The sequence below is a fragment of the Pipra filicauda genome, unplaced genomic scaffold (assembly GCF_003945595.2).
Source record: "Pipra filicauda isolate LSUMZ 115617 unplaced genomic scaffold, ASM394559v2 scaffold170_size1570365_pilon, whole genome shotgun sequence".
NCBI lineage: Eukaryota > Metazoa > Chordata > Aves > Passeriformes > Pipridae > Pipra > Pipra filicauda.
In genome coordinates this window covers 1,013,561-1,066,164 of record NW_024104218.1, presented here as the reverse complement: position 1 = coordinate 1,066,164, position 52,604 = coordinate 1,013,561, and the positions used below count along the sequence as shown (strand labels likewise).

General features: G+C 52.0%; 4 protein-coding genes, 1 long non-coding RNA gene and 2 other non-coding genes across 9 annotated transcripts; 2 read left to right on the top strand and 5 right to left on the bottom strand.

The window, feature by feature from the left end:
* The first annotated feature begins 10,664 nt into the window (after positions 1 to 10,664).
* DIPK1B (divergent protein kinase domain 1B) lies at positions 10,665 to 18,089 on the top strand. Its single transcript, XM_027731693.2, has 5 exons — positions 10,665 to 10,890; positions 13,331 to 13,465; positions 15,043 to 15,150; positions 15,330 to 15,506; positions 16,058 to 18,089. Exons 1-5 carry the CDS (start codon positions 10,828 to 10,830, stop codon positions 16,868 to 16,870), a joined length of 1,296 nt encoding a protein of 431 aa, XP_027587494.1. The 5' UTR covers positions 10,665 to 10,827; the 3' UTR covers positions 16,871 to 18,089.
* Positions 18,090 to 18,783: 694 nt separating this feature from the next.
* LOC113993482 lies at positions 18,784 to 24,428 on the bottom strand. The gene is made up of 5 exons (XR_003542646.2): positions 24,181 to 24,428; positions 23,550 to 23,663; positions 22,744 to 22,788; positions 21,481 to 21,530; positions 18,784 to 19,454 (listed from the first exon to the last, which is right to left on the bottom strand). It is a non-coding gene; the product is annotated as an uncharacterized LOC113993482 (long non-coding RNA).
* Positions 22,577 to 22,710, bottom strand: LOC113993500. The gene has a single exon (XR_003542649.1). It is a non-coding gene; the product is annotated as a small nucleolar RNA SNORA17 (small nucleolar RNA).
* LOC113993499 lies at positions 23,190 to 23,321 on the bottom strand. The gene has a single exon (XR_003542648.1). It is a non-coding gene; the product is annotated as a small nucleolar RNA SNORA17 (small nucleolar RNA).
* Positions 24,429 to 25,222: 794 nt separating the features above from the next.
* On the bottom strand, positions 25,223 to 26,781 carry MRPS2 (mitochondrial ribosomal protein S2). Of its 2 annotated transcripts, none has more exons than XM_027731674.2 (4): positions 26,679 to 26,781; positions 26,527 to 26,604; positions 26,235 to 26,364; positions 25,223 to 25,878 (listed from the first exon to the last, which is right to left on the bottom strand). In XM_027731674.2, the coding sequence occupies exons 1-4, from the start codon at positions 26,704 to 26,706 to the stop codon at positions 25,335 to 25,337; spliced, it is 780 nt and encodes a 259-aa protein (XP_027587475.1). In that variant the 5' UTR covers positions 26,707 to 26,781; the 3' UTR covers positions 25,223 to 25,334. The 2 variants fall into 2 exon arrangements, with proteins under 2 accessions (XP_027587475.1, XP_027587476.1); XM_027731675.2 differs by having other exon boundaries at positions 26,235 to 26,358.
* Positions 26,782 to 26,826: 45 nt separating this feature from the next.
* Positions 26,827 to 28,368, top strand: CUNH9orf116 (chromosome unknown C9orf116 homolog). Its single transcript, XM_027731676.2, has 3 exons — positions 26,827 to 26,936; positions 27,011 to 27,089; positions 27,249 to 28,368. The coding sequence occupies exons 1-3, from the start codon at positions 26,872 to 26,874 to the stop codon at positions 27,444 to 27,446; spliced, it is 342 nt and encodes a 113-aa protein (XP_027587477.1). The 5' UTR covers positions 26,827 to 26,871; the 3' UTR covers positions 27,447 to 28,368.
* PPP1R26 (protein phosphatase 1 regulatory subunit 26) lies at positions 27,905 to 39,076 on the bottom strand. Of its 2 annotated transcripts, none has more exons than XM_027731670.2 (3): positions 38,738 to 39,076; positions 32,303 to 36,343; positions 27,905 to 28,441 (listed from the first exon to the last, which is right to left on the bottom strand). In XM_027731670.2, the coding sequence occupies exons 2-3, from the start codon at positions 36,280 to 36,282 to the stop codon at positions 28,393 to 28,395; spliced, it is 4,029 nt and encodes a 1,342-aa protein (XP_027587471.1). In that variant the 5' UTR covers positions 36,283 to 36,343; positions 38,738 to 39,076; the 3' UTR covers positions 27,905 to 28,392. The 2 variants fall into 2 exon arrangements, with proteins under 2 accessions (XP_027587471.1, XP_027587472.1); XM_027731671.2 differs by lacking the exon at positions 38,738 to 39,076 and adding an exon at positions 38,216 to 38,424.
* Positions 39,077 to 52,604: the final 13,528 nt, after the last annotated feature.

The window sequence follows — 52,604 nt, the reverse complement described above, 5'->3', positions numbered from 1 at the left end:
TGAGGAGGACCTTGGGTCCTTTCAAGGCCATATAGGGCCTTCAGTTCCCTCATAGTGCCATATGGGCTCTTTGAGGGTCCCTCGTGGTGCTGTGTGAGGTCTTTGGATCCTGTCCTGGCATGGTGTGGGGTCTTTGGGCCTGTCATGAAAATTCACAGATCAACTGAGTCAGCTGTGAATTTTGGTGACAGATCCCCCCAGCCACATCTCCCTGCCCCTCATCTTGCCCACCTTCTCTACTAGTGCTTGATGCTTCTTTTTTAGTAGCACAAATGTGCTGAGTGGGATGGAGCTTTCCCTGCTGGCACTGGAGGTAGGGCAGGATCAGGCCCAGCAGCTCTGTGGGTGTGAAGCTGGCACAGGAGATGAAAGCGTCTGCTGGAACTGACACAAACCGTTCACTGGCCTTGGCAGGTTTTGCAACACTTTTTATAGCAAAACCCCAGTCCCGTGGGTGGCGGAGACTCCACTGGGATGAGATGTGACCCTGCAGCTCTGATCACCCTCTTGGCATCCACAGCCTTGCTGCTCCAGGAAAAATCAAGGAAAAGTGTTGTCCCTTTTAAAATAACCCTTATTCCCTCAGCTCTCCTTGGATTCACCAACAGAGGTTGTGTGCTGTTCCCAAACAAGCTGTCACTGGAACGGGGAGGGCTCATTGCACTTTCACTGCCCTGCAGCAGCTTTAGGGCTTGAAGCAGGAGACAACCTCCTTCTCTCCGGAGAGCTCCAGGCCAGCACTCCCTATGACTGCCAGGCAATGACATCTCAGAGCTGGTCTCATGATTCCAGCAAATGCCACAAAGAACCCTTATTGTATTAGCATCTCGACACAGCATTAGATTAATCCCTCCGGCCTGTGTCGTACAGACTGTTCAGAGAGCTCCAGCACCCAGCATATGCCTGGGAAGTCACCGAGACCTTTGCAGCTGAGCAGACGCTGGGCCCCGAGCGATTCTGCGTTGTCCTCATGACGTTTGTGCTTTTGTTGACATGGGAAGAAAGTCACTGGTGATCTGTCACCGGGGCATCGTGTGAGTCGATCCGCAGAGCTCACGAACGCTGGCTGACGTTGAGAATCTGAAATGTAAATCCCGGCGCGGCCGCGGTGCCGGCGGCAAAAGGCATCAACAGATACGGCGTGGTGGGGATGGCAGCGGCGCGACGCTTCACGTGTGGGCTCCTGAAGGAGCTTGGCTGCCATTCCCTTCTCCCCACGCTCTCCAGCAGATTAGCTGGAGCAATGCAAATGAAACGTTTGATATCAGTCTGTAGCTCAAGGAAGGGGAGTGCTTTCTGATGCCAGATTAGAAGCCAGACATGGGCCTGCCCGCTAGCAAGCAGAGCTGTCACGCTGAGTTATTTCATAAGGCAGGCGGTTGTGCTGCCAGATGACGACAGCCTGTGCGTTAACATTGTCATAACAAACTGCCTGATGGAAGAGGCCCCTGAGCTTCAGTGCGCTGTGGAACGCAGCAGGGATCACCTCAAAGCCCCTGAAACGTGGCTGTTTTGGGACAGAGGCAAAGGTGACCCCCTCCCTGCCCTCCCAAGCTTCAGCAGCCAGGATGAAGCAGTTCCAAATTCTTTAAAAAACCCAGTTTACTAGACTGCGCTGTGTGTTTTGCATATTTAAGCTACTGACTGGATTATTTAGATGTGATGGAAGTGTACCCTGCAGGTAGTGTAGCTGAGCAGGGTCCAGAATCCCTGGCAGAAGCAAGAATCCACCAAGTGCCAAGCAGAAGGGTCCACACAGCATCACAGTAGGATTTCTCTGCCTTGGTCCGTGGAGAGCCATGAAGCTAAAAGTGTTAGCCTTGGCCATAGTTTTCTGACGTCTTATAAAAATCTGGCTGTGTTATTCTTTATCTTTTATTTGTCTAAACTTATTGCTTCCCTTGGAAACAACATGTGACCTCACTGTGGATGACTAGCTTCTGACTGGAAAAGAAATAGAGCCAGGGAGAACATGTCCCACGCATGCAGGGAGAAGATGAGTGGAGAAGGGAAGAGAGGGAAAGCACTCAGAGGGGTAGGAAGGAAGATGTGTTCATCGCCTGGCATCAGTGCACAGGGCTCAGCAGGTCGTAGAGTAGCAGGAGGCTCAAGGCCAGGGGGGTGAGTGCTCAGCAGGACCCTCCAGGGGCACTGGCTGTGCCAAAGGAAGGTTGGATCTGTCTGCAGAGCAGCATCTTGCTCCTGCTGCCTCACCTTGCCTCTGCCCTTTGCCAGCTCTACCCGTCGGCCTCTTTGCCTCCTGCCAAGGGACGTGTGTTGGAAGCAGCAGCTGGGTTTGGTGACCTTAAAGAGAAGGGAGGAGGAAACAACCAGCCAAACATCCTCATTCTGGGCCTGGCCGTGGCACGCATGTGCGTGGCTGGGGAGCCCTCACAGGAAGCTCCTCAGCACCAACCCCTGCTGCTGGGTGCTTCAGGGCGGGGACTTGGGGGCAGTAAGATGATCCACACATCTGCTGTGACTTCTTCCAGACCTCTGTCAGTCTACCCATCCATCCTCTTCCCTCTTTACCTGTCTCAGCTAGCAGCTGGCTTTGAGAGACATGTCAGAGTCTGGCATCTCTGTGTCTCACCCCTATGTAGCTCAGGCTACACAGAACATCCCAGCATCATGATACTGATATGCTGCTATATGCTGCTGATATGCTGCTATATTGCTCCCACATAGGCAGGGCTACAAACTGGGAATTTGGACCATCTCTGCATCCATAAGCAAGGCTGCCTCAAGGGCTGACACCAGTGGGATGGCATCACTGAAACCTTTTCTGGAAGTGTTGCTCTGGCAAAGACAGCAAAGAGGTCTGCCCTGTGCTGTGCTGGCCTGGAGAGGGACACTGCAGGCTGCTTGCAGAGAGTGTGCTGGCTAAGAGCGGTTTGTGCAAAGGATGTGGGTGAACCCCATTTCCCTCTCAGTTGTTTCAGCCTAGAAGAGCACCAGCACATAGGAGGTGAAACCCTCCTGCTGCTCCTCATGTGGGTGGTGTAGAAGCCCACGGCTGAGCCCGCGCTTGCACAGGCAGAGCTTCAGACTGACCCCCAGCCCAGCCTCTGTGTTGGCTCCTGCTGCTCCATGGCCACACTCCCTGTAGTTGCTGGGCTCCCCAGCAATAACACGTCAGCGCTCTTGTGACAACAGAGTAAACAGTCAGGGAGGAACCGGGCTGGTGACTCAGCGTGGTTTGAATGTGAGCGCTGCAGTTACCCACAGGACAGAGCAACAGGCTTGCACAAGAGCCAGGAGCATGAGATTGCTAAACTGCCTGGTGCACAGCCTCCACTGGCCACTGGAAATACAAAGGGCCTGAGGGACTTTGACTCTGGGAACGTGCAATTAAGCGAGAAACACATTTTAAAAGGCTATTAGATAATCTGAACCTTCCTTCCTGTAACCTTTACTCACCTACAAGTAACTCTACTGAGAAAGTAATGACGTTTTATGTGGGATGTTCACGCCAGCCAGTTGTGGGTTTATGGTACCATCTCTGTGGAACTGGAGCCCTTGGCAGGTTTCGGGCCCCACACAGCCTGTGCTCTGCAGGTGCTGTGGGACTCCCAGCCCTGCCACTCCTCACACACCTAACACCATTCTGCAGAGAATGCTTTCTCGGGGCTTGTCTTACCTCTACCTTGAAAGACTCAAACGAGGATTTAGATCCACACAGGGCACAAGGCTGATTTGGCATGATCCCTATCCATGAGGAATGCCACAGCAGCAATCCCAGGGAGTGCCAGGGCTGTCAGGCAGAGTCAGTGCACATCAGTCAAGGACTGCTGCTGGGGCTTACACCCCACCATGCCCCCCAGCACTGGCTTTTATTTTTTCCTCCTGGCAGACTTTGACAAAAACAGGAGCTAGCAAAAACATGAGACTGCAAGATCTTACTGTTGCATTTGCATTTGTACCCACAGGCTAGAAATCCCCCTGCACCTGATGTTCTCTGCACCATATGCCCCAGGAGAGGCTCTGAATGAGAGTGTCCTTGGCACAGAACATGGCCCCTGATACAGCATCTCATCTGGCTGCAGCACCTGAGCTCCTTCAGGCCCAAGGATGGAAAGCTGAAATCACTTTATTTTCCAAGTTGCAATAGGATTAGGCTTTTTCCTAAATGTCATGTGTTAAATTAAGGAAATCAAATTGTTTCTGATGGATTTTGTGTTGGTGGAAGGGACTGGGTGGATGACCTGGAGACTTGACAGACTGAGCAGGGAAGGTAGAGCCATTAGCCAAGGGCTTCTCTTGATGGGCAGCCTGGGACTGGAGAGGGGTTTGCTGCATCTCCCATGGCAGAGTCTCTCATCTCAAGTCAGCAGCAGCATGACATGTCCCACCTGGGCTGGATTCCAGTGATGGTGCTGAGCTCTGTGTTTGTGTTTTCAGGGCTGTGACTGTGTCTGGAGAGGAATAGGACACTGATGTCCATTGGGATCTCCATCCCTGCCTCCTAAAAGGCATTTCCCTTACTCTGAAGCATCGCTTGGTACCTGCTCTTTGCAGGCCCTATTAGCTGAGCTGTGCTCTCTCCCTGTGCTCCCAGCAGCAGGTGCTGAGCATGGCATTACCAGGTTGCCAGACCTGCTGGCACGGTGCCACAGGGTGTGCCAGCACTGTGGCACACAGCAGGACTAAAGGGCCTTTGGGCTAAGTCCGTGAGTGCAATTAAACCTTGGCTCAGCTTCTGCATCACAGGGCAGCTCCTGGGGCTGAGTTCAGCCATGGGAAGCCACAGCACCTCCCGAGCTTGAGATTGCCCAGGGACCATGGTTTGCTCTGCTGATGCCAGTACTGCCAGCTCTCTTCTCAGTCACCTTTGAAGGTGATTCCATCCTCCTGCTCCTGGAGCACGTCTCCATCCCCCTTCTCTGCCTCTCCCAGGGAAAATGGGCTCCTCTACCCGCACAGATGGTTGCTGTTGCTGGACAGCACAGGAGCTGTTGGAGAATTAAAAGGGGTGTTGCCACCACAGAGCAATGGAAATGTACCGACACTGTTGGGAAGGGCGGGAGGGAGCGGAGCAGCCCGGGGTGCTTTCAGCACAAAGACCGTTTCTCTTGTGAACAACTCCAGTCTTGCCACAGGAATGAACTCAGCCATGGGCTGAGCCACTGGGCTGAGGCTGAGCTCACACAGGGCTGGATCGCTGAGCAGGCTGCTGGGACCTGTTGCACCACTGCCAGGCTGCAGCTTTGTTTAGTAGATGCACAACGTGAAACCAGCACCCAGCTCTGAAATCAGTACCTAGTTCTTCCAGGAGTACCTCTGTGCGAACAGAGGGTCTGGGTGACTTGTGGTGCTGAGGTACCTGGAATTGGATGCCACAAACTCCACAGCTACTCCCATCTCATTCTACAGCCTGGCCAGAGCTGTCAGTGTGTTGCAACTGGCTCAGGACCTCCTCCAAGTGCCACAGTCCAGCACAAGGTGAATCCTTTTCCTGGCAGAACTCCCTAGAAATAAACCACGCTCACCTCAGCGGGCTAAAATCTAAAATCCACGTGGGGAATATGTCTCCATGAAACAAACAGTTTCTCTCTTTCTGTTTCCTCCATTATTGATTAATGCCTCTTAATGACTCCGGCTAAAAAACTCTTGTAGTTGCTGCCTGTCATGGAAGATCAATGGAGCAGCATTAGCAGGAGATAGAGGCAAACTGTCCTGGTAAGCTCTTCAGAGGCCGTCCCAGGAGCAGCCCCGCCACCTGCACGATCAATAGTTCAGCATGACCTCTTCCTTTTGCTTGCTTTTTCTCTCCTTGAGCTGGTTGGGCAATAAAGTCTGACTCCAGGCTTTCACCAGGACTAGATTATAACTCTCCCGATTGATCTGATATGTAAAGAATAAAGGGCCCTCTTAAGCCAGCTGTCTGCACTGGAAGAACTCAAGTGGCTGCGCAGGCAGGGTCAGACCCTCATTAATTCCTGGCTGCTCGGGACCCTGCTCATGCGAAGCGTGAAACTTGTACCACAGTGCTGGAGGGAGTCAATTAGTCATGACAAATCCAATCCGACTTCTGCCCAGAGCTTTCCCAGTCAGCTGCCTGTGCTGCTGGTACCTTTTCACAAGTGCATCATCATCAGAGCCACCATGCCCTGTCCCTCCTGCTCCCTTTTTGTGATGCATCTTCATTTCTTTTATTTGCTTTTCTCCAGAAATTGAAGTGCTCGGTGTGTGAGGAGGAGGGGGAGCCCTTTGTTGCTTCACACACTGAAGGTATGCTGCAGCCAGCAGATGTGTGTCCCAAGTGAAGCCACATGTGGGGGTCCTGGGCAGAGGAGGTGAGGGGGGTTCTCCTTCCTCAGACAGCCACTGTCTACTTGAAAACCTTTTGCACACCAACCCTCCAAACTGCAGCCTCTCTCCTGCACTGAGGCTGATAAACAGAGAGCACCTGGAAGATGAAGGCTGACTTAAAAACCCAAGAGTTGTGTGTGTTTTCTCCCAGAACAGGACCACTTAGAGATGCTCTGATATCTCAGGTGGGTATGTGGGCTGTGGCTCCAGATAAAATTCATTTCCTGCTCCATGTTGGTGCAGCTGTGTTGTCCCGATGCTGTGGGTTACTTGATGCGGTTCAGATGTCAGTTGGGAAAGCCCAACCCTTCTTAACACATCGGCACCCTGGGCACGACCCCAGGAGGCTTCAGAGGTGTCTGTGAGCATCTGAATGGCATCTGTGGGGTGAGGGACCACCAGCATTTGCCTGGCCCCTGCCATGCTGTGATGCCACAGCCCATGTTTTCCGGGGAGAGGAATGTTGAGCTGCTGGCATTAAGCCAGCTCGTGTTTGGATGCTGTCCCTCTCTGAGCACAGTGGCCTGTGTGTCCGCACATGGTGTCCAGAGCTGCTCGTCCCACCTGTGCATCTCAGTCTCCTCCAAGGCCAGCTGAGCCCTGTGCCTGTTCCAAGGAATGTCCCCCTGGCCAAGCCTGACTTTGGAAGCCAAATGCTCTGGGTGAAAGCCATGTCCTGGCTCTCACAGCAGCAGGAGTGCTTTGCCTCAGGGTGTGGTGTGGAGGGGCTGGGGGTTGCCAGGGGCTGTCTGTGGCCACCAGTGAGGGAGGAATGCCCTGGGTTGTGTCTCCCAGTGCACTCTGTGATGATGAATAACTCCGTAACCAGCTAATCCGGGGATCTGTTTGCTCAGCCTCCTTCTCTGAGCTCCTTTTCCTCCTTTGCCGGGAAGTGCCCACAGTTGGCACATGACAGAAATCCCAATGAGAATCCTTTCCAGAGCCACTGGGCTGGCAGAGCCACAGGGCTCCGGGCCACAGCCACCACCCTTTGCCTTTAACCCTGGCACTGCTGGCAGCGAAGCCCTTGGGCTCCCCCTCTTCCATCCCATGGTTCAGGTGCAGGGCCTTCCCTGTCCCCAGCCCAAGGGGATGGTGGTGAATGGAGGCGGGACCCCCTCAACCCACGAGCTCTGTGGGGGCTGCACACCCTGCCCAAAGCGTCCAGCGAGCCCCAGCAGCCCCAGCTTTTGACCTCCGCTAATTCCGTGGTGCTTAATTACAAGTAGCAGGGATTTGGAGAGGAAGCAGAGGGGGCGAGCACAGGACAGATTGGAGGGAAGATTGTGCTGGGGGTGGCAGGGCTGTCAAGCCAGAAACACAAGAGCTGATTAGCATTTCTAATTATAACCGCTGCGCTCAGCCCGGCAGCGCCCGGCAGGCAGCAGAGGCAGCTGACGGGCTGCGCGGAGCCAGCTGTGGATGCCACGCAGGAAGCCTCAAATCCTTAAAGGATGCACAGAAAAGAGCATTAGAGCCTGGATCCATCATCGCCGGGGCTGCAGCGGCGCCTGGGAATGCACAGCTCCCCAGGACTCAAATCCCCCTGTTTTGTGGCCATAGGGCTGATCCTGATGGCACCGCTTGGAGAGGGGAGAGCGTGTGCCCCTCTTTTGGTTCTGGGTCCTGCACCCCCTGCCAAGCAGTGGCTCTGGGCCCTGCAGGCGATGGCATTGGGCTGTGCAGTCCCCAGCTGTCACCCAACCCCGACATCCCACCCGCAGGAAGGCGGGTGCTCTGGAGGGGATGCGGAGGTGGATGTCTGGGGCGTCCTTGCTCCGCGCTGCTGTTAGCACTAGCTGGCTGATAATTTATTCGTTATCATTTAATCAGGCAAACATTATGGGCCAGCAAAAGACCGCTCAGGGCTGCGGCTGCCCTGGGAGCTCCCATGTCCCGAAGGCACAGCGCTCTTGGGGACGTGCCCGCAGAGCCGCCGCCTGGCTGGGAAGTGATCGGAGGCCAGCGTGCGGCACACTGCGGGCTTAGCTGGGATTAGCAGGGCTTTGACCAGGAGAAACTGAAGCGACTTAATCAAGGGAGCGAGTGAAAGAATTCCCAGGGAAGAGATCATCATGGACTGCTTTTGGCATCTTCCGGATGGTGCCTGGGGGACCCCCTTCCCCACTTCCGAGCCGCACAGCTCAGCTCTGAGTGCCTGCCTGCTGCTGGGAGCCCATCCTGGCAATGCCAGGGGGATTTTTGGGAAGGGGAGAGATCCCTTGCACAGGGGCAGCCCAAGCTGAGGGAGCAGGAGCATCCCTGGTGCCGGGTGCCTGGGATAGAAACAAGAGACAGGAACAGCGGGGAAAGATCTCTTTTCCCTTGCACACTGAATATAAGATAGAATCACACCTGCAGAATTGTTATTACTCTTTTGATTGGATTAATTAATCATTCAGTGATAACTGCTTATTAGGCATTCTAACAATCAATACTAATCACTTAATTACTTGGCATATTACAGCTTGGGAAGGTCTGCTCATTCCTAATTAGATTTGCTGGACAATCCACCTCTGAGTGTTGCAGAGCCCCATGGCAGAGATCCCTGGATTTCAAGCCTCCCTCAGCTTTGGTCCAGATCTGTAATTCTCATCTCCATCCAGGGTTTCATCCCACCTGTGTGTGCCACACGTGACCCCCAAAATCAGGGATCAAGGCACGGGGAGCTGCAGCAGGAGGGTGAGCAGGGAGCAAGGGGTGCTGGGAAGCCCAGGCCATGGCACAGAGGGGACATCACTGCAGGCAGGACAGATCCCAACAGATCCTGTGATGAGGATGGGCAGGCAGGAGTTGGGGTGGAGGTGAGGAGCCCAGGGTGGGCAGGGCAGGAGAGCTGCTTCCACTGCTCAGCCTCCCGAGATGGCACCGAGGGTGGTGGGAGAGAAATCCCTCTGAGGAATGCTCAGGTGAGCATGAAAACATCTTCAGGCTGGGAGGAAAATAAGGAATTTATTGGTGCTTGAAAAGAACTGTTGCCCTGTAGCTGTGCAGGAAAGCAGCATATCACAGCACTGAGACCCTCCTCATCCTCACAGCTGGCTCAGCTACTGGGCACCCAGCGATGCACCTTCCTGTCCCCGCTGTTTTCCAACCCCACCACGAAAAATAAAAATAAATCCCAGAGGTTTTCTCTCTTACTGCATTAATTAAAACTAAAAATAAGCCATAGAAGTTCCAGAGAACCACCCTGGATTCAGTGGGATGTTAAAACCTGCATGGGTGGGAGCTGTGAGTGGCCAAGGCGATGTTCACCGGCCCCGTTACTGCAGCAGTGCTGTGGGCAATGTCAGCTCACGTGGAGGTCTGGGCATTGCACGGGCTTCTCACAGCACAGGAGCAGTGGGATGATCTCAGGGTTAAAAGCAGACAGCAAACACACTGCAGGATTTGGGGGTTTCAGCCAGTTTTGTGTGATGCTTGTTATTTATCACCACTATTTGGATTAGACCAGCAAAGGCTTTTGCTTGACACTGAGTAGTGAGCTTGACACACACACTGAGTGAGGATCTGGGTATGGAGTGACCAGCTTGTTTATAAAGGTCATTTTGAGCCAAATGCAAGAGGAGGGAGCAATCTGAACCGTGAAAAGGGGACAACTGGATAATATGAAGATGTAATAGCAAGCAAAGAATTATCTTAATGATGACCCTCCAGGACCAATTTCCGTCATATTTTTGTCTCCCTGTCCCCCTTGCTTGCCTGTGTACACCTGGACAAGGCTGTCCCTGGCCTGTCTGTCGGTGTCTGACACAAAGCAGCCCCTGTCTTGCCTCGAGGTTTCCCTGCCGAGCCGCAATGCAAACAGGGAGGGCAACCAGTGCTGCTGCTGTTGGGCTTTGGGATGGAGAAGGGAAACAGCGAGGAGGCAAAGGAGCAGGGATGATGGCAGGTCTCAGCCTCGAGGGGATGCAGCCCCCGAGCCGTGCTGCGGGTAACCGGGGGGGGGGGGGGGTTCTGGAATCTGCCACCCAAAATAGCTTTAAATAAAGCTTGGGGCTTGGGGCCGGGGCACATCAACATCTCCATGGACCCCCTCCGACAGGGTCATTAACGGCGGCTGGGGGACCTTGCCTAGCCTGGGGTGGGATCCCCGGGTGGGTGGGACCCCTGGGCTGTGGGATGGGACCCCCAGGTGGGATGCCCGGGGGGGGTCCCCAGATGCGAGGTCGGGTTGACCCGGCGTGGGTGCGACCCCCGCGGGGCCGGTGGGGCGGGGGCTGATGCTGCGGAGCCGAGCCGAGCTGAGCCGAGCCGGGCAGCAGCCCCCCGCCTCCCCGGGCTGCGGGAGCTGCGTGCACCGCCCCCCCATCCCGCACCGCCCCGCGCCGGGCGGAGCCGCCGAGCCCCGCGGGCCGGGCCGGGCGCTGCGGCGGAGCGAGCGGGCGGCGCGGCTGGGCCCCCCATCCCCGGCCCCCCCCGGGCCCCTCCGGCCCCGGCGGCGAGGCGGGGGCCGCGGCCGCGCCGGCCATGCCCCCCGGAGCCTGAGGCCCGCGGCCGCGGGGCGCCCGCAGCATGCGGAGGATCCGGCGGCTGGTGCATCTGGTGCTGTTCTGCCCCTTCTCCAAGGGCCTGCAGGTACTCGGGATAGGGGGGATGCGCCGGGGTGGAGGATGCGGGCTCGGGGGTGCGCCGGGCCGGGGAGATGCGCCGGGATGGGGGGATGCGCTGGGATGGGGGATGCCCGTCTCCGCATCCTGGCACCGGCCGTGCACAAAGGGACGCTCCGCCGCGGTCCCACCGCCGCCGGTGCGGGGAGATGGGGAGCCGGGAACCGGCACCGGCGAGGTCTGGACCGGCACTGGGAGGGTCGGGACCGGCACCGGCGGCCGCAGCTCGTTGCATAACCCGCGCCGCGCTCCGCCGTGCCGGAGCCTGGGAGCATCAGGGCAGCCCATCTGGCAGCCCGCAGCGGTGGGTGAAGCCGCCGATGCAGCACGGCAGGAGTGGCTCCTTCCTTCTCTTCCTTTCTTTCTTTATTTCTACCCCTCTTCCCATCCCCGCGCTGCCGGGGGGGCTGGAGAGCCGCCTCAGAGCTCCAGGGACTGGAGATGCTGAGGACCAGGGATGTCAGGGATGCTGGTGTGGGTGTTTTCTCTGCAGCTGTGGGATGAGAAACCCCGACTCTGGCAAAAGTCCTGGACCAGAGAGGTTATTCCTGAGGGCACGTGGGGGACACAGGAGGGGGTTCCCGTTGGGCAGAAGGTGCTGGCAGGAGGTGGGTGCAGAGCTGGGACTGCTGTGAAACAACCCCCGTGTTCCCAGGGTGCTGCAGGGGAGACACAGGGATGGAGCAGGATTTTGTGATGCTGCATCCATTTTGCCTTTGAAGTCAGCTCCTGCCCAAAGTCACTTCCAGGTTCCTCCAGAGTCATCCTAAAACTAAACACATCAACTCTCACAATCAAAAGGTAACACCCTTTGGTGCAGGGCAGGCAGTGGGCAGGGAAGCTCCCGTGCTTTGAGACTGAGGCCCTGGAGGAGCCCTTGGCACCACCTTGGAATCCAAAATCCACCCAAAGCCCAGTGGCATCTCTCATTGAAATGCATCCCCCACGTATTTTTCCACCATTTAGGGGATGATGAAACCAGTGCTCCCCATGATGTGCTCAGACCAGAGTCCTGATCCCCCTCCTGCCCCAGGAACATGATGAATTCCAAGTCTGAAATAAGCAAAAAAGGGACATTCTGGCCTTTCCAGGGTTCTGCTGTTCCAAGACATGTCTCTAGTAGGAGATCCATGGGAAGAACCCCTTTGCTGAGGGCAGGAGGCCTGATGGGTCATGTACTCACCCTTGGGCAGTTCTAGGGGGGCTGCTGTGCTGGGGAGGCTCTCGGGGGTCACAGAGGTGTGTGTCTGACTTCAGGGCCGTGAGCTGGTTCTCAGCACACAGGAGCAGCCACCCATCCTTTGTCTTTACCAAGTCCTGACCGTGGTTGGGTTCTCTTTAATTAAATTTCACATTAATTAGCGGTGCCATTGCTTGACAGGCAAACCAGGCACCCTTGCCCGCTTCTCACTCTGGGGTTTCCAATTAACATGAGAAATGCCATGGTCTCAAGGCAGACCTGCCTGCTCTCACCTTTGCCTGCTCATTCCTGGGACTCCCAGGGCTGGGGTGAGCCAGTGGCTGCAGCCAGGAAGGCAGGAGGCCCCATCACCCTGACAGAGCCCCTGCAGAACCTGCAGAGGGGTGGGGAGGAGGTGTTTCAGAAGTGGGAGTGGGTTTGGGCTATGAGACCCAAGCAAGGATCCCTGGCAGGTTGTAACGGCGCTGCACCCACTCAGATCCAGCCCTATCCCAGCAGCAGGTTGTGCTCTCACCAGCACAAGGAGGGAGGAGGCTTTGGAGGTGGCCACTGGCTTTCTACAGAATTATCTGTAGAAACCAGAGGGAATGAGGTGTTTGATGCAAGGATTCATTCCCTGCCCTTCAGAAGTGCCAGGGATCTGCACCATGTGACATGAGGCAGGTGAGAAGCCTCTGTTGTGGGAGGCCAGATGGCAGCAGAGCTGCTCGTGCAGGGTCAGGGGGAAGAAACAAAGCCAAGAAAACAAAATCCCGTTGTGAGCCTCGAGTCGTTTGCACAGAGCATTGCCCATGTGCTGCCAGGTCCCTCACTTGCCTGTTTCCATGCAGGAGCTGGTGGTGGCAGCCACCTGTGCCTGTGGGGCTTTGCAAGGGGGTTCTGCTGAGAAGGGTCTCCCCAAACAGGAGCAGAGCCTCTCACAGCCCCGACAGGGGAAGGGCAGGAGAGCGGGTGTTCATGGCTGCAGCTCCCAGGGATGCACAGCATCCAGCTCATGCAGCCCAGTGCTGTAATCTCCCTGCTTTTAGGGAATTTTAAGTGACCTACTTGAAGCAGGAGTTGCATAATAGGCTGATGAATATATATAAAAAAGGCTGAAGGTTTCGCCAACGCTCAGGTCAGTTTGTACAGCAGAAGTTGTCCTTGTCCGGCTGCTGCTGCCCTGGGCAGAGCCCTGCCCTTCACCAGCCTTTCCTTTCCCTTCCAGGGTCGCCTCCCGGGCATCAAGGTGAAGTACCTGCTGGTGGTGTGGCTGGGCATCTTCGTGGGCAGCTGGGTGGCCTACATGCACTACTCGTCCTACTCCGAGCTCTGCCGCGGCCACGTCTGCCGGATGATAATCGTGAGTGGGCCAGTTTGGGGTGCTGGGGTGAGCAGGGCCGTGGGAGCCCCATTCCCTGCCTCCCAAGCCCCAAAGCTGGGCCAGGGAGCCCTTCTGGCAGCTGCTTCCCTGGTGCCGTCCCGGGGGTGGGAGAGGTGACCTTCCCCTGCCAGGGAGAGGGAGAAACAGGGTAATGAGATGTCAGAGGGAAGCAGCCAGGGCAGGCCAGGCAGACGTGGGCAGATTAATGCCTGTGGAGATGAAGCTGGAACATCAGTGAGCAGAGAGCAGGATCTGTGGGCAGGGACAGCATCGTGCCACCCTGGGCTCCACAGAGCTGGAGAAAAAAGGGGAGCAGCCAGTCCGTGGGTACCTCTCTGTAGTTGCTGATGTGCCCTAAGGAAAGCACCAGAGCAGACACCTCGTGGCAGCTTGGCTTGGTGTGTTTTTCCCCTGCCTGAGGCTTGCAGTGGGGTGCAGCCTGTCCCCCACAGATGCCAGCGGGATGCCCCCGGGATCGCTTTGTGTGGCCCAATGGCAGGGGAGCAGGTCACCTGCCCAGCCCAGGGGAGGAGGGGGATGCCAGGCTCTGTCAGAACATGCCTCGTTGGCCAATCCCCCAGCAGAGGAGGGAGACAGGAATTGCCATAACAACAGCTACGAGATCGTTTAATTTGATTTTCTGCCTGACTCCGACCACGGGGTCTTGGGCGCTAATTCCTGCTCTGAGCTCGGGGTTCCAGACACTCTGTCTGGCCGTGTCTCCTGTGAGCAGGTCCAAGGGTTAATTCCCATCCACATCAGAAAAAAAAAAAAGGAGGAAAAGATGCAGTGAATGTCTGCAGCTCCTGCTTTCAGCCCCGAGGCTGCTGTGCCCTCACTGAGGAGCTGCAGCGCTGCAGCCTCTCCTTCCCAGGGATGTCTCCATCTCCCAGCCCAGAGGATCAGAGCCACCGTCTGTCCCTGCCCCTGCCACCCCCTGGACCAGGGCCAGCCCATCTCACAGCAGGGGCTGCTGCTCTGCTGAGCAGCCTCAGCCTCTGCAACCTCATTCTCCTCAAATCCACACTGTCCTCTCCTCCAGCCCTGGAAGCTTTCCCAAACTCCTGGATTTGCATCCAGGAGCAAATCTCCTGTGGTCCCTCCAGCAGCACAGGGGGTCCCTGCCAGCCCAGCCCCACTGTGCCCAAGGAACTGAGCCATCCCCAAGGGCCAGACCCTTCTCTGGGTCTTAGAGCAGAGGAGATTTTGGGCTGGGACATTTTTGGAAAATGGAATAGGAAGTTTGGGGGTGCTGGAAGAGGCTGGACTCTGAGCAACTGGCACTACATCTCCCTGATCAAGGTCTGAGCACAAGGTGCTCCTCTCCCTCCCAGCCCCCTGAAGTGGCCGAAATGGCCACCAAGGTGCAGACATCACCCAAAAACACCTGCACACTGTGCTGGCATGGCATGGGCGCCTGAGGGGGGTCACATACCCCCAGCTTGTGTCCCTGGGGTGCTCCATGAGCTGTGGGAATAAGCTTGGATCTATCAGACTTCTTTGGGTGAATGTGCAGCTGCCCCTGCTGAGCTCCTTTCTCTCCTTCCCCTCCCCAGTGTGACCAGTACAAGAAAGGAATCATTTCTGGCTCCACATGCAAGGATCTGTGTGAGGAACGTGGCCTCCTCTTCCAGCACTGCCTCTCCTCCTCTCCCACCCAGCAGGTAGGTCTCTGCCTCCTCCACCACATGGCACAGGATGGGTACAGGCATAAAACCTGGGAGATCGACTCCTCACCCCATTCCTGTTCCCGTCCTCAACCAAACCAGAACCCAGCTCTGGGGTTTTTTTTGCACTTGCTGTTCTCCTCCCACCTCACCCTGTCCCCTCCCCTGTGCTGCAGGTTTACAGCGGGCTCTGGAGGGACAGGGAGGTGATCATCAAATGTGGCATTGGAGAAGCCCTGAGGGCAGACAGCCGCCCGGACTCTGTGCCCAGGAGGGATGTGGTGCTCTTCGACAAACCCACACGGGGGACATCCATGGATGAGTTCAAAGAAATGCTCCTCAACTTCCTCAAGGTCAGTGCAAGGGGCTTGTGGGATCCCACAGGCCCAGGATGCCACCTACAAGTTGGGAAGACTAATTGTGTCTTTCCCTCGAACGAGATCTCCTCTGGCCCACACTCCTCCACCCACTGCTGGGTGCTGGGCTGGGTGCTCCCTGCCACGTACTGGATTAGTGGAGAAAAACCTCCATTTTCTCCCAGGAGCTCTTATTGGTGATATTTGAGTAGCAGCAGCCCTGGAGGCCTCTGTGCCTTGGCTCTGGGTGGCATCTGTGCTGGGCAGAGCTGATTCACAAGCCCATGGTGGCCCCTGTGTGGGGCTTCTGGGTCAGCAGTGGTGCCTGGCCTTTGCTCCCAAAACCATGCTCCTGTCTGGAGCCCTGAGGCTGGTAACATTCTGCTGGAGCTGAATCTGTCCACACAATATTGTGGCATCAGATCTTCTGGAGTGTGGCGCTGTTTCCTCCTCTCCCCAGCTCAGGTCTTCACACTCCCAGTTCGGTTTTTGACACCCAAACACAGAGAGCTCTGGGGGTCTGATGCCACCTCTTGTCCCATTTGCAGTCCAAGCTGGGAGATCAGCCATCCCTCCCAGCCCTGGTGAGCCGGGTCATCGCCATGGCCGACGTGAACCGTGACGGGAAAGTGTCTCTGGCCGAGGCCAAATCCATCTGGGCGCTGCTGCAGCTCAATGAGTTTCTTCTCATGTTCTCCCTGCACGAGAAGGAGCACACTGCCAAGCTGCTGGGGCACTGTGGGGACCTCTACGTCACCGAGAAGATCCCCCACACCTCCCTCTACGGGCTGGATGTCCCCCCCTTCCTCCAGTCGCTGCTGCCTTCCGTCGCCCACCAGCTCCTCCACCAGTGGTTCGCGCCGGCGTGGCCCCGGCGCGCCAAGATCGCCATCGGCCTCCTGGAGTTCGTGGAGGAGATTTTCCACGGCACCTACGGGAGCTTCTACATCTGCGAGACGGGCTTCAGGAACGTGGGCTACAACGACAAGTTCGACTTCAAGATGGTCGACCTGAGGAAGGTGGCGACGGAGGCGACAGTCAGGGGGTTCCTCAAGGGGCGTCACTGTGAGCAGAACGTGGACTGCACCTACGGGCGGGACTGCACGGCGGCCTGCGACAAGCTGCTGAAGCAGTGCAAGGGCGACATGGTGCAGCCCAACCTGGCCAAGGTGTGCGGGTTGCTGCAGGACTACTTGCTGTACGGGGCGCCGCTGGAGCTGAAGGATGAGCTGCAGAAGCAGCTCCGAACTTGCATGACCCTCAGCGGCCTGGCCAGCCAGATGGAGGTGCACCACTCCCTCGTGCTCAACAACCTCAAGACCTTGCTCTGGAAGAAGATTTCCAACACCAAATATTCCTAACGGGGGAAGCATGGCCCTGGAGTTTAGGATCTGCCACCTCGGAGTCAAGTCTAAGGGCTGAAGGCCTGTTTCTCCATCTTCCCCACAGGTAAAATACACCCTGCACAGGGAGTTCAGCAGAGCTGCAGCCCCTTCTCCATGGAAAACCAAGCTTCATGACTTCCACCGCCCAGCAGGATCATGGATCAGTCAGCAGGAGTGTCTGCAGTGGGACACCAGGCTGGACAGGCTTGGGGGAGGAAGATGACATGGAAAGGGATAAGGAAGCGGAGCCCAGCTGGATGCATCTAAGTGTTTCTTGATTAACAGGAAAGCAGAGCAGAGTGATGGGAATGAATCATTCATGCTGTACTTGTCACATCTTCTTTTGATGAACGTCTCTGATGTAAATAAACAGCTTTTACGTGAATCACACCAGTACATCAATACTGAAACAGCAGCCTGTTAAGTACCAGCTTGTTTGTGATCTAAAAAGGAGGAGAAGGTAGATTTCCTGATTCAAAAGTCTCTCCTTAAGTGTCTGAGTCATCTGCCATCAGATCCAGCTGTAACATAGGAAGCAGATAAGCAGTCTGTTCCACAGTGTTGAATCCTGGCAATTCTTTGGTTCCATTTTTAAGTGCCTGACCCTGACAGTGATGCCATGGCTTGTGTGAGGCTCCCACTTGGCTGCTCCCACCCCGAGTCCAAAATTGGCAGCACAGGCCATTCCCTCACATGTTGGCTTTGGAAGCTCTAAGGCCAAGGAGAGCTTAAAGGCAAAGGGCTAAACATGAACAGTTCTGACCTGTTAATGTGCTCCCTGTGTCCCTTCCCACCACACTCAGAGCAGGGATAAACCAACCTCTCGGTTTAATTCTCCTAAAACTAAGCTGGGCTTGCCCTGCAGAGGTTGAAGGTTAATACCAGAATAATCCAGTGCTTCTCTTGTTATTAAAGTGAATTTCCAGGCAAGCTTTCAGCAGGTCTCAAGACATTTGTTTGGCTGTGTATGTACTACCAGGGCTCTAAGTATAGTCGTTTCCTTTAAATGCCCAATTATAGCAATCTTAAAACTGTGGGTAGGGAAGAAGAGCTTTTATAAACTCCCCCAAGGCTGCTCTGTTCCCAGCACAGCCGTATTCCTGCTGCTGGGCTGCACGGTGGTTCTCCTGCCAACATTTCCTGAGTGGAGTGTGCAGCTGATGTACAATCCCAATTAAAACTACACCTGACAGTATCACCTGGGAATGTGATCAGCAGAGCTGTGGCTACACATTTAGGAGCCCTCTGAGGAGAAAGACCAGGATTTCCTGGTGTTAGTTCTTTCGGATCCTCATCACCTCGCACTGGTGTTTATGGAGTCAGCAGGGCCCTGTATCCAGCACAGATCTCCCTCCCTGCTGAGGAGTGGCCTCTGCAGTGCAATTTATCCCTGGATAGGCTGAGCACTCCCAAAGTTTCTGTGTTTGGAGGGTGACAAGTCCTCAGCCCCTCGAGTTGCCCTGGCTCAGGTACAGACACCGCCAAGGTGAGCAGGGCCCCCTGTAAGGTGCGGATTCACCTGCACAGGAGGGAGCACGTGGGCAGGGCTGGAATTCAGTAATGAATCTCCACACAGCCACTGCAGCTTATCCATTGTCCTGCATCCCCATGGCAACCAGCTCCACTGGCAAATTAATTTGCTTCTGCTATTAGCAAAGGAATCCAACACCCACCCATGGCAAGTACCCTCCTCAGGTCATCAGAGCAGCCATTTCTCACCTTCCCCTCTCTTAGTTACTGGTAAATTTTGTCCAGATATTCCCACTAAATCCCTGCTGCTCCTTTCCCCCAAAGCAGTGTTAAAGCAGCAGGCAAGCACCTGGAAAAGGGGTTTTCCCCTCAATATCAGAATTTTTAAGTAATTATGGTGAAGATCCAGGAGAGGCAGCTCCTGTACCTGACAAATTTATTGAAATAAACACTTCTGACAACAACTTGTCCCATCACCATCACTGATCCACAGATCCCACAGTACTGGATACTCCCAGGGATCACTGATGACTCAAAAACCCCAAAAGCAGTTTTGCTCATCCCTAAAAAGCACAAAGTCTTTCTTTGCAGTGCTCATTGTTTACAAGTTACACAGCAATATAGGAGAGAATGAGTAAAGGCAAAGCTATTTTACAGTCAAACCTCCTCCAGATTTCCCACAGAGGCTGGAATAAAAAGCCAGAACACAAACACTGATAATCTGATCTCACTGGATGCCGCTGCTTCTGCAGCAGAGATTTGTGCCCAAGGGGATGGAGGTAAGAAATACCTTTAATTCCAGGAAGTACTAAACCATCCCAGCTCCCAGATCTACAAACAGAAGTCTTAAATCCTAGAATGGTTAAAAAAATAGTGTTACTTGGGGTGCTACAACTACACGAGCCCCATTCAGATTTATGGTAGGTGGCATCTTTATTTAGTCCTTTTTTTAAAAATCCTTCTTAGCCATGTAGAGAAAACACAGATGATCAGCTTTTGAGGAATCCACGAATCTTCACACGCAGACACTGCCAATCACTTCTTTTGCTGCTGCCACTTTTGTTAGGAATTCTGAAACTCAGGCCATGACCTGCAAATAAAGAGAGGGTCCAGGATGTCAGACAAATTCTAATATGGCCAGGAAAAGGGAGAAATAATGTCAATACTAAGGAGCTAATTAACTCCTGTCATCCAGACTTTGCTGCCCTTGTTTGTGTTGGAATCTCCCAAAGATTTTTTACATCCCAGATGTGAAATAAAAAAGCTTCATAAAATGAACCCAAATGTTAGGGCAGTCATTAGAAGGGTTCAGTTATGAGGGTTCAGAAGGTTACTTTTAGAAAAGGATTTCCTTCAGTCCAGAACCACAGGAACACCTCAAATCCTATTGCCTGGATTCCCTGCCTGGACATGTGTGGCTCAGGACCCACAGCAGAGACAGAAGCAGATGGCACCAATTTAGGAGAAATTCTTTGCCATTCCAACAGAAGGCTTTTGGAAAAATATCTGTCTGGGCAGACAGTGCACTTGGGTGAGTTTAGGCAAGGGCTAATCGAAGAGAAGGATAGCTGGAGCCTGCTCTGGGTTATTCCTTCACTCCCTAAAAATCCAAGCCGAGTTTGCCAACCTCAGGGCAGAGCCAAACTATTAATAGTGCAGGGAAAGAAAAGCTGGGCTTATTCCAGTGTTCAAAGCCATGACAGAAACCAGTCTTAGATGATGAAGGGCTAAGTTATGTGCTGAGACATTTTTAATTTCTCCCAAATCATCTTAATACAAAACATTTCTTTTCCACAGTGGAGAGCCAGGTATTCTTTCAGTAAAGCCAAATTCTTGGCCCAGGAGTGCTGCTGAGGCTGGGGAAGGCAGTTCACAGCAAATCCTACCAGGAAAACATTCATAGTTATCCTGTGCCTCACACAGGGAAGTTCTGGAGACACTTATTAGCACTCACGGCCCATCCAGGACCCCTGATGGGAGTAAAGCCTGATGAAAAACCCCAAACATGTATTTTAGGGTTGAAAGAAGCCAGGAAATTTAAATAGAAGAGTCACATCCCATCTCCCTCCAACCTGATTAGCATTCTTTTCCAAAGCCACTGCTGGAGGCAGTGACTTTTCCCAATTAAAGGGCTCACTTTGCAGCCAGCACAACCTGCAGGCTCTGCACCTCTGGCCCTCCTTAATGCCCATTTAATGAGGTTTCCCACCGTTTAGCTCTGCCAGAGTCTGTCAAAGCTGCAAAGCCTCGGTTGCACAATCTCTGTGTGGTGAGAACTTCTCTCCCCACTCATTCCCAGAACAGGTTCATGTCACCTAAGGAAGGACAGTGACACACAGAACTATCTGCATACAGGGACACCTGTGCTCCCTCCTTGGAGATTCCTTTGCCATCATGCCAGAAAATAAACACAACAACAACAAAAAAAACCCAACTAAAAACTCTGTGCTCAATAAATTATATTTTTGCTTCTTGTCTGATGTTTTACCAGCCAGAATGTGATGCATGGGGAAGTGAGATCTTGTCTTGGGAAACAGGGCAAAGCACTGCTGCACTTGAAATCACTCCTGAAGGATCTCAAAAGACTTCCCAGTTTCAGCATTAAATTTTTCCCTGGATTAACAAAATCAGTATTTTTATTTCTTTCTCCATTACCTCTCTAAGAGATCATCTCCTTATTTTGCACATCTGTGACATGAACATGACTGCAGCAGTTTTGTGTCAGCAGCACCAGAGCTTGTTTTGAGAATCTTCAGGCACATAAAAGTTTAAGCTCTTGGCCTGACAGAGCTGTCCCTGAAAGGAGGCACTTTGGGAGCTGAGAAAGGCAGTTCAAGGAACTGAAATAAGTGTCAATCAGAGGTGTTAAAACACTGCTTACAAAAATGCCTGCATTAGCAGAACCTGAAAGTGCTTCACCCAAAATAGGGGTTTGTCAGCAAAAAAAGATAAAAAAATACTGAATTTTATGGCTTTTTTCTGCAAGAATGCTTTAGTAGCATTTTAATTTTTTTTTGTCCACGTCCTGCAAGAAGTTCATCAGGACAAGATGTACCAACACAAGGGTTTCTTTCCACTCACTTTGGTAACACGTTGAGAAACGACCCAACACCCACCTTTGACATTTGAAGATCATTCCAGAACTCAGCCCTGCTCTCGAGAGGAACTGTGAGAAGGAAAAACATCCTCAGTTTGGGTTTTTTTTGGTAAAGGATTGAGTTGTTTTAGTGTTTCTCCCCCCAAAAAGCAAGCATGATTACAAAGCCACATTTCAGAAGATTCCTGATTGCATCTTCTGCTTCAATTTACTCCAGGTGTAACTTTCTCCCTATGCTAAATCCACACCCAACTCCATCTATAACCCTGCCCATGTTTTGGAAACAAAGTAAGTATCTGTTTCCCTCATCTCCTCCACTCCCAGGTACAGTTCTTGATAGCTACACAATAAACCCTGCACAGCTTGAGGTGCCCTTTCACAGGCAGCAATCAAGAATATCTCTAAGGCCAGGAAGGAGTAAAAATAGAATTCAGGAACAGAGCTGTCACTTCTACTTGTCCTTGTAAAAATAAGGAAGGACCTTCCCCTGATGCAGTTAAAACTAACATCATTTTAACTGCTCTTAAAAGGAATTGTGCTCCACCTTTTGCTGATTCTCTGGAGAGAGAGTTAAATGTGGAAACAACATCAAGCAACTCATCTCTGATCTCTGACCTCTAATGAGATCAAAGGAGAGCAAATCTCCAAGGACTCAGGATTATTGGAATAGATAATACTACAATTTGCCAATCCTCACAAGAGCATCCAGTGACAGGACAAGGGGAAATGGCTTTAAACTGAAAGGGGGGAAGTTTAGATGAGATATTGGGAAGAAATCCTTCCCTGTGAGGGTGGGGAGGCCCTGGCACAGGTTGCCCAGAGAAGCTGTGGCTGCCCCATCCCTGGAAGTGTCCAAGGCCAGGTTGGATGGGGCTTGGAGCAACCTGGGCTAGTGGAAGGTGTCCCTGCCCATGGAGGGGGTGGAATGAGATGACCTTTGAAGTCCCTTCTAACCCAAACCATTCTGTGACTCTCTAAAGCAATAAAAGGAATCTGAATTAGCTTTTAACACAGTGTTAGTAAAACAGCTGCTGTGCCCTGTCCACGCTTCACCATTTCAGATTTACATTAAAGGGGAAAAAAAAAAAAGCCACAAACAGGAAAAGCAATAAATAAATGTCAGGTTGTTGAGCAATCCTGGGAGCTCACAGGGGTCAGAGCACCAGGGAAGGAGTCTCCTGTTCCTCTCTGCCACCGATTGACACAGACGTGGCACTGCAGCCACGCCTGCAACACGAGATGGGGCAGGGCTGTGTGGGCAACTCACACTGCTGTGGCTCACCTCGGGTCTGGGACACCTCCTGCTCTGCCAGTCACATGGCTTTGCCTGGAAAACACGTGGAAAATACATACACAGGGTTTAAACACACTTCAAAGCTTGGTTATACAGTTACTGATGACAGGAACTTGAAAGAAATAAATGCATAGCAGAGGAATGTTTTTGGATAGAAACAGGGTTGGCGACTCCCAGGACATGCTCCCAGTGATGTCACCAACTCACCACATGGCTTTAGACTAATAACTTTAACTCATTCTTCTACAAGATTGTACCCACAGGATCTGTTTTTCAAGGCTATATAATCATAAAGCCACGTGCAGCTTCTCTGCAGCACATCCACTACAGGTCAAACAGAACAACTTCCCATCGTGCTACACACAGACCTCACACTTAGGGCCACCAGAAGTGAGTTTTTCACCAGTCTGCTCGGAGGCAGCTGGTTTATTAATGATGTCAGGCTGTCAATCACTCTGAGTGCTCACGGGCTGCAGAGCAAACGAGCGTAGAACACAGCCTGTCTCTCTTGCCACCTCTTGACACAAAGATGCCACAGCAGCCATCTCTGCAACGCCAGTGGCAGCTTGGGAAATAAAAAAAATCCCAAAACCAAAAGCATAAAGACTGAAGAAAATGCAATTACGGGTGCGTGTCCCACTCCTGGAAGCATTTGAGGCCAGGTTGGATGAGCAACCTGGTCTAGTGGAAGGTGTCCCTGCCCGTGGCAGGGGGTTCAGTGAGATGGGCTTTAAGTTCCCTTCCAATCCAAACTATTCCATGATTTTATGGTATTTATAAGAAGATTATATCACCTCTTGGAAAGCAGTGTTACAAAGGCATTCGCTGGGCAGCCTTTGTGTGAAGCATCACCCTTCTTTTCTGAAGACACACAATCTCTGCCCCTTCATTTTTTGCCTGCTGATGGGCTGAAAAAAGACAAATAAAGCATGCAGTTAATACCACACGAGTGTTAGGTAAACTATGTAACCACCTTTTTTTTGGCGAAACACACTGTTTACCTGAAAACTAGAGATTTAAAACATAATTTAAAAAAATAGAATATCTGCCGAAGACTTGAATCTTTAAAAAAATAATTTTCCTGAAAACCTGAATAGGCGGCAGCCTTAGATTTTCCTCCCCTCCTCGGAGGGGGAATATATATTAAAATATATATTAAACGCATATATTGAAATTTATATTAAACGCATATATTGAAATATATATTAAATGTATATATTAAAATATATACAGCTGTATTCAGATATCTCTGTGTGTGCATGTATATATTTATACATATATATAAAATAGCCCTAGCCCATTGCTATACATGAGCTGAAGATATACCGGATTTACAGCACACGTGGCAGCGCCTGGAGCCCCCGGAGCCCCGGGGGAACCGCGGCCCCTCCAGGATGGGTCCAGCTGAGCGGGGACCCGCCTTACCTTCACTCTCCCCTTCACGTCTCCCCACCGGGGCCGCTCAGCGCCGGGGCCGAGAGGAAGCGGGACTGGCCCTCAGGCAGCTTCGCCACAACATGGCGCGGGAAGGGCAGCGCGGCCCTTCTCGGCCAGCACCGGCTTCCCGCCACCGAAGGGCCCCTCAGTTTCGCCATGACCAGGCCGGGAAGGGCCGGTCTCGCTCCCATTCCCAGTCCCACTGAGGAACCCCCGAAGACCCGCACGCTCCGCTCCGCGCCTGCAGAAAGGACGATCTACCTCCCGCCTCCCGCTTATATAGGCCGGGAACGAAGGGCCTGCGCGGTGCTTTCGCGCCCGCGAGCGCCCCCTGCTGGGCGGGAGGTCTCAAAGCAGGGACCGAGGACACGGGAGGGGAACACGGGCAAGGAACGGGGGGCCCTGCTCAGGGTTCTTCCCCACCCTGCAAGACTGCTCTAGGGCCTCCCATGGAGGCACGAGGCGTACTAGGGGATGGATATCCCTTTTCTCAGCTGCTTCGGGATCCCCTGCTTCCCGTGGTTTGGCTCCGAGCATGTCCTGGGACAAAGCATGGACCCTCCAGCCCCATGATGCACCAGCCGGTGAAGATCCTTCAATTCTGTGATGAATCAGCCAGCGGGGACCCTCCAACCCCACTGGGGCCCCTCCAGCCCTGCAATGTCCCCAGCTTGGGGACATCCTTCATCCCTTTCCCTCCCATTGCCTTGACTCCCCTGGCATTGCAGACTCCCCTTCCCATTTCACCATGGAAGAAACAAAAAGGATCAGAGGGACAAACCCCTTTATTTGTTAAGAAGAGGCGCGAGATACAACTGGTTTCAGGTGAGATCACGAGCTCAGGAACAGGAAGGCCACAGGACATCGGCACTTCCTTGCAACAGGGACAAACCCAAGGAATGGGGCAAGGTCTGGCCTGGCTCCATTTTCCCTGCATGGCTCTGGAGGGAGCAATTTGAGCCGGGGACTGTGTGTGGCTGTGACCACCACGGGATCTCTGTGCACAGCAGAGCTGGGGGGCCCCGGGCCCCTTCCACAGCCAGCCCAGCCCTGCCAGAAGCCAGTGCCCGGAGTGCAGAGCCAGTCCTTTGGAATTGGAGCCAGAGACCCATCCCCAAGGCACCGAGCCCGTCTCGGGGGCTCTAATTGCCCTCAGCTTTCCTCCGCAGCTCCTCGACGGCCTCGCTCTGCCGCCTCTTGTCCTTGGCGCGGATGATGGTCATCCTGAAGAGCTTGCAGTAGAGCTCCACGGCCGAGGGGCTGTCGTCGTTGCCGGGGATCGGGTAGGTGATCAGGGAGGGGTTGCAGTTCGTGTCCACCACGCCCACCGTGGGGATGTTCATCTTGGCGGCGTCCCGGACGGCCACGTGCGTCTGGAAGACGTTGTTGAGGCTGCTGAGGAAGACGATGAGGTCGGGCAGGCGGACGCCGGCGCCGAACTGGATGTGGGCGTTGGTGAGGAGCCCGCCCTGCCAGTAGCGCGTGTGCGCGTACTCGCCGCAGGCCCGCGCCGTGCACTCCACCAGGTGGCAGAACTGGCGCTTGCGGCTGATGAAGAGGATGATGCCCTTGCGGTAGGCGATGTGGGCCGTGAAGTTGAGGGCCAGCTGGAGGTGCTGCATGGTCTGCTCCAGGTCGATGATGTCCTGATCCAGCCGGCAGCCGAAGATGTAGGGCTCCATGAACCTGCGGGGGCAGAGGGAGGGCGGCACAGGGGCACGGGGACAAGGTGTGCAGGCACTGAGCGCTTCTGGATGTGGGGTGGCCGCACAGGAACCTTCCTTTCCCCCACTCCAGCTCCCGGCTGATACCAGAGGTGCTCTCTGCAGAGAGCCCTCGTGCCCAGTGTCTGTTCCAGCTGGGCTTGGGGGACTGTGGGTCTCACCCCCCCTTGGTGCCCACATTGTGGGGGGTCCCTGTAATCTGCCCTGTGTGGGCAGTTCCAGGCTCAGACCAATCTAGTGCAGCCCCCAAAGCAAACACTGTTTATGGAAGCACTCCTGATGTCAACAAGCACTGGATGATGAAATAATTCCACTCACCTGTGCCGACAGCCCTTTTTGTGGCCCAGGTGCACCCGAGCATCAAAGAGATCTTTCAGGGTGAAGAGCTCCTTCACGTTGAAGAAGTCGGGGTGGCTGAGAGGCTCTGACAGCAGCTTGTCATCTGCAGCTGAGAGAAGGGAAACAATCAATCACTGCTCCCTCTGGTGTTTTGGGGGACGAGCTGGGTCTGCAGAAAGGACCCCGATGCACCCACGACCACCTGCTGCAACGAGGCGATACCTGCACGGGCATCGCTCCTGGCCTGGACCCGGGGAGGGAAAACACTCACCGCTGGGCTGGGTCGCCACCGGGGCCGTGGCCGTGGCCGGGGCCGGTACCAGGACGGTGCTGTAGAGCCGCGGGGCCGCTGCGGGAGAGAAACACGGGGGTCACACGGGCGGGCCGGGGCGGACCGGGCGGGGCTGGGCAGCGCCCGCTCACCTGCCCGCAGGAGCCGCGGCACCGCCATGCTCCGAGGGTACCGCGGGGCAGCGGGAGCGGGAGCAGGAGGAGGATGAGGAAGGTCAGCGGCGCTTTCCGCTTCCTGCGGGGCGGGGCGGGCCCCGCGCCCTCCCCGGGGCGGAGCGCGGCGCGATCGCGTCCCGTCGCCGAGCAACGCTCAGTGCCCTGAGCCATGTCCGGCCCCGACCCCGGCCTGCCCGGCCGCTTCCGACAGCCCGCCTTCTACCGCGGCTACGGGTGAGCGGGGAGCTCGGGGCGGGCCCCCCGGAGCCCCCCGTGCCCCCCACCTACCCCGTGCTCTCGCCCCGCAGGCAGCCGGCGCCGCACCCCCGGTTCCGCACCACCAACCAGACCTACGGCAGCAGGGCCCCCACGGTGCACGAGCTGCCGGTAGGTGATGGAGGGACCCCCGGGGGGGCTCGGGGTCAGCACGGCCAAGCTTTGCCCTCCGCGGCGTCCCCGGTAGCTGAAACCCAGCTTCGCATCCAAACTTTGCAGGCGCTGTGGGCAATTTTAAACCATCTCCCTTCTTTTCTCGCCCCTCCCCAGACCTGCTTCCGCGTCATCTCGCACAAGTTTTCGGATCATCTGGGCAAGGCTGGCATGTACAGGAACAACAGCCTCAACACCTCGCTGGAGAAGAGCTACTGCACGGGCCCCGACACCTTCATCACCGCCTACGAGCACATGGACTTCCACCCCAGCTACAACCCCAGCGGGCCCTCGCACTGCAGGAACCTGAGCTAGGGAGGGACACCAGGGAGCCACCGCGGCTTCTCCCGGTGGGGAAACCACGCACAGCTGAGATGAAACCCACTGATTCACAGAACGAATGTTATTGTTAATAGCGTATATTGTTATATATGTTAATTTATAAAGATTTAGTGTGGTTAAACGTCAGTTAAATAGCTCATAGGAGCCGTCTCGCTTAGTTTATAGGCAGCATATAAATCCTAGAACAACACATATCCCCTTAACCTCTTCTCTGTCGCTAATGATCCTTTAAATTCTTGGCTCGTGTACCACATATAATTAAAAATTAAGATTTAAACTGCTTCTCTACTATTCAATGAATAACCGATCTGCAAGTTTTCCAGAGGTATTCATTAACCTTTTGGATTGCTTGTAGAAAGTTAATGTTTCTTCTATCTCACAACTACAAAGCTTTAAGGAATTACTCAAATAACGACAAGTAATCAAAAAGAAAACGTTTTCTTAAGTTTTATTGTAACAACTGTAGCTACAGCCAGTGAAACTGCACCGTCCAACTGCACTAAAGGAACACCTTTACATTTTTAGCTTAAAAACTAGTTTTGAAGAAAAACTGCTCTGCCTGTTTATGGATGAGAAACAGTCCCATGTTGCAGGTGTAACACAGGGATAGTATCCATTAAAAATGAACATAATGCTATTCTAGCTGCTTGCGAAAAATATAAATAATGAGTTCAATATTATGGCCAAGCACCACTGCAATTGATATTCTTCAGTGTCATAAATATTCCCTATTTGTGGCACTTGGTTATCTCAAACAAAGGAATAGCTGGGTAAAATCCACCCCCCAGCTGCAAACACACCAATACATTGGAACAAATAAATAAACTGAGCAGAAACAGGCCTGAAAAGTTAACTTTTAAAATATTCAACATGTGAAAATAAATAAGCAACTCTCTACTGTTCACTGTTAATTCTTCTATTAGACTCTAGACAGTACCTTGAGCTTCTTACAGCTTCCCTTTCTTCCCCTGAAATGAAGAAAATAACAAAGTGCTGAATTAATATAAATAGTTGTGACTATTTTACGTATTATTTTTATCCACAGATTTTTCTGCAGGTGGCATAATTTAGGGATAAGAGTGCCTCTTAAAAATATAACTATAGTGGATTCTGTCACATATCTTCCCACTTCATCTGAAAACACCCACCTCTTTTCTTCCTTGCCTCAATTTCTTGTCTTTTAGTTTTATTCTTGAACTGAAACCAGTTCCTTTGAAGAGTTTGACATGCAATGTGCCTTAGTGTTCAGATGTTAGACCAAATACTTAAGAAATACCTGCACAAATTCAAAATATCATCCTAAAGATGACACATTTTACCACACAGAATCTCCCTGGAACAGTCTCTTTCTACTCTGTCTTTTGAAAGGAGATTTTCATGTTTACAGATACAACTATGTGAGGCTGAACTATCACAAACTGAAGGTTTGAAAAATTGAAAAGCTTATACATTAATAAAAGAAATGGTGGCAGGGATGGTGTGTTCCTGCCTCGTATAAAAAAGCAGCTACACGTCGAAACATGTGTTCTTAAAATAGCAGCAAAGAATGTTTATAAAAAATTAAGGTAGTTCTTGTGGTCTCATGAGGATCCTTGAAGATTGTTGCTCCCAAAGCACTGAAAAATAGTCACTGAGGTAAAAATAAAGCACTAAATCTATTTTCAAAGTCCTGCACAAGCACAGATTTATCTGAGAACCGTGGTACTGCAGCCAGGAGGACATCACTTACCAGGAGCCATAATGAAAAATACCAAGTGGTTTAAATAACTTAACATCCAAATTAGCACATGTTGTGCTCTGCCTGAAAAAAATAATCACTGCTCACTTTTAAAAAATATGAACCAGCATTCATTAAAAAAGGTAATTGTTCGCAAGAGTGGGAAGACCCGAGTTCATGATTCCATCTACTGCAGTAAAGGATAAATTGCTGTCCCTGGAGGGTGGAAAAATGGGAAAAGGACTTTGTTCTGGTCACTCCCCAGAGCTGTCACCGGGTGCTGAAAAGGGCCAGGAGGGCTGTACAGTCTGTGCCCACTCTGGGGCTGTTGTGGTCGCTATAAACAGGAAATAAAATCTCCTTTTGGAACTGCATCTGTCAAAATCCAACCTTGAGAGATCTGCCCTGCAGTCCCAACCTCGGTACCATGTGTGGTATAATGATATACTACTATTATCAATTAAAAAATCAGTATCATCTTTCTACTCCTCAGCTGGTCAACCTTTAGTAACGTCTCAGAGGGATTTCTTATTGATCCCAGACACACTTTTTTTTTAAACAAGTGATAAGAACTGTAGGAGGATGAGGACACTGCCAGTGGAGCCATGGCACTCTTGTGGCTGTTGTCCCAATTCCACAGATGTTCCCTGACACGTATTTAGTTACACAAGGAAAGACTCCACTTCTTGACCACAAACACCAGCAAAGAAAACTGCTGTTGGGGTTTTGCTGAAACAAGCACCATTGTCACCTCCCAGAACAGCCACCACTTTGTTTGGCTGGTAGCTGGTAGACTCTCCTTCATTTTTTTGTTCTAAAGAAGTTAATTGCACTCTCAGAACACAGGCAGGAAGGGAGAAAAGGGAACAGAAAAATGCTACTCACTCAAGATGATGACACAAACCATAGGAGCACTCCGGTTTCATGGTCCATGGGCAGAACCCCATTTATTAAACATTATAAACTCAGCAATGTACACCATTTCCTATATACAAATCAAGTTTATCAATTTAAAAAAAGTGCTGTTTGAAATCAGGTTTTATTTAAAGCACAAGGTAACTGGAATTGCATCTTAACTGGAAGTGAATCAGTTCACAAGTTGTACTGAGGACACAGACACAGCGACAGGGGCACGAGACACCTTTAAAGTCTTAATGTTGATTTACTGAAAACTTGGAGGAGAAACATTCAGCTTTTTATACAAACAGTACATAGTGCTTCCACCATCTCTAGGAAAATTAAGTATACAGTTTAATCCTTTTAAAGCAAGGTACTCAGAAAACTTCTATTTTAAAATACCAGCCTACTGACCTATTCCAAACAAAAGGCCCAAATCCTGCAACGGAATCAAGGCAGACCGAAGGATAAGCCTGTGTAGAGGGACTGCAGGCACTGAGCTAAGGAAAAAACCACTTTTCCAAGGTATCCTACCACAAAATGGAGATGATTTAACACACTGACCTTTTAAACAACCCGACCAACCAACCCAAGGACTACAAAAAGGCGGCCGGACAGTAAGAAATGTCAAGTGAGCACTATAAACATGTTTAAAACGTAACTGCACAACAGCATAAACACACCAAGGATGTTGTTTCTTTCTCTACATGCCACAGTTACTCGTTCTACTCTATGCTACGCTGCATTTTGCCACTATTCTGCATCACACCAGGGACACCATGAGACACTGGATCCGGTCTTGGCTGCTTTTGCTCCAGTTTGCAATTTTAAGGCCAGCCTCGAGGAAGGCTGAAGTGACTGAGGAACAAAGTGATGCTAAGTGGTGGTTTGGCTGAGAGAAGTTCTGCAGAAGGCGAGACAAAGAGAATATCAGATCAACTCACAGGGACAAGATGTAAGAACAAACTCCTCGAAGGACTTCACTACACACAAATGAAAAGAACGACCGACAGCTCCAGTTCACACTTTTTTTTTGAATTTTCAGTGAAACCAGTGTGAGGGCACTTTTCTTTTTTTTTGTGACATGAATGTGCTACTTCAATCCCGTTTAAAGTCAGTACAAATAAAAAGACAGTGGTGAAAAATTGCTTTATTCTGGCTGCTGGAAATGGAGGCAGAGAAAGAGCCAGTATGAAAGGACAGCGCTGAAAATATCCGTGGCGTTTACGTCGGGACTTCCTACAGCAAACCCAGCTTTGCTCTATTGCACAAAAACTGTCAGTGAAAAGTTCACAGAAATGTAACATCTTAGAAACCACTTCTGAAAAAGGAAAGTAAGGGCACTCAATTCCAGAAAGTTCATTCAGGAAACCAAAAGCCATCTCTGGGTAACTGCAGGGCGTCAATTGAGGCTAACGAGGAATTGTTTCAGCCTTGCAGGCCCAGTAGTATATAAATCCAGAGAAATCCAGGGAAATCGTGTTGTCTGAACAGACAATGCTCCTTCACTTGTCTTAGACTGCAATTGTGCTTGGAATCATCTGCTAGCAGGAGGTTTTAGGTATTCAAAAGGACTTCCAGCAGCTGCTGAGATCACTTTACACAGGACAGTGCAGAGAGACTGATCCACTTTATTTACCTGAATTTGCATTTGTATCTTCCAGGCTGGATCTCCTGGAATTCCCCTCAGGGAACAACCCCCAGAGTCCTCAGGGGAGGAGGACTGAGACTCCAGCAAAAAACCAGGACACAGGACTGTCCTAAGGCAGCTGGAATGTGACCAGTGTCAGAGAATCTGCATTGCTATCCAAGGCTGTGTTTTCCTGGGATCTCTTAACAGGTTGCCAAATATATTCTGTGCGCAAACAGGTTCCCCTTTGATAGGTGATCAGAGGCCTCATAATTTAAAGTGTGATCAGCCAGTATCTTATCTACAGTAACTAGAGCTTCCTGTAGTAATGCAAGCCCTAAAAATCATCATAAAAAATATTTCCTTAGAGCACTTTAAATAATTTACAAAATTCTACAAAAACTATGTATGTTTATCCACGATATCCCTGTTAAATAGAAGCATTTTCACATTAGTGTGTCTATGACATACAGGTAACAGCATCTCCCACTGTCTCTCCTTTCCTGTCTCAAGTTTTATCAAGGTAATTACCATGACAGATATTTTCTAAAAAGACTGTTACTGTAAAAAAAAAAGTGTACTTACATATTTGAGACCTTTTTTCCCGAGAGGGAATCTGGGCAGTCCCCTGCAGATAGGTCAGTAAATTTTGCACAGGTTTTGGCTAAAAATTCCTGCCCTTGGTGCACTTCACTAGCAGTTTCCCTGTTCTGCAGGACAGGTATTTTTCCTTCCAAATTGGAGCTGGTTACTTGAATTTCTTCCTGCCTGTCAACTTTTTCTTCCTTAATGCACAACTGCACACTGTTATCTGCACATGCTCCTCCACTAGTTTTATCCACTGCTGCTGCTGTCACATTTAATTCCTGCTGTGGGCAAGCTAAACTGGGATCTGGCCTCTTGTCCAGGGGGTTATTCCCTCCCTTACTGCATGCCTGTGCACTCTGCTGAGCTGTGTCTCTGCTGATTTTATCTGCTTTTCCAGCTGCCACGCTGCACTCGGGGCGTGGGGGATCTACATTTGAATCAGCCCAGCTGCCCGTGTGGATATCTCCTTCCTCCATCCACACCTGTGTGTTCTCAGCTTTGGATGTTCCTCTGCAAACCTGATCTGCTTTTACTGCTGCCTCACTCTGTTCCTGAGAGGAGAGGCTCAAGTGAGAATGTGATTGATCTCCTGAGGCATCAGCCTTTCTGCTACCCTCAGCTTCCTCTCTGACACACAGAGGAGCAGTCTCAACTCCTGCACAGGTTTCTGCTACATGGGGACTTGACACTCTCACAGTGACTTTCTGAGAAGAACTGGATGCTTTTATTGCTGTCGTACTCTCCCCACTAAATTCACCTGTTGGCAAGGGGTTAAGCACATCTGTATCCTGGGAAGCTGCCTCCACTCCCAGCGTGCTGTTCTGGGCGAGCAAACTCTCTGCTTTCTGCCTTTTGTTCAAAAGCATCGATTTCTTCCTGTCCCGGGCGTATTTTAGACCTGCAATAAATTTACTGGAAATTTTTAGGTGAAAGGTGTTCTTTCTTTTAGATCTGGGCTTTGCACTCATTACTTTTTGTACTTTACAACCTTCATTTTTGCTGGGTTTAGGGGGCTCTGTTTTGTGGACATTCTTTTTACCTGTTGCATTCCCAGGTAACTCACCAGCACCACCTTTAACCCCCCCCACTCCTTGCTTAGCTTTTGACTGACCAGTAGCATAAACATTCTCTGCAGAGGAAGCACATTTCCCACTGCCATATAACATTGCACTTTTCCCTTCCGTTCTCTGGGAGTTCCTCGACTCCTCAGTTTGCTGAGGTACCTCAGTCTTTTTACTCTGACCCGGCACGAGGTTGATCTCGTTCTCCACCGGCTGCTGCTTTGCTTTTCCTCTATTACCGGTTTGTTTGGTCGCTCTAAATAGGTCTAAATCATCTTTTTGTATCTCTGAATTGCTTGCAGAGTCTTTGGCCTTTTCTGCCAAAAACTTCCTGATTTCCTGCTCGATGCTGTCGTCGCTGTCCACTGAGCTGCTGTCCTCGGTGTGACACACAGCTGGGAAAGAACATTTTCTATTTTTAGCCACCCGCTGGTTCGAAACCGGTTTAGGTTTATTCCCTTTTTTAAGCTGTAAGTTAAACTCCAAGTTTTTCATGGCTCCTGGTTTCTCATTGGGAAGTTTGATGTTCATGCTGTCTGAAGGGTTCCTCACTGCGTTCTCTCTCACAGCTTTCTTGGGTTTTGAGAGGCAGCTTTTCAGCAGCGCAGGATTTTTACATTTCCACTCGTTTTGTTGGAGGCTGCTGAAATCATCCAGCAGCTGAGCTTCTGTCTCGCTGAATCTGACTCTCTTCTTGCACTGAGATTTTTGGTCCTTGGACTTCTTCTTGAGCTTTCTTTTTGACCGTAGCAGGTCCTTGATAGCACTATCAAGGTCCTCATCGCTGTCCAGAGAACTGCTCTCATCATCCGACCCCTCCCTCTCTGGAGTTTGGGTCGTATTTTTCACGAGTTTTCTTGTGCCACTCTGAACCTGCAGGAAAGGGTTTACAGAGTCCAAGGCCACACATCTGCCATCAGAGCCAGACAATTTGGGAGACACGAGCTGCTGCTGCCTCGTCTCTTTACTGCTGAGGCTCTGTGCATCACAGGGTTCTGCAGGGCTGCTCAGGGCACACTCCTCTTGGAGCACGGGAAATTTTGAATAGTTACCTGCTTGGAAAAGTCCCATCTGCAGCTGTTCAGCTGTTTTTGATGCCCCTTGTTGTGCTGTTCTGCCTTCCCTTTTAAGTCTCCTTTTCCGACTCAGCGATAGCTTCAGTGTTTTGGGGAGAGAAGGCTCCAGGCTACTGGTGAGGCTGTTTTGATCGGAAGGCAGAGGCATCTGGATCGAGCGTGACAGGCTGGGAGGCTTTGCTCCAAGGTTTTCTGACTGTGCTTTCAGAGCCAAAAAAGCCCTGATTTCCTGCTCTATACTGTCATCACTGTCCACAAGGCTGCTGTCGCTTTCACAACGGGAGGACGAGAGAAGCTGGGGAGGAAAGAAGGAGTCTGCAGCGAGGGATTTGTTGTCACTTCCCATTTGGGATGGCATGATTGTTTTGGAAATATCAAGGATAGCTTCTGCACACATGAGCTCTGCAGATGTGTCTGCTCTGCAAGAAGCCTGCAATGTGAGCTCACAAGCAGCGATCTTGTTTTCTGGAAGTGCAAAATGCCTGGCCTTTTTCAGTGGTTTAAACAGCTCGTTAAAGTCATTGCTGGTGCTTTCTAATCCTGCTGACTTGGAATTAATTTCTTTTCTCTTGTTGCTTGTAGGGCTTTTACGGATTTCTGGTGAGGCACTTTTTGTGGAGCTAATTGTCAGGCTGGCAGAAATGTCCGCCATCCCCTTCGGATCAAATTGTTCCCTCTGCAAAGGGACACAGTCTGCTGCATCACCTGCCTCTTTCCTGATTTTCTCCAGCTGGTAGAGCTGAATGGCTTCTTCAATGCCATCATCACTGCTCGAGTCAGATGTGTGCATGCTCTCCTTGATGAGTGCTTCCCTTGGCTCCCAGTAATGAGCTCCACTTCCCTCAGTCTGCTCCACGAGCCAGGGCTGGCTGGCAGTGCCCATTTCCAGATACGCTTGGTTCACCTGGCTGAACTCACTGGGCTCTGCTTGGATTTTGGACTGCAAACACTTGGACTGTGTGCCGGATTTCTGCAGCTTGGGATGGTGTCTCAGGAGCAGCGCCTTACAACCTCGCTTTATAGCACCACAGTTCGTTCTGTTTGTTGTTTCTTTGTTGCATTTGAGGACAGATCTCACCCGGGAATCCTTTTTATCCCCCTCACTAACACATTTACTAATTTCTTGCTGCTTCTTCTCATTCAGGAACTGCACTATTTCAGCTTGTATGCTCTGTTCAAAAGAGTCATCGCTGCTGATGCTCTGAGGGGAAGCAGGCTGGAGCCTTTTCCCAATTCCCAGGTGGTCAGACAGGTACTCTTCAGAGAGCATCTCGGCTTTAAATTTCACAGGGAGGAGGTCACCAGCCGTTTTGTTCTGCGAGAATTCTCTCTTAAACCTTTTGTCTCTGCTTGTAGTCACGGAACACTCCGCATTCCTTGGCAAGGACTGGTCACTTTTGCCTTTTGCTTTCAAGTACTCCTGGATGGCCTCCTCTATTCCTCGGTCCACAGAGTCGTCGCTGTCAGAATCGAGCAGGAGGGTCCCAAACTCCACATTCTCTTCCACTTCAGTGTCATCTGAATCCTCAGGGGATCCACACTTGGTATATGGAGGCTGCTTCTGGAGCAACGGGGTGCTGGATGTGACTCTGTTACTGGTGCCTTTTTCTCCCTTCTGTTTCTTCTGCATAATACAACCACACTCATTGTTCATACCCAGGGCAGACTCTTGACTCTGCAGGTTGTTTATGATCATCTGAACTTTTGCACTTACACAGGTTCTCGTGACGTCCCCGTCAGATTCAGGGAAGCAAACGGGATACCTACAATTCCTTGCTGGTCCAAAGGACTCCCATTTTGTCTGAAGAGCTACCAAAGGAGGAGCATTCATAAGGAACATTCTAGCAGGCAACAGCAAAGTCCACGATGGAACAGTTTTTCAGACTGGTCTCTCTTCCATCCTACAAGGGAAAAAAAGGAAAATATTTACTATTACGCACATACCTTCTAGAAATTCCATGTAACAATACTGGTAACATAAACTGCACATTATTAACACACAGAACTACTGTGCCAGATAATCACAGCAGTCAACACCACTTCAACAGGTAAATCAGTCACTGCTGCCATCAGGGATAAGTCAGAGCACTCGTCATTTGTGGTTTGCAGTATTTTCTGGCACAATCATAATCAAATTCAGGTAATTATCTCCACTTCTGAAACTCTTTCTGCACTTCCCACTCCCTTTTGCATGTGGATGTAGAGCAAGTTGGACCGTGATCCGAGGTGGGGGGGGACAAACCAACTCTTACTCAAAGAGCAGAGTAACTGTGTTAGCAGGAGGCTGGACTCCAAAAACTCAGAATGTTCCGTGATTCTGTGAAAACAATATCCCAAAATAGCTTTTACTGGTTCTGGCTTGACATTAAACATGCACAGCTGAGGGACTTGGGGCAGCTCGGAGAGAAGGAAAGGGAACTTATTTCTCCCTGAAACACACTACACAGCAATAACCCCAAGACATCAATCATCCGGCCTCACTGCAGGATAAAAGCCCTTGGCAAACACAGATCTTTAGGAGTGTGCAAAAGCAGGATGGAGATGATGAACTATTCTTTGTGTTACAGTAGAAACCCCAGACAGAACAAAGCTTTGTTTCATGGAAGAGTGAAAAAAACCATCCAGAAAACACCAGATAACACCCCAAAGAGTTCTCTGCCTCCACGCGGCCTCATGAGGGCTGATGGTTTCACCTGCAGCATCGTTTGGTAGGACCAAACCAGTATCTGGTTGGCACAAGGCATTAATTCCTAAAAAACTACAGCAGTTGGGTATTTCTTCAAGCTCAGGCTCCACACAATCGCAGTGAGCTCCGACTGGAGAGTGGCACCGGACTCTGCCAACCTACAATTACCCTCTTTTCCCTATGAAACCTCTCTGACCTTGCCCTCGTCAATTATTCTCCAGTTCTGGTTTCAAATTAATCAGTGACAATAAATATTTTAAAGAATTAATGATTCTAAACTCTTTCAAACTTCTATTTATTTACTACTGAGAGTGAGGTAACAGACAAGCAGGGAAGACAATTCTTTCTTTTCCTCAGTGGTAATTCACCTCAAAACATCATTCCTGTAGAATTAAAATTTTAAGTATAATGATCAAGACCATCCCTCCTCGCTGGGTGGTACCTGGAACAACACAACATACGCTGTTTTAACTTCCACCTTTTATTCATCTGAAGACAGTTTGGATTTATTTCAGCTCTACACATGCCAGTAAAGCCAGTGCTCCCAACAGAACCTGTATTTGACCATGAATTAACTGAAAGCACCCAAAACCCCTGACTTTTAGAACACATAGCTGAACACAGTTTCTAACGTGGCCTCTGACACGTTCACTAGGGCAAACATAAACTAAAAACATTTTTTCCTTGTAATAAGCAGCTAAGGATCAAAAAGACAGAAATTAGAATACTTCATTATCTTGAAGAAACGCAATTAACACACTCTAGCTCCCGGCTTCATTAAAAAAAGAGAAACAAACCACAACGTATTTCCTATTAACCTATTTCCACAGTTTTCAGAGAAGGGGCAGGTGCCTTTTGCTATTCCACGCCTGGGTTGTGGTTGTCCTGCAAGAATTACGTGGGACTGGGGTGAATTTTGGTGCCACTGCACCACACCAGGGCACCCACCCAGGCTCTGAGGGGGCACCCACCTGAGGGCACCCATGGGGGCTGAGGGGACTTCCAGGGGCATCTGGAGGCTGTGTGAGGGGACACTCGCCCAGGGGTCACTCACAGAGGGTGTGAGGGGACACAAGAGGACACTCACCAGGGACAGCACCCAGAGAGGGTGTGAGGGGAAATGAGGGGACAGTCAGGAGGAGAGGGATAACCTCTGGAACACTGTGAGGGGAATGAGGGGACACCCAATGGGGGACATCCACAGGGGCTGCGTGAGGGGACATGCCGGGACACACACCCGGGGGCACCCACAGAGAGTCTGTGAGGGGACATGAGGGGACACACACCCGCGGGCACCCACAGAGTGTGTGAGGGGACATGAGGGGACACACACACCCCAGGGGCCGCTACAGAGGGTGTGCGAGAGGACCCGAGGGTCCCCCCACCTCGGGGGGCACCCACAGCGGGGCTGTGCCGCCCCCCCCACCCGCGGGGGGTTCGCCCGCAGCGGCCGCACGCGGGACCCCCGCGGGGCGCCGCGCCCGCTGCCCGCGGCCGGCCGGGCCCTGCCCGCGCCGCCATGGCTCCCCCTTCCCGCCTTCCGCCGCCCCGCTCCCGGGGCCTCCCTCGGCCGCCGGCCCGCGCCCCCCGCCCGGCGCCCGGCGCTCACCTGCCGAGAGGAGGCCGAGAGGGGACGGGGGGTACGCGGGGCGGGGAGGGGGAATCGGGGGAGCCCCGGCCGGGCTGTGCGCTCCGCCGGGCTCCGCTCCGCCGCTGCCCGCCGCACTGGTGCAGGGGCGGGCGGCGCTTCCTTCCCTGCCCCCGGGGAGCGGGAGGCATGCGCCGCAGGGCTCCGCCGGGGAGGCGGGGAGGGACCGCACCGCGGCCGGGGCACAAAGGCAGGAGCGGCCGCTGCGGCCGGGAGCCGGCGCGGAGGGGCGGGAAGGAGGGAGGGAAGGGAAGGGAAGGAGGGCGCCTGGAGCTCGGTAACGATCGTAACGGAAGGTCCGCCGGCGGAGAAGGGGCACCGCGGAGCCGCGGCCTCCGGCAGCCCCCGGGGCGGGCTCCAGACGCTGGTCCAGCAGCGCTGAGTGGCTGCGGAAACACCAGGGGGAAAGAGCACGATACGCGTGAGATAAGAGTCGAGGGTAATCCATCCCGCCCCCTTCGGGGTGCCAAAGTGGGGGAAACTCGAAATGTCTGCAAAATGTGACTCTGACCGTCCCAAGCGCAAAGTTTGGGGGGTGCAGAACTAGAACTGAGGCGCAGAGAGCCGAGGCCTCTGCTTCCAGCAGCTGGAGCAGCCGGTGCTTCGGCTCGTGGAGTCGTTGGAGCTTTCACGTGGAGAAACAGCAAAGTTTTAGTGCTCTAATTCATTCCTGCGCATCCCGGGCTTTCCCCGAGGATGCGCTGCCACCCCTGTGCCGGCATCCTTCCTTTCGGGATACCCGTTCCAACCTGCTCGTTCACTAAAACACACACAGAGTGAGTCATAACTCTCAGTCTATAAATCCCCACAAGCATTTCCATTCCTAGTTTCCGGCAAACAAAAAGGCAGTGCCTCGACGCAAGGTGCTGCCCGTTTTCGCTTTGTCAGTGCGTTGCTTTTTTCCCTGTGGGGCTTGAACACACCTGCCATGCTGCAGAGGAAACCAGTGTCTTTTGGGGGGGGGGGGGGGGTTGCCAAAATCACGGGAAAAATGCTCAGGCTGGGAGATGTCGAATGGCAGAGGGGGACAGCAGGTACGGAAGGTCCCAGGCTGAAAATGGGCTGACTGAGAGTGTTGTGCTCTTTTTGTGTTCACTCTGTGGCAACACATCACAACATGACATATGGTGAGTGCTGTGGGACAGATTTCTGCCTGTTTTTATCCCAGAGGTTCTTGGGGAGCACGCGTATTTTCAGGCCCTGATGAATTGTGTGCTTTCCTGGTCTCCAACTTCACATTCTAATTTTTTTACCCCCCCCAGGAATCCTCTACCACCAAACCAAGTCTGACCTTGGGACTGTGGGATAGGACCGTGTTTCAAAGCATCATACACAGTTACAAACTCATATTAATGTATCTCCTGCTCTTACAACAGATAAAACAGAGCCAATAAGACATTTGCCTGTGTGTTCCTGTCCCTGGGATATGTAACGTGCTTTTGTATTCTGAACTGGCTCGCTTGAACGAGGCTGCTGAAAACAGCAGAGCCAGCATCTGTGTGCAGAAGGAAACAATGAACTTGCTTTTCTTTTGCTGCAGAATTGCAGCCTGGAGGTGAGGAAACTTTGCTCCGCTCACCATGTTCCTCCCAATGCCACGGCAGGGAAAAGAAAGGGCTCTTGTATTCATGTATCCTCTCGGGCCAAGTCAATTTACATGTGAATGCACTTTTAAAATAAAATTAAAGTCAAAGCTATGGCCAGAAGCCTGATAAATGTTTTTGTGCACATGCAGTTGCTTGGAAGGGGGGAGGCTGGATGCTGCTGGAGAGCTCTGCCATCACCAGCCGAGGTGGCACTCATGGCTCTGCAGAGCAAGTGGCCCCCATGTGCCACTTCGACTTGAAAGAAGAGCAGAGCCTCTCCCCGAGGTCCCATTAGGGATGATTTGTCTTCCTGATCCATAATCTTTGCGGAAATGAGAGCAGTGGTCCCCATCCCTGCGTCCCCTCTGGACTGATGACAAAGTCACGAGCACTAATTGGACCCCTTGTTAGGATGGCTGGAATGGCAGGGAAACATTCACGTTCCCGAAAAGAAACATCTCCCCTGACCTCCGGATCTTCTCATCCCGTTTGCAGCTTATTGCAGGGGGTAGGAACAGGTGCTCATTACAGGTGGCTCAGGGTACCTTAAAGGCTATGGGTTATCAGAGGCTGAAACCAGAGCTCAGGTGATGGTTTTTGTTATTTTTTTTTTCCCCAGCAAGAGAAACGACAAGATTAAAACCAAAATAGTAGGAATAAAAGGGCTCACCTCACAGTTCTTGTTGTCAGGTAACCTGTGGCTTTGTGGCCAATTACAGTTCCTACATGGAGCTGTGTTAAAACACTGGGCATGTCTGCTGTGCTGCTGCTTCCTTGGGAATATGAGGCATAGCCATGCCTGGGACATGAAGGAAGTCCTTTTCTCTGCTGGTGGCAGTTTTGCATTCTCCAAGCACGTAGCTGAGTTTTAGGGCAAATCTGATCACAGCAATCCTGCTGTGATCACTGAGTTTTTGGTGGAAGAAGCAGCGAGGAAAGAAGGTGGACATGGAGTCCAGGCTGAACCTTGATTTTCCCTGACCCCAAGTATTTGGGGTTTGTATATCACTTCAGGACACCCAGTACTGGTCCAGCTCCAACATCCCCCTGCCACGTTCAGCTCCTTCACTTTAATCTCAGACAATTTCTTAGATGGAGAACAACTGCAGCATGTAGGAACATGGCAAATTGAAGAGCTTAGTTGTTATTTAATAAATGCCAAGGAGACTCATGAGGCCCTGAAGTTATAATAGAAAGATCTAATTTAGGAAAAAAGGAAGAAAGATGCCTGTGAAATCTGCCAGAAAGCGGCGCTGGGTATTGAACGTTTCTATTTACCTTCTGAATGGAGCAGAGATGGTGTGAGCTTCCTTACAGCGGGGCTGGATGCTGCCCAGGGAAGCAGCACCAGGGGCAGGAGGAGGTCTGAGGGCACTTCTTGGTGGAGCTCAGTCCTGGAAAACTCTGCTGTGTCTTGCCTTGGAAGACACTCTTGCTGTAAATGGCCTTTGGTTGACAGATTTTTTTAAAGGAAAGAAACCCACTGGCTCCATGAAGCGAATGAAGTTGTATGTATAGCACTGAGGCAGGTTACAGAATGCATTTAATGTTTTTGAGTCAAATCTGATCAACTTCCCATTCATTACTGACCACTATACAAAGTGTAACTGAAGGTCTCTGTGGGGCACAGATCATTGCTTTGGAAGATATCCCTTTTCCATAGTAATTCCCGGAGTATCTGGCATAAGAACACAACCTGAGAAACACAATTTAGTGCCGAGAGGTAACCCTGACCTTTCCTTGCTGTCATAGGGCAGAGACCTCTAAAATTTCAAAGGAAATTTTGAAAGGTGTTTTTAACAGGAACTGTAGTGACAGGACAGGGGGGAATGGCTTCAAACTGAAAGAGTAGCTTTAGATTGGATATTGGGAAGAAGTTCTTCCCTGTGAGGGTGGTGAGGCCCTGGCACAGGTTGCCCAGAGAAGTTGTGGCTGTCTCATCCCTGGAAGTTTGGATGGGGTTTGGAGCACCCTGGTCTAGTGGAAGGGGGTGGGACTGGATGGGCTTTAAGGTCCTTTCCAACCCAAACCATTCTATGATTCTAAGTGATAGCACCTCTCTCATATTCTGTACCTGGAACCTTCTAATAGTTTTTGTATGACTCACTCCTATCTAGGTTAAATTATAAATTTTTCATGTTTACAATAATGGACATGGGCCGTGTAGGCTTTTAAGAGTTTTCTTTACACAAATCTCCCCTTTCCGTCCACCTCCACAGGCTTTGCTCGGAGGCAATGCTGTCTGTATTCCCACAAGGACATTTCCAGCTGGATCCTGTGCTTGTCACAATTCTGCTTGTGCCCATTAGGTGTCAGACTCTTATCGGCTCAGTCTCTGGTTTCTGGGATTTCGAGGAGGATATGAGAATATGAGAGCTGGTGTGGCTTGTCTGGGGTGTCAGCTGCTCTCTTGACTATGGCTCCTACTCAGAAAGGACAGACTGGGTGATGTGGTGCTCACTGGGCCACTGAAGGAGACTTTCTGCTGACCTTGGCCCAGGCTTTACAAGCTGGGATTCCTCCAGAGCCACTGCTCATCCCAGGGCTGCAGAATGAGCATCCACAGGCAGCAACTCCTGCCCCAAAGCTGCTGGGTTTTGCAGCATGTTTGTGTTTTAGATCTCATCTAATTACATTCCTCAGGTCAGCTCTTTTGGTTCCAGTAGCTCCTTCCTTCTGCTTTTGGCTCTGCAGGGTCACCGAGGCACTGCCAGAGCAGTGATGGGCCTCTTTCCACCTTGTCCATCATCCTCTTGGGATGAGCAGTTGGAATTTAGCGTTGATGGTTAGTGCCAAGCCCTGCCAGCAACATGAGTGCAAGGTGTGGGGGCAGCTCGGATATTTCCTGCATCTCAGGGCTCGGGGAGCTCTGTTGAACACATGGGGATTCATTCAGAGACAGAAAGTCCTTTTTTACTTTTTAATGAACCATGTGCAGAGTTTCCCACAGCAACACTTTGATTTCAGCCACGAGCCAGGATATAAACACGGGTGTTAGGTGCCACGAGCCAAGCTGGATGGTGATGAAAAGGGGTCTGTGAGCTTTAAAATGGCCTATTTAAGGGGCAAGATCAAAGATGCACCGTGGGATAAAGACCTGCCCTGCTACAAGAAGAAAAACCAGAATGAAACAGAGATGCTGCACTTGCTATATATTTCAAAAGAAAACTGTTCTGCTTTGACTTTGTGCTGCAATTGCTGAGAGCTTTAAGGGGGCAGGCGGAGGGAAAGAAAACACATCGTGCTCCAGCTCCCCTCATTACTGCTCCTCTGACTCCTCTGCTGAGGAATCCCAGCACAGCCGGGGACTTGTCCGTCTGCAGTTATCAGGTCCTGAATTTACAGAGCACCTTTTCTGCCCAGCTGCTTGCCCAGGAGCATCCCTGCAGCCCCCCATGAGCCAAAGATCTGCTGGATTATCTTCATGGAGCAACTCCTGAATCTCAGCAGAGGCATCCTGAGCACTGTCCCAGCCCCCATTAGCACCAAGCCAGTGTTTTTAAGAGGCATCTTCCCATATAGGAAAGCTTTTCAGATCACCTTCAAGGAGTACTCTATTTTTAGCATCTGTGGACTCTCTTGGCTGCAAACAAGCAAAACCTCTCTGCAGTGAATTCACAACAGGGCACTGGCTGGTGTTCAAAGTCTCTGTCTGAAGTGTGGCACAAAGGAAGTGAGGTCCCTGTGGAGCGGGTTGAGCCCATGGTGCCACCACAGGATGCTGCCTGTCCAGTGGCCCCAGGGTGGGCAGAGGGACTTACAAGGGCCAGGGGGCACAGCCCATCCATTTCATTCACTGACACCTTTGCAATTGCCAAGTGCTCTTTGCACAAACAAGTTTTGATTACGGATTTGCAGGCAGCTGCTACTCGGCTCAGTGGCCAAAATGTTTCCTTAAACAAGTTTTGGATCAAAACAAAGATCACCACTGTTTTGAATTTTCACCAGAGTGAAAAAACACGCTGGAATGGGGGAGTCTGTGAAATCCTTTGGCTTGGGTTCTTCTCCAGCAAACCAGCACAGAATGAATCCCCCTCAGCAGAGCAGCCGTGCAGAGCCAAAGCCTCCCTGCTGCTCTGGAGGGTGAAGGGACCTCCCAGGAGAAGTTTCAGGCAAACTGGGTATTAGCTATATTTGAAGTATTTATTTTTTTCCTAGTCCTAATTCTGCTCTCCCAGTGGGCCAAAGGCACCTCCCAGTGCTCCAGCCTGGAGAGGGGGAGGGCAGGAGCCCTGACCACCCCTGCTTTGTGCAAGATGCAGCTGCTCACACTCCACATTCACATCCCCGCACAGTCTTGCTTTTTGTGGGGCTTTTAGGGCATGGCACGTGTCCAGTGATGGGAATTTTGGCCTAAGTGCAGTGTCAGATTCACCCTCCCATCCTGCAGAGCTGTCAGGGATGGAGGAGTATTGACTGGGCAGTGCAAATGCCTCCAGTGCAACAGATCCATAATGGCTTTGGAAACAGAGAATGAGATCAAAAGCTGTCCTTCTAGTAAGCGTTAATAAAACATGGTATTTAGAGAGGTGCTTTCTCCTGGATGGGGTATGTGCTGCTGGCATTGACAATCTTTTAAAGTGTTTCTTAATCCTGATCTTGAATTCCCTGGCAGTGGCCTGAGCCCCTTGGAGAATGACCCAAATGCTCTGTGATCCATCCAGCACCCCCAGAGACGCTGGCTCCGTGGCACCAGGAGCTGCCAAGCTGAGACGACAGTGTGGGGCTACAAACCCTCACCCAAAATGTGGATCACAGAGCAGGTCCAATGATGTACCAGTACCTGGCACTGCCCAACTTGTCTGGGAGAATCAGAGGGAAGCACAAGCCCATTCCCTGTCGTGCTTTGCGTTTTGCTCGCTGCATCCTACGCAATGCGGGGCAAGGGCTGGGTCTGACCCTTGGCCAGGCTTCCCTGCTTGCTTCCCAGCTTGGCTGAGGCTCAGGAAAACCCACGGACATGCCAGGGAAGGTGTGGAGGCAGCACCTCGGGCGGGCTGTGTGTGCCTGGAGCCGCGTGTGGGCTGGGAAAGCCGGAGCAGCTTGTAGCCGTACGTGCTGCAGGCCGGGAGGAAGGAACCGGCTGCAAGGAGCAAGTGGGAGGAGGAGGAGGAGGAGGAGGAGAAAACTGGGTGTCAGAAATGAGGCAGATTGAGAGCTGAGACGTGTTGGTGATTGTATTTGGGATGTGATCAACGTTTCCTTGTGACTTGCACAGTCGGCAGGGGCCTGAGTTGCACGGAAAGAAAATATAAAATCAGTGGGAATGGAGCTCCTACATCCCCTTCTGCTGCTGGGGGCTGTAAAGGAGGGTGAAGCCCTCACATCCCATGCAAATCCAGCATGGGTTCTTCCAGCTCCTGCAGGGCAGGAGGTGGGTGATCTGGTGGGTGGCAGAGTGCAGACCCCTACTCCTGGGAGCTGGGACATCCATGGTTGGTGGGTGCTGCCAGCACAGCCAATCCCATGGAGCGCAGCCTCCTTTTCCTCTGGATACCAGTGGGGCTGGCCCTGATGGTTCGGTCCCCAAATCTCTCTCTGGGGACATCTCCAGCACACGGGAAGAGCTGCTGTTGGCAGAAACCTACCACTCATTTGGAGTGCTGGGCAGTGGCTTGTCCTCAGCACCCTGGGGAAGGGGGAGCCGGGAGCCCAGAGTGGGAGGAGGGGGAGCTTTTCATCACCCACTCGAATCTCCACCGTGGTAATTCAGATGAGTGTCACTGGCACATCTGTTCAGAGAGAGAGAAGTAATACAGGTCCAGCTGAGCGACGAAATTGCTTTCAGGGCTGTTGATTCCCAGCTCGGGGGTGTGCGGTCAGCTTGACTGCAGACTGGAGATTTTTAATTTATTTTTCCGCTCTCCTTTGCCCTGTTCTTTGCAGCCAGCAGAGATCAGTCACATGTAAAGCAGGCACAGACAGGATCTTTGAATCCTATTCCCTCTGTTCCCATTCTCTGGGATAGATGGGCCATCTGGGCTCATTCATGAGACCCTGAAATCACTCACACAGCGCCTCGATGAAGGATTTGCAGCTCACCCGCGACCAGGCTGCCCTGCTCATCCTTTTGCCTGCCTGGGTCTGGGCTCTGCTTGAGGATCCGTTTCTCCTCTAGATGGTGCAGCTGCCATTGGGCACCAGCGAGGCACCGAGATGCAGCCAGACCCCAGCCCCTGCAGCAGAACGTGGGGTGCAGCCAGCCCTGGAGTCTCCTCATGACCCTTCCCAGTCTCTCCCAGCAGCAGGATGGGCGCTCTAGGGCATAGCCCCCAACGTGTCACCTGCCCGAGGGTCTGTGCCAGGTACCTGTGGAGCATCATTACTCTGCCAGCCATGGGCATGGAGCTGTGTGGAACCAAAGGAATGAGAAATCCACCTCCTTCTATTCCTGGCATCTCTGTCCTTGGCAGGGCCCGTCCCGGCAGTGCCCAGGGGAGATGCTGGCAGAGCTCAGCGGAAGGCGGAGGAGAGGGGACACATCCTGGGGGTGACCCCGTGCCTGGTGGCAGTCGGGCTGTTTCCGTTCACACCAGGCACAGACCAAGCTGCCTGGAGGAGCCGAAATGCCATCACAGTCTTTTGTTAGAAACCCTGCTCCCCTGCCATCCCCTGACTCATCTCCAGGCGAGGAGGGATGTGCTGCCAAACCTGCATGGCTGGGCAGGAGAACGGGCAGCTCCAGGCTGGCATACACTGAACCTCATCTTCCCACCTGGAGTTCAACATCTTTGCCCACCTGATGGCAGCGAGAAGGACACACACACAGATGCTCCCCTCCTCCAGGGCCACTATTCCTTGTAGGAACCATCTCCTTGCTACAGCAGGGATTTTGTCAGGGCAGAGTGAGCTCTGCTGGGTTTGCCAGCCCCAGTGAGGACACCAGTGAGCTGAGCAGGTTGGATTCGGGATCCTGCAGACAGGGGAATCCTGCACAGCTCTCCCTGCAATACTCCCCGTTTGTTTAGGTTAAAACCAAATGAATACGACCTTAATGATTTGAGTGAAACAATAGGAGAGATTCCAGCATAAAGAAAGATTTCCTCCCATTAAGCTTTGCTGGCAAGCTTTAGAGCCTGTATTTTAAATAAATGTTATGAGTGCATTTAAAAACACACCATATGTTCTCCCCTGGATCTTTCTGGGAGCTGCTATAGTGTGGCTCTCGACTGGATCTCCCCCTCCTGGTGCCAGGGTGTGTTTTGCCGTGTGCCACCCTCAGTCCCAAAGCTGTGTCCTGACTCCTCCTCGTGCCAGTGAAGAAGCCATGTGAGGAACTCCCTGTGCCCCACAACACGGGCAAGTTTCTAGAAATCTCTGCTGAGTCGCGTAATAAACTCTTATTAAAGCTCTGGTGAGCTGATTAACTTGCCGGGGGCCTGCCCTGCATCCCTGCCATAATTCCCACAGCTCTGCCAGCTGCGGCACCACCCTGTTTTTTTGCAAAACAGCCCCAAAAAACCAGCGGCAGCAGGGTTTGGGATGGCTTAGTTCCCCCCGACCGCTGTAGGTGGCACTCCGGCCCCACCACCCGCCCGGCTGCCAGCGCTGTGCTGATGCTGGCAAGGAGTCAGGGGATGAGCTCGAAGTTTACAGCAGATTTTCCCTTCTGACAGATTACTTCTTCATTTCTAAGAGGAGGACTTCTCATTAAGTACATTTTTGACATTTTGTCGAGAGGGGGGAAGCTGAGAGTTGTTTTGTTCAGAGTGCGGCTCCGGTTTCACAGGTTTGGGGGCTGTGGGGGGAGTTTTATTATTTTTTACTTTGGCACCAAAGTCCCTTTTCATAATTATTCAGTTCTGAGCACAATTGCTGCGGATTGGAGACAGACATGTTCCAAACAGAACCCAACTGAACAGCCAGGAGGACTTTGAGGTGGAAAAGCAACAGCTCCCTGTTCCGGCAGTGTTTGGATTTCAATGCTAATCCAATAAGGTTTGATTGAAGTGTATTTTCAAGGCAAATTCAAATCTAACAGCAAGTATCATTGTTCTGGGCACTATGTGATTGCCTGGGCATGCCAGGCTTTGGCTGAGCTCGGGGCTGAGGATCACAAGGCATGAAGTCAGTCCCGACTCTGCCAGGCTGCGTGTTGGGGACCTGGGGACATCCCCAAGGGGACCCAGTTTCCTTTGGGCAAAGCTCTGCTCTCACCAGGTTCTCTTTGCAAGATGTCCTAAAGGACAGATCAACAACTAACTTTAGTGTCAATTATGCAAATCAGCCTCGATGGAAACGCAGGAGTGAGGATATTATCACTTTTATTTCTTTCCAGGTGGGGAATAGCCCTTTTGGAAAATCCTTCTTCTTGCACAGCCACGAACGTTTCTTCCTCTTGGGTTCCTTTCAAGTGAAGAAAATGCTGAGCGAGGTTGTTGCCATAAGCTCCCAGGACATTTTCATTGATCCAAATCAAAGAGCAAGCATCAAAAAGGCACCGTGTGACGTTGTGGATGTATTTTAATTATGAAAAATGTTGCAAGCAGCTTAAAGAAAGCAAGTGCCTCATGAGAGGAAAAGCATTTCACTTCTCTTCTGTCAGAAAACACTTTTTCTCATTATCCAAGTGCTGAAAACGTGCGCTCCTCAGGGGCAAGGACCGTGCTGGCCTTTCCCAGCTCGCGCTGAGTGCAACATCAACAAAATTGTATTGAAGTGCCCTGAGATTTTTCTCTCGTGCACTAATTGCCATTCCAGCCCGGACTCATCCCCCCCCCTGTGCAAACACGGGTATAAACTGCCTTGCTTTGCTGCCCCAACGATGCCCAGCACTCCTGCAAAGAGGCTGAGCTCCTGTTTAGGTGTTTTCTCCGATAAACACTTTTTCATCAGCTTTGAAAAGCATTTGGAAACCTGATTTTCTTTGTATCAACAGCTGTGGGTGCAGATGCCCTGTTCTTCTTGCTGCTCCCTGTCCAGGATTTCAAAGCTGGGATAAACCCTGAGCTACTGATGACTGAGACACTTTCCTTCCCTTTGCTGGTCCCTGGGGGACATTGGCCTCGGTGGTGACAGCGCTGGCAGTGGTGGCCACACAGGCTGGAGGCACAGCCTGAAGTGTGATGGGCTCAGGACTGGGATCACCTCTGGGTGATCCACCCCTCCCCGGCACTGCCTGGGTGTGGCTCCTGTTTCGCAGAGGTTGCTGGCTCTGGGAAGAACGCCCTTCTCAGCAAAGCTATCAAATCCTTCTCCCCTGGTGAGTGACATGCTCCTGCCTGAGAAAATCAGATTACGGCGTCTTTTATCCGTGACGGCTCGAAGTGCTGCCGCCGCTTGTTTTAGGGAAGGAGTCTTGTAGATGGAGACAATCCTATTGATGTTTTTCCCTGGAAGGTGATGTTAGAGCTGAGTGCTAAAGACACGTCAGAAGGTGCTTTAAGCCGCCGACCTGGTCACCCTCTCACCCACGAGGCCATCGCTGCAGACTTGAGGGGCATCTCTGGGGGGAGACTAAAAGGACCTGCTTGCCCCCCACAAGGAGAAACACAAGTGTGGGTCTGTAACAGCCTAAGACAGGCTGAGTGGGCCCAGGGAAGGGGCTCAGGGTTTCTCTGGCGAGGGAGGGATGCGGCACATGGCGCCGTGGCTCCCGGCAGATGGTACACCCGTCTCCGTGCACTTGATGGGATGGTGGGAGAAGTTATTATGAAAGACTGCCGTGACATTCACAGCACAGATCTGCCAAATGGTGTCTCGGGGAGATGGAAGGAGCACATTGCGATGCTGCATAAATTGGTGCAGAGATATATCTGGGGCTGTGTTTCGGAGCAGGGCGGAGAGGAGCCCTCGGCTGGCTGTGGAACGGGGTGTCCGGCCAGTGCCCTGCTCGAGGCCGGCACCGAGCCCCCAGGGAGGCAGTTTGTGTTCCTGTGGATGCCTTTTGCTATCAGGATGTTCATCATTTGTAAAATCTGGTCCGTCTGTGACAGTGTCTCAGATCAATGCAGTGTCCCCTTCAGTGTCCCCTCCCAGCGTCCCCTCCCCAGTTTTCAGCTGCATGGACCCTCGCAGATGCCCTGTCCCAGCTGTGGCTGAAGGTCCTGCAGAGCCACATGGACTCTCCATCCTGTGGGCCCATCCTGGAGGAGCAAGGGCTGCACATCCCAGTCCAGGATCCCTTGCCACCTGCTCTGCAAGCCCGGGTCAGAAGAGAGCTGTGCTCTTGCTTTCTCTCTGTGTGGAGACAGTATCTCCTGGAGTTATCATTCCTGCTTTTTGGACAGAAAGCAAATCAAAATTCAGAAAATCCCTGCCCCAGCAAGAAGATGGTCCAGCTCAGATTTAAGTGGGATTTATTTCCCTGTTTTTTTCCATCTCTTTTCTTTCAGGGTCAGGTCCCCTCCACAGCTTGCCCACCCTGAGGAGCAGAGGCACCACGAGGATCCTCTTTCATATTTGCTTCCTCTGAATCTTGACAAGGGGGTTTAATTTTCCATGGCAACTGCATCCACGAGACCTCCCCACGCACGGACCCACTCTGTGGGGTGCCAGAGGGCCGTGCTGTGCCCAACTCCACTCCAAGCAGGGCCCTCTCCCTGCCAAATCCTACAAATAAAAATGACTAGGGCATGAGCAAGTTGTGCCCTCTGGAGAACTTTTCCCACTGGCACAGCAGAATCAGGAGGATCCATTCCTGAGTTTCCCCGTGCTGCCTCAGTGGGCTCTGCAGTGCAGGGCTGGCTGGGGTGGTCTCCCCGTGGTAAAGGAGAGGTGTTCCCAGCTGGATGTGTGCTGGATGTGGTGTCTCAGCAGCCGGGAAGCATCAGCCTGGGAGCGGAAGCTCCCCCTCTTCCCATAAACAGCCAACAAAAACGAACGCCCACGAGGACGACATTCATACCTACAAATTAGCTGTGCCGTGGAGCTGCAGTTAAACAAACCTCCTCCAGTGTGACGGGAAACCTGTGCAGCTCCCGCCCCATCCTGTCCCTGTCCTTGTCCCCGTGCCAGCTCCTCTGTATCCTGAGCTCCTTGTTCCCCCTCCACCACCAGGATGGTGCCGCTGGCCCCTCTGAGCTGTGCGTGCTTTGGGCTGCTCTGTGGGGGTGGTTTTAATTCCCCAGGGGATTTTCTGAGGGAAAGAACCTGTCCTGGAGGTTGCAATTCCCTGGATCTACAGCCATAAAGTAAGGTGGGAAAGGGCCTGATCCTGCCCTGACAACCAGAGACCCACCAGCTTGAGGAAGAAGACAGAGGAAAAACAACCATGCATGTGGGAGCTGGGCTGATTTCTACCTTATTTGCTCATCCTATCAGGAAAATCCCAATTTCTGACCGTTCACTATCTCCCAGCAAACACCTACTGACACTTCCCAAGTGGTGGCACCTGCTGTCCCCAGCCCAGGGTACCCAAAATATCTCTCTGCTCCAAAACCCCAAAGGAGGAGATGTGGATAGGAGGTCTCAGTGGAGCCCATGGCAGTGAGCAACTGTGGGAGCTCAGGGAACCCTGGAACCCTCCAGAGTGAGACATGAGCCTGACTCCCTTGGGCTGCCCAGTGCTGGTGAGACAGAGCCCCCCTAGAGTCCCCCCAGCCTTTTGAGGGATCCTTTTCTCCCTCCTCAAATAGCTGGCAGTGGTGGGAGACCCCCAAGACACCCTAAATCAGCTCAGTGAGTTCTCCTGGGGACATTGCAGGGAAAAGGGGCTTTGAGTCCAAACTCACTCACTCAGTGAAGGCTTTTAGGAAGAAATAATTAGCTCCCTGTTTTTTACCAAGAGCTTCTCCCCCTCCATGCCCTCTCATGCCAGGATGATGTGTCATCACGAGAAGCTGCAGGATCATTTCCATAAGATAAAAAAATTAAATAGCTCCTATTCATCACTGGGCTTTGTGCTAATAGCCCGTGCTCTTTAAAGCAGGAGCGTGGCCGGGGCTGTTCCTGCTTCCATCTTGTGGGATAAAGGATCTCTGTGCAATCCTGTAATAACCTCTTTCATCTGACGCCCTCAAAGTGCTTTTGGACATAAATTAATTAAACCTCACAACACCCTATTGAGTTCAAGCTCACCCGAGGTTTTCATCATGTGTTCCAACAATTCATGGCATCTTTGTGGCACCAGTTTTTGGCAGCCCAGGGGTCGTGTCCAGCTGGGGAGGGAGTGGGACCCGTGCAATTATTTCTGCCACATGTTGGCTGCTTCTGCAAGGGCTGGGCTGCCCTTGGGGTTAATCATAGAATCATGGAATGGTTTGGGTTGGAAAGGACCTTAAAGGTTGGAAAGGACCTTCCTA

Coding starts and splice junctions, on each gene's coding strand:
- PPP1R26 (XM_027731670.2), bottom strand. CDS start 36,282: ATGTTCCTTATGAATGCTCCTCCTTTGGTAGCTCTTCAGACAAAATGG. Junction 28,442..32,302: donor GGAAAAAAGGTCTCAAATAT/GTAAGTACACTT, acceptor TCTTCATTTCAG/GGGAAGAAAGGGAAGCTGTA.
- DIPK1B (XM_027731693.2), top strand. CDS start 10,828: ATGCGGAGGATCCGGCGGCTGGTGCATCTGGTGCTGTTCTGCCCCTTC. Junction 10,891..13,330: donor CCTTCTCCAAGGGCCTGCAG/GTACTCGGGATA, acceptor TTTCCCTTCCAG/GGTCGCCTCCCGGGCATCAA. Junction 15,151..15,329: donor CCTCCTCTCCCACCCAGCAG/GTAGGTCTCTGC, acceptor CCTGTGCTGCAG/GTTTACAGCGGGCTCTGGAG.
- CUNH9orf116 (XM_027731676.2), top strand. CDS start 26,872: ATGTCCGGCCCCGACCCCGGCCTGCCCGGCCGCTTCCGACAGCCCGCC. Junction 26,937..27,010: donor GCCTTCTACCGCGGCTACGG/GTGAGCGGGGAG, acceptor CTCGCCCCGCAG/GCAGCCGGCGCCGCACCCCC. Junction 27,090..27,248: donor CCACGGTGCACGAGCTGCCG/GTAGGTGATGGA, acceptor GCCCCTCCCCAG/ACCTGCTTCCGCGTCATCTC.
- MRPS2 (XM_027731674.2), bottom strand. CDS start 26,706: ATGGCGGTGCCGCGGCTCCTGCGGGCAG. Junction 26,605..26,678: donor GCCGCGGCTCCTGCGGGCAG/GTGAGCGGGCGC, acceptor TCTCTCCCGCAG/CGGCCCCGCGGCTCTACAGC. Junction 26,365..26,526: donor GGTGGCGACCCAGCCCAGCG/GTGAGTGTTTTC, acceptor CCCTTCTCTCAG/CTGCAGATGACAAGCTGCTG.